The sequence below is a fragment of the Platalea leucorodia genome (assembly GCF_965183815.1).
Source record: "Platalea leucorodia genome assembly, chromosome: 14".
Classification (NCBI taxonomy): Eukaryota; Metazoa; Chordata; class Aves; order Pelecaniformes; family Threskiornithidae; genus Platalea; species Platalea leucorodia.
The window spans coordinates 5,890,535-5,957,906 of NC_138836.1; the positions used below are offsets into that span (position 1 = coordinate 5,890,535).

Consider the following 67,372-nt stretch of genomic DNA (forward strand, 5'->3'; position numbering starts at 1 on the left):
CATGGCACAGTGATGGCCGGGTGGCTTGTCCCCAGCCCCTCCACCCATGGGCCAGGGCCAGATGGGTAATCCACACCCCCCCGGGAGCTGCAGCAACATCTGTCCACGCTCAACATCTGGAGACCCCATCTAAGCCCGGGCCCCTCGCTCGCCCTCCCAGGCCACAGCTGTGCTCGGGGATGGGGCTCCTTGGCCCCATGTCACCCTCTCCGCTCCCAGCCCAAAACAAACCTGTCCTCAGAAGCCCTCGCCGGCACGAAAGCACCCCTGACAACCGCGGCAGCACCGTGCCAGGGCCGGGCAAGCTGACGCAAAGGGGCAGATGGGCTGAGCACCCCCCTACTCAGCTGGACCCCCCCTGCCCAGCACGGAGCCCCGGCCACCACTGTCCTACTCCACCGCATGCACTGATGGCCGCCTTTGCCCTGCGAACCGCTTGCTCCCTGTCCCGCCGGCCGTGGCACGGCATCCCTCCTGCTGTGGGGTGCTGGCAGCGCCGGCCGCGGCACGGCATCCCGCCGTGAGTCCTGGGGAGGGAGCGGGGTGTGAAATGGGCACCAGCCACGCCGCGCTGTCACCTCGCTCTGCAGCTGAACGCAAAGCTGCAATACCGCGGGCGCCGGCGCTAATCCCATCAGCCTGGACAGATACTCGATAACGGAGAATGGTTGATATTCGCCTGCGTGGCTCCGGCACTGCCACGCACTGAAGGTCACAGCATCTCCCCGGCGGTGTCCCCAGGAGGGGGGGCCCAGGCGCTGCCTGCCATGGTATGCGGGGTCCTCCTGCACCCCGAGGTGACCTTGCGCAGTCGTCCCAGAGCTGAGTGCGGTGCCCGGCAGCTCCTGCCCAGCACGGCAGCCCACCGCCGCCTTCACAGGGAGCCCCGGCAGTGGGGAAGGGGCTGCTGTGCCCGTGTGAGCCGGGCTGCTGCCATCTGTGGGATCTGTCCCCCCGGCCGCATCCCAGCTGGGAGTCCCGATCCTGGCTCCCCACCCATGATGCCACTGAGGCCACAGCTAAAAGTGGGGTGCAGACACTCCCCTGCTCCCACCCCACTTGCTCCGGCTGTGCCAGCGAAAGCTCCCGCACAGAGGGGTGCCCATCTCCCGCAGCAGGGTGGGGGCACCCAGCACCACCCCCAGCCCCATGCCCAAGCCGTGCCAGCCCCAGCGTGTGGCACTGTGGCTGCGGGGGGGGCAAACGCCACCCCGGCCCCATTGTGAAGCCCCTCAAGAGCCATCGTGGCGGGCGAGGTGCCAGCGGAGGCCGGCACAGGGCACTCGCACCGCGCAGGCAGCCTCTTGGCTGCAAAGGCTGGGAAAAGGGCAGGCAGTTCCTGCCGGCAGCCCGGATGCCATGGTGATGGGCTGCTGCCGACATGAATACCCATGAGCCGGGGGGAGCGGGGAGGCCACACCGAGCTGTGCCCTGAATGCAAAGACCCTGCTGCCGCATCCCGGCAGTCCGGCGGCACAAAGGGCTGCGGCCATGCATGGGGCTCCGGCACGGCATGGGGCTGCGGCACAGCACGGCAGTGCCCGGCGGCAGCGGGAGCAGGAGGCAAATGGAGGTGCCCTCATGCCGTGCCAGGGCTCACCAGGGCACCCCGTCACGCCACCCTGGGGTGTGGGGCTGGGGTCTGGGGTCAGGGTGGGATGGATGGGGGCTGGAAGCGGTTCCCTTGGTAACGGCCGGTCCCAGTTTCCACCAATCGATGTGGCGGCGCGGGCGCGCGGGCTGGGAGGGCTCGTGGCCTACATAAGCTCCAGGCGGGCTCCGTGTGCCCGTGCCGCGCCGAGACCCGGCAGATGCGCTTGCGAAGCCATGGCCAGGCTGACGGGCGCCCGGCCCGTGGCCGCCCGCCGCTGGGGCTGCGCCACCGCTGCCTTCCTCCTCCTCCTCCTCACCGTGCAAGCCGGTAAGGGTGGCCATGGTGGGGGGAGGCGTGGAGGGGTCCCTGTGCCGTGGGTCCCGCTGCCCTTGCTGGGTGCTGGGGTGAGGCTCGGCCGCAGCACAGGTGTCCAGCGATGCCTGTGGGGGGCTGAGCACAGCTCTCCAGCAGCCGTCGCGGCACCTGGGGAGGGATGGATGCAGCTCCTGGACGTACCATGCCCCACGGCCATGCCTCACGGTGCCCGGGATGTGCCAGCAGCGAGAGCCGGGCTGTGCTCACCGCTGCCCAGGGAAGGCTCGGTGCTGTGGGCAGCGATGTCCAGCACCGGGGGGCGAGGGGCTCCTGATCGATCCCCTTCCCCATCCCTGCTCAGCGGGGCTTAAGCCAGCGCTGGGAAGAGTAATCCGCTGGATCGCCGGCCGGCGAGACGGGGATTTGAGAGAGATGGAGCCAAATTCACCCTGGGGGAAGGATGCTCCAGGGAGGGGGTGGGAGTCATGCCAGGCATGAGGAAGAAGAGGAGAAGGAGGAAGGCTCCCCATGCCTGCGGGAGCATGGAGACCCCTCTCTTGGTCCCCATCCCGGCTGGGAGCTTGGCACTGGGGGGACATGGACATGGGAGGACGGTCACCCCCAGTGTGTGCCCACGCCGGGGCCAGGCTGGGCTGCCGGCACACACAGCCGGACAAGGGGAGCGAAACCTGGCTGGGCAGGAGGTGCCGGTTTTTGGCGTCAGCGAGGAGTCAGGGATCACACCGGGAGCAGGCATGGTGCGGCAGCTGCCTGCTCAATGGCACCGACCCGCAGTGATGCTGGGGCAGCCGGCATCCCCAGGCTGCTCGGACTGTGGGGACCCCATTCCTGGGTGCGGGGGCAGAGCGCGCCCCGTGTGTCAGTCCGGGATGCGGTGAGTCGCGGGCAATGCCCAGGGCTCGCTCTGCCTGCAGCGGGGACGGGATTGGGGCTGGCAGACCGGGCTGCGAGCCAGTGCTGCCCGGCACAGGGCCATTTCCCAGCACGTCCCAGCCTGGGACATGGTGGTCTCACCCCTTCTGCTGCAGAAAAGCAGTTTTTTGGCTCTCAAGGAGACAAATGTCCCCATGTCCCCTTGTTGTCCCCACAACCCCTTGGCACCAGCCAGCTCTTTGGCGCTGGGGGGAGCAGAGGGAGGATGTGCACAAAGCCAGGCTTCCCCAGCCCCCGTTAACCACGCATCGCCCCACAGCCGGGCCCCACTCTGCTGTGCCCCATCACCTCGTGCCCAGTTCTTGGGGTGCAGCACTGGGACCTTCCCATCTCCCTGCAGCCCAGAAAGCCGACCTTAGCAGTGATGCCACGGCGGCCACCATCAACCACTCGCTGACGCTGCTGCAGCGGCTGCAGGAGTTGCTGCAGAATGGCAACGGCAGCGACTCAGTGCTGCGGGTGCGTACGGCCGCCTCCGACGAGGCCAGGGTCTTCCACACCCACCAGCTGCTGCTCAGCCTCCAGAGCGAGGTCTTTGAGAGCCTCCTGCGCAACCAGAGCGTTGTCACCCTGCACGAGCCGCCCGAGACTGCTGCGCTCTTTGAGAAGTTTATCAGGTACGTGGGGACCCCAGGGGATGGGGACATCAGGAGGGACACAGCTCCTCTGGGAACCCCGCTGGGAGGGATGCAGCCAAGGAGGGAGGATGCTCGCTTGGGGACCATGGGGACCCCACGGGATGGAGATGCCTGGAGGAATGCAGCCAAGGAGGGAAGATGCTCCCCTGGGGACCGTGCTGCTGGAGCCTGGGGCTGGGCGACAGATTGGGAAGCGGATGGGGGGACACCAGTGTCACCGCCCCTCACTCTGCCCCAGGTACCTGTACTGCGGGGGGGTCTCCATCCTGCTGCACCAAGCCATCCCCATGCACCAGCTGGCCAGCAAGTACCGGGTGTGGGGGCTGCAGCGCGGCGTGGCCGACTACATGAGGACCCACCTGGCCAGCGAGTCGAGCCAGGGCCACGTGGTGGGCTGGTACCACTATGCCGTGCGCATCGGGGACGCGGCGCTGCAGGAGAGCTGCCTCCAGTTCCTGGCCTGGAACCTCTCAGCTGTGCTGGGCAGCGCCGAGTGGGGCTCGGTGAGCGTGGAGCTGCTGCTGCTGCTGCTGGAGCGCTCTGACCTGGTGCTGCACAGCGAGCTGGAGCTCTACACCGCCGTGGAGAGCTGGCTGGGCCGCCGGCAACCTGAGGATCCCGTGGCCGAACGGGTGCTGCGTGCCATCCGCTACCCCATGATCGCGCCCAGCCAGCTCTTCCGGCTGCAGGCGCAGTCGGCAGTGCTGGCGCGGCACTATGGCGCGGTGCAGGACCTGCTCTTCCAGGCTTTCCAGTTCCATGCTGCCTCCCCCCTCCATTTTGCCAAGTATTTTGACGTCAACTGCAGCATGTTCCTGCCCCGCAACTACCTCGCACCCAGCTGGGGCTCCCAGTGGGTCATCAACAACCCGGCACGGGACGACCGCAGCACCAGCTTCCAGACCCAGCTGGGTCCCAGCAGCCACGACGCCAGTAAACGGGTGACCTGGAACGTCCTCTTCTCGCCACGCTGGCTGCCTGTCAGCCTGCGCCCCGTCTACTCGGACTCGGTCTCGGGCGCCGTCCAGCCGGTGCGCATCGAGGACGGTCGCCCCCGGCTCGTCATCACCCCGGCCATGAGCAGCCCCGACTTTGCTGGCGTCAGCTTCCAGAAGACGGTGCTGGTAGGCGTGCGGCAGCAGGGTCGCGTCTTGGTGAAGCACGCCTACAGCTTCCACCAGAGCTCGGACGAGGCGGCCGACTTCCTCGCCCACGCCGACCTGCAGAAGCGCACCTCCGAGTACCTCATCGACAACTCCCTGCACCTCCACATCATCATCAAGCCCGTCTACCACTCCCTCATCAAGGTGAAGAAGTAATGAGGCGGAGCGGGGTCCCGCAGCTGGACTGGCCCCAGCCCCGCGGGGGGGGGGGGGCTCGCGCTTGGTCCTCCTGCTCATAGGTAGACGGAGGTCTCCGTGCCGGGGGGCTCTGGGGCTCCTCTTTGCCGCCCACCCCTCCCCGATTGTCCCCTGCCACATCCCGTCCCCATCGTTGTCCCTGGGTGCCTGCAGGGAGCTGGGGACGAGGGACACTGGGAGCCCCCCAGCCCCATGCAGGTGGTGTGGGGGGGCAAAATGTGCAGCCCACAGCCGCGGGTGCAGCCCCGTCCCGGGCTCACAAACCCCAGTGGGCGAGAAGATGGGGACAGGGACAGCCCAGCCCTCCTGTGACGCCAGCCCTGTGGCACTGGGGTCCCTATCCGCCGGGCAGCGAGGCTGTGGCGCTGGATCTGGCTGCTGGCACGGGTACCCCAGCAGCAGCACCCCAGGGCTCGGCGGTGAGCTGGGTGGGTGCCCAGGCTGGGGCAGGTGGTCCGGCTGCCTCCCCCGGCGGAGGAGGCTTGAGGGGCACCATCCCCGCTCATGGCTGGCAGCTGCTTCATCCCTGCGCGGGCACCCTCCACCCCCTTCCTAATAAAAGCAGAAAACGAGCGTGGGGCATGCGGGGGCATCTTTGGGGGGGTTCCCCGTCCCCAGGGACGGGCATGGGCGCATCGGGCTGTGCACAGCAGTCGCACCACTCCCTGGCTCAGCACGGCTGCTTTTAATGTAACCCCTCGGAAAGACAAACGCCCATCCCGAAGCTCTGCGCCCAGGTGGTCCCATCAGTTCCCGGTGGTGCTGGGTGCGTGGCTGCATCTGCTGGGTGCTGAGCACCCGCAGGAACCCTTCCTGGAGCAGCCACGGGGCTCTGGCTGGGGTCACTGCCTGGCATGGCTGCGTCCTTCCCCAGGACTTGGGTCCCTGCCTCGGGGTGGGTTTGGCACGGGGAGGGCTGGCCCCCCCCCCTGCTCCCTGCCCCTCTGCGCCAGCCATGCCCACAGCAGGGTTGGCACCAGGAGGCTGCACGGGCACGGGGTACCACGGGCAGCCCTCGGCATGGGGCATGCCGCGCGGTGCTGGGGCTGGCAGGACAGGTGCTCAGCCTGCTGGCTTGGCACAAGATCTGGTCCCCTTCTGGCATGGCGCTCGGCTCAGTACCGGTGACTCCCTCCATCCTTGCCGGAGGCCCTGGCACCGTTCGTGGCCATGCAGCCGAGCCGGGGGCGCGGGCCCTTCCTGGGGCTGGCAGGGAGCTGGAGGGGGAGAGGCAGAGACAGGACCCCAGCACCTGGGGAAGGGGCACTTCAGCAGCAGCTCTGGGTGCGGGGCTGGGGCGTGGGGTGCGGGCAATGGCCCCTGCACCCTGTCCCCAGCCGGGGGCTCACCTGACAGCTGCCCATACAGAGGCTTTGCTCCAGGCAGGGCTTTGGGGGGGGCCTGGGTGCTGGCTGCCTGCACCCCTGCCGGCACAGCGTGCTGGGAGCAGCTCTGCAGCATGTTGGACAATGACGGGGGTCCCCTGGGGGGCACCAGCTGCCGGAGAGAGGGTCCGTGGGCACGGCACTTTGGGGAGGAACCGTGCTGTGTGGGGCGGGGGGATGACGCATACCGTAGGGTGCTGACACGCCAATGGTGGGCAAAGGGATGCCAAGGGGAGCTGGGGGTGGCTTTCCCACCCTGCCCTCCCCAGGGCACAGCACCACCGCTGGCGGAGCTCCACCGCCTTGCCGGTGGCACGACCCCCTCTTGCCTGCACCTACCCCACAGCCGGTGACCTTGAAGGACCGTGACCGCCTCGATCTCCTTCTGCCACCCAGCGACTCCTCCATTCTCCCCACCTCCTTGCCGCCCTTCTTGCACATCTGCAGCCTGGTGCCCAGGGAGCGGGTGGCTGTCCCCACCAGGCTGTCCTCACTGGCGTCGTGCTGCAGCCTGGGGCCACCTTGCTCCTCCGTGGACCCTGGCGGGTGTGAGCGGGTGCTCGCCGGGATGCGGGACCGGTGCCGGATGGCCTTAGCCAGGATGCTCTTGGTGCTGCTTGACATCTCCCGGTGCCCTGCAGCATGGTGGGACCATCAGCGGGGCACAGCTGCCCACCCAGCCCCGCCGGCTGCTCTGCTCACCCCTGCCTGCTGCTACCGCTGCCTCCAAGCCGGTCCCACTGCCCGGGGAGGAGTCATGCCGGGTGCTCAGGCTGGCCCATGACGTGTGCTGCTGGGACACACAGCACTCATAAGCATCCCCACCTCGGGGCTTCGACGCCGGCAGCACAGCTGTGCTCACCTGGCCCACCATGCCCTGTCTGGGAGGTGGGGTGGGCACCGCCGTGCTCCCCAGCTGCTGTGCCCGTGGGATCTCCTTGACCATGGGGGTCAGGGTGCTGCCGGAGAGGGGACACCCCTTACCCACTGCCGTGGTGGCTGTGGGGCACGTGCAGCCCTGGGTACCCAGGGGGTGGTGGATGCCCACTGGTAACTGTCCCCTGTGGGGCGCAGGGGTGGGAGGGCATCGTGCCGCAGCAGCGTGGGGTGCTCGCGGCTCTGTGCCCACACGCTGTCCCGGTCCGAGTCCGGCAGGCTCCCTGTGCCGGTCACCTGTGGGATATTGGGCAGGGACGTGCCCTGGGCAGGGGACAGGGGTGAGTGCCCTGCCTGGGGCGTGTGGGGGGTACCCTGCCACCCTGCCTTACCTCAAGGGTGCCGGTGTCCCCGGGGCCCCCCGCCAGCTCCCGCAGGTAGGTCTCGTACAGCTCCTCCAGCAGTCGTGGCACCGACAGCCGGTGGTCTGCCAGCGAGAGGGCAGGGTGGCGAGCATCAACCGGGCTGCGCGCTATGCCACGCCAGGCTCAGGTGGCAGCATCGTGGCTATGTCACGACACCGGGGGGGACTCTGCATTGTGGCGTGTCCCATTGCAATAACCCGGTGACACTGCAGGACTCCCACTGCCACCACACACAAGATGCCCCTTTGCCATGGCAGAAGTCACGGGAGGGACGCACCGGCGATAAGCTGCCGCTGCTGGCGGATGATGCGGGCGCAAAGGGCCCGATGCTGGTCAAAGTGCTGCGTGGTGGCAGCCGGCGGGTGCCGGAGGCCACCCTTGAGCAGGGTGCGGGAGTGCATCTCTGCCGTCTCCAGCTCCAGCTGGTGCAGACGGCACAGCAGGGCCAGCACCTCCCGCTGCTCCTCTGAGCTGCTCTGACGCCGCAGGGCCTCCTCCAGCCACCGCACATGCTGCTGGCTCTGCTGGAAGTGCCGCGCCAACTCTGCCTGCAGGCACGCAGCGGGGTTAGGGTCCCTGCCCACAGCCAGCATCCCTGCCACGGGATCAGCATCCCTGTCTTGGGATCAGCATCCCTGCCCATGGCCAGCATCCCTGCCACAGGGTCACCATCCCCTCCGTGGTGCCAGCATCCCTTCCAGGGCCCCTTGCCCCAACCCACACCCCAGTCCGTAAGTATCCATCTCCCTCCAGGCCTGCTGGGGGACTCATGCTGCTGGGCTAAGACTTGTCAAACTCAGCTCCACGGTGACGGGGTTTCAGCTGCTGGCGGTGGGGAGGGGGCTCCCAAACCTTCCGCTGCTGGAGCCTGCTCTGCTCCTCCACCAGAGCCACAATGCTCTTGTGGGCAGCGGCCACGGCGAGTGGCTCTGGCACTTCCAACCGCTTGTCCCCCATGTCCAAGTCCCTCTTGCTGTCACTGGGGCCGTCCAGCTCCCCCTGCCCCTCCTTGCTCCACTGCCAGCCCCGCTGCGTCCTGCTGTGGGGAAGAGGAGGTGGTCTCACCCCCAGCCTGGCTGGCCAGGGGACCCCATCCCCGGGGGGGCTTTGCACCCACGTACTGGGCGAGGGCGAGGAGGTGCTGGGCGTGCAGCTCGGTGCCCTCCAGCCGGAGGAGGAGGTGGCGCAGGGCAGCCTGCTCACAGCAGGCATCAAGCAGCTCCTCCTGCACGCAGCCCAGCTCCGGGTGGGTGCAACGGGCACCGTGTAGCTGAACCTGGGCTGGAGGCATGGGGCATCAGCGCTGAGCCCTGTGGGACTGAGGGAGGGCAGGGGGGGCCGGGCCGTACCCTGGATGTAGGGAGTGTCCCGGCGCTCGCCCTGCCTTGGCTGCCCTTGCTCGGCGTCCCTCTGGCCCTTGAGGTGCTTGATCTCCCTGTGCAGGTCAGCCACGACGCTGCCATACTGTGCCACATGGTATGAGACATTAAGCAGGTTGTCCCTCACCTGGGACGGGGCCGGTGTGAGTGTCCCGTGGCCCCAGCTCAGCCCGGCCCCAAGCAGGGTCCTAAGTGGGGTCCCTGAGCAGGACAGAGCTGGTGGAGCAGGTCCCCAAGTATATCTCTGAGTAGGATCCCCAAGCAAGGTCCGCAGGCAGAACACGGCTGTATCCCTATAGGGTCCCCAAGCCGCGTCCCCAAGCAGTACATGGCTGTAGAACATGTCCCCATAGGGTCCCCAAGCAGAACATGGCTGTAGAACATGTCCCCATAGGGTCCCCAAGCCGTGCATGGCCATGGAGCAGGTCCTGAGCATGCCACAGCCAGCAGAGCAGTGCCCCAAGTCGTTCCCCTGCTCCAGGCACCCATGGGGCAGTGTAAGGACAAACACCTCGTGCCCTCCGTCTTGGGGGGCAGTGGCGCCAGGGCTGCTCGGGGAGGGGGCCAGGAAAAGGCTGGTGCCCAGGGTGGAGGGTGCCCGCGCTCCCGGCCCTACCGTGGTGCGGATCCTCTTGGCGCGGTGGGCGTAGGTGAGGGTGCTGCGGGACTCCTCGAAGGCGGTGCTGGCCGGGCTGATGTGGGCGATCATCACTGTGCGGCTGTTGCCCCCAAGCGAGTCCTGGCCACGGAGAGCGTGGCTGAGAGGGACTGGGGCAGGGGCAGCCTGTGCCCCCTCCCCAGTTTGGACCCCACCGAGGAGAGCCGGGACCCCCAGCCACACCTTGAGCAGGCGGGTCAGCTTGCTGTCGCGGTAGTTGATGTACTTGGTGCTCGCCTGGTTGCTCAGGGCCTTGATGCAGTTGCCCAGGGCCAGCAGTGAGCGGTTGATGTGGGCTCCCTCCTTCATCCTCTGCCCACGGTTCTGCGTCTGGGCAGGGAGGGGAAGGCAGAGGCAAAAACTTGGCAAAAGAGGGGCTGGGGGGGGGGGCTCCCTGGCCTTGCAGCCCCCCAGGCTGGTGCTGTACCTGTGCTGCCCGTTCGGAGCCCGCCAGGTCAATCATGAAGAGGCGGCCATGGCGCAGCCGCCTGCCCCGGCGCCGCTGGCGCACAGTGACCTGCAGCACTGCGTGGGAACGCGATGAGGTGCGGTTGGCGGCTGTGGGCTCCTGTGTCCGCTGCCGGTTTCCCCGCGCCAGCAGCTTCATGACCTGGGGCAGATGGGCAGTGCCGGGCAGGGGGGACTCGACGGATCCCCCCCATGACCCATGGTTGCCCACTGGCTCACCTCCTCGGCGTTGATGGCGGAGACCTCAGTGATGCCGGCCACCTGGACGGTGCCGCTGGCATCCTCCCGCAGCTGCAGGCAGCCCAGCGAGGGGTTCAGCAGATCCCGGATCATCTCGTTGTAGATCTGGGCAGGGGGAAGGAGCTGGGCACGTCCCCCCCAGCATGGGGACCCGCGGGAACACAGCATCCCACGCTGGGTGCAAAGACGCCCGGCTTGGGGCCACGTGTCACTTGCTGTCCCCTGCCCTGCCCGGGGAGCGGGACGTCCCTGAGCCCCCCTGCCGCACCTCAAGGTAGGACATGGAGACCTCATACTCCGTGTCACCGCTGGTGTCCTCGATGGCCTGGAAGAGGTCACCCAGAGTGCGGGTGCAGATGCCGGCCTCGCCGTCGGTGCCCAGCATGGTGTAGGTCTTTCCACAGCCTGGGGGAGATGAGGGGGCTCGCTCGGGGCTGGGACCCCCCCCATGGCCACAGAGCTGGCCCCCTCCCCGGCCCCACACCTCTCACCGGTGGGGCCATAGGCGAAGACGGTGGCATTGTAGCCAGAGATGACGCCCGCGATGAGGCCCCGGGCGGTGGCACGGTACACGGTCTCCTGAAGGAGGGAAAGAAGCCCCGGGGTGCACCCTGCTGTCCCCCACCTCCACCCGCTGCCCCCAGCACCCCAGCCTGCCTCCCCCCGCCCTGCATCCCCCCCGTGCCCTGAGGGACCCACCTGGGTGGCCGTGGAGTCGAAGGCCATGTCGAAGATGTAAGATTTCTCCCGGGAGCGGCAGGCACGCAGGACATCATCGGGGTCTTCCATAGGGTCTTGCAGCACCACGACCTGCCAGGGAACGGGGCTGGCCAGGGGGCACGCACTGGCCCCGGGCACCCACCACCCCTCTGCTCCGGGGTCACCTCCAGCCTCCTATGGAGGTACAGCACACGCTGGGCATTGCACTGCCATTAACGGTGCTAATTAGTGCCCGGTTGGGCCCCGAGGTATAATGAGGTGCTGAGAGCCCCGTGGGCTGGTGGCATAGTGAGCACAGACCCCCCAGGAGGTGGACGGACAGACGGATGCACCAGGATGCTCTCCCCAGCCCTGACACCGGGGTGTCCCTGCAGCACAGCTCCCCGGGAGCACCGGAGTGGCCCAGGTCTGCCGAGCAGCTCCATCCCGGCCAGTGGGCGAGGGGCAGTGGGAGAGCACATCACTGTGGGCATCCCTCCCCTGCTTTGCCGGAGCCAGTGTCGCCTCCGTGCCAGGGCACAGGAGGTGCCCGGGCCGGTGCTGGTGCTGGCGGCATGGGGCCCTTTGTGCTCCTGAATTGTCCCATTGTCCCCAGGCTGGGCTGGGGCTCAAAGCCAGCTCTGTGTGCGGTGCCAGGGGACCTGCCGGGCCGGCTGCACCCACCTGGGCACGGCGGCACAAAGGCTCCTCTGTGAGCGCGGCCCGCCAAGGTGCCCGCTGCCTGGGCACCGCGAGGGGGCTGGGGATGCCGGCGCCATGCAGGGACCCTGCGTGTCCCCGTCCCTGTGTGGAATGGCCCCTCGCAGGGTCCCCTGCTCCCAGGGTCCCTGCTGGCTCCCATTGCAATCCAGGTTTTGACCTTTCCCTAATGCAAGCTGCTCCCTTGCTGCTGCCTTACTTCCACCTCCGCCCGCCTTGCATGGCCCCCCCTCCGCCCGGGACTGGGGACAGGGACAGGCAGCGCTGGTGTCCTACAGTGCTGCAGGAAGGGGGGCTCCTGAGCCAGAGCCCCCAGAGTTTCCCACCATACTGCTTTGTTATTGTAGGGTCTCCTACAGGGGCTGCGAGGCTGCAGGGTGTCCCCCCAGCCTGTGCCTGGCACACGTGGGCATCACAGAGCGCTGGGTGCTGCCAGGGACATCCTGGGGCGTGCAGCGCACTGAGGGTTGCATCCTGCCCCGGGGTACCTGGCCCTGTTGACCCTATGGGATGGGCGAAGCACCAGGGCCAGGCGGTGACCGATGAACCCGTGGGTGCCCGTCCTGCGGCCATACCTGCTCATCCACGCGGTGGGCGATGGGCCTGGCCCCCTCCGCCAGCTCGGCCGTGCTCATCGGACGGATGCGAAGAGCCACCTGCAAGACACGGTGAGGTGAGCGCGGGGTGGCGGGGATGGGGAGAGGAGGACGGGGACACGGGGACGGGGACACGGACCTGCACGCGAGCCATCACCGCAGGGTCCAGCAGCCGCGGCTTCGGCGGTGCGGTGTCGACGCAGCCCCCAGGACCCCCCCATGCCCGGCGCTGCAATTAGAGGTTCATTTTCCTGGGAGGAAAGCGAACACCGCTGGCTCTGGCCTTAAAGGGGCAGCTGGGCAGCGTGCCCTCCTGCTGGCACCCGGCCCCTCGCTGACGTGGCTCAGGGATGGGTGAGCCTGCGGTGGCACAGCAGGAGTGGGGGGACCATGGCAGGGGCTGGTGCTAAGCCTCTGTGCGCCCAAAACCCCCAGGGTGCCTCAACGGCATCCACTAAACCAGCCCTGCGGTGCCAAGGTGCGGCAGGGACGGCTGCTCCGTGGGGTGGCAGGACAGGCAAGCCACACCAGCCGCCCCGTCCCCCTCACATCCCCCCCTTCCTGCCGCATCCCAGCCCCGTGGGGTGCAGCCGTGGGGCGCCCTGGATCCAGGCGCAGGGTGCATGGGGTGCGCTGACCCCCGCTCTGTCACCTCGCTCTGACGCTCCGTCCCTAAGCGCCCTCGCTGCCCACAGGAGGGCTCAGCGGGGCACCTCCAGCCCAGCCTGGTTCTCCCCCGTTCCTTCCTCGGTCACCGGCACAGCCCCTCTGCCCTCCTGGGGGGGCTGTGGGTCTGGCCCCATGGGTGCCCCCCAGCCTGGCCTGGGAGGTGCTCCGAAGGCTGCATCTCCCCATCCCACTCGTCTGCCCCGGTCCCCTGGAGATGTTGAGCCGTACACAACACCGGCAGCACAGCCGGCTGCTGTTGACACAGCGGCCGGCGGCGTGTGCGGCTCTGGCCATGCTCCGTGTCCTCTCCCGGCTGCACCCGCGGCCCCACGGCATGGTCAGGGTGCCGTCAGCTGGGTGGAAATGCGCCTGTCCTGCACGGGGCACAGCCAGTGCACGGCTTGGGGAAATACCTTTCCATCTCTGGTTGCTGGTACAATTAGGGCTGGCCCTTAACGAGGCGCTTGGCCGAGCTGCAAGTCTGGTGCCCGGCTCCTTTCCCACAGCTGGGGAAAACCTGCGCCTCGGGCAGCGCTGCCCAGCCCGGGAGTGCTGGGACACAGCAGTGTCCAGCTCGGGGCTGGGGGACCGCGAGCCCTGTCCCCCCCAGTCCCACGGCAGCGGGTGACCTGCTCTCCCCCTCTGTCCACGCTGCCAGGATGGGACCCGCGCCCACCCCACGCACGCAGAGTGGCTTCAACAGCTCCTGCCCACCCTCCGCCCCCCGCGCAGAGCCTGGGGAAGGGTCCTGCCGGGACCCCCGGCACACGGGATGCCGCCTGCGTGCTGGCCCCATCCCTCTGCCGACAGCTGTGCCGTGGGGCAAGCGCAACCAGCTGCTCGGTGATACCGGCTGGGCTGTGTTTACCCAGCGCCGATAACCCCGGCCCAGGCACCGCAGGCGGCTCTCGCAGGGATATCAGCGGGCTGGGGGCACGGGGCTTTGCTCAGCATCGCTCTCTAGCCGGGAAGGGGCACGGTGCTGCACCGGGACCCCGCTGCCGCCACGAGCTGCCCTGCTCCTCGGGCTGGGGATGCACCGAGGGACACCCTGCTGCCATGGGCACTCCGCTGTGGTCGGCAGCCAGCTTTGATCCCTGGCCTGGCCCGAGGAGGGGAGATGAAGAGCGAGAGAACGCGACTTTCCCACCCTCTCCTCAACCCTGCTGTGACAAAACAGGAAATGTGACGTGGAAAGCTCGTTTATTCACCCGAAGGAAAAAAATCAGGAGGGAAAGGGTCAGGGTGCTTCTGTGACCAACGCAAGGGTTTCTGTGCGACCCACCGGTCCCGTCTCAGCTACGGCTCCTGCAGAGGACGCAGGCGTGGGGTCAGGGAGCTGTGCGGGGCCCTCCGCTCGCCACCCCACAGAGGCAGAGACCCCATGAGCTCTGCCCGGCTCAGGGACAGCAGCCTCATCCCTGCATGAGCCATGGAGCAGCAACCCTAGGATGGAGGGGGAAAGCAACGTGAAGCTGGAGGGCACTGACCTTGGCAGCATGCTTCTCCTCCTCCTCCTCCTCCTCCTCCTCTTCCTTGTCCTTGGGCAGCTGGCTCTCTTCCCCCTGTGCCGCCGCCGCCTCTCCTGCGTGGCCTTTAACCTGAAAGGCAGAGGCTGACCCATGTCCCCTGCCCCACGGCACGAGTCCCACCTGTGGTTGTGGGTTCGTCCCATCCCCGGTACCTTGCCATGCAGGTGCTGGGTCTCTGCCCGTGCCCTCCTCTGCAGCTCCGCTTCGATGGCCTCGAAGAACTCCCTGCGGGCACGGTTGAGCACCTCGTGGGGACTCTCCACTGGCTTGTCCTCCACCTCTGCCCCCTGGCCCTCCGACCTGGCGCGCTCCTTCAGCCGCAGCTCCCGGTGCCGAGCCTCCAGGATCTTCTCCCGCTTTGTCTCCCGCTCGAACATCTAGGGCGGGGGGGGACACTGAGGGGTGCGGGGCCAAGCAGGGGACCCCAAGGGACAGCGTGCTCTGCACAGGGATGGTGCAGAGCTTGCTGGCAGTGCTGGCAGAGCTGCTGCGCACGGGGCCAGCGACATGCCAGCAGTGCCGAGGGCTTCGCTGTGACCTGGCACAGCGGCTCGCGGCCCGAAACACACGTACAGCAGTGGCCAGGGTCTTCTCATTCCTCTGGAGGGTGCAGAGCCCGGAGGAGATTTCCAGCAGGGTGACAGTGCCCAGCTTCGAGCCACAGCCAACGACGCACCCGTTGTCCTGCAGGCGCAGGCTGGAGAGGGGCTCGTTGCAGACCTGGGGAGGGAGGGCGGGCGGGCGGTGGCACTTAGCCCTGACGTGATCCCCCACGGGGGAAGCCAGGCAGGCTGAGCTGACAGAGGCAAATCCAGGCGCTTGCCAATAACAGGAGCCTACGTGCAAATTTTTGGGCACGCTGAGCTCTAGGCACAGCTCAGGGCTGGAGGGAAAGCTGCTGCTTGATGGAGCTTATCTCCGTGGATGGGACATTGTCCCCTGGCTCTGCCTGCTCTGCGCAGGGCAGGGCAGATCTGCCAAGCGCCCTGCCGCCGGCGCTGGCCGAGGGCAGCTCCCGCTCCCCTCCCAGGCCGAGGGACCCAACCTTCAGGCTGAGGGAGGGGTCGTTCTGCTTGAAGAGGAAGTCCCAGACGTCCAGGGTCCCGTCCGATCTGGTGGTGAAGAAGACGGCCGGCCTCGCGGTGCTCCAGCATCCGTCTGTCAGGTAGGAGAGGTGGTACCTGCCGGCAGACCCGACGCAGTGGGGATGGGCTCATGGCCTCCATCCCCCTGGCCCCACGGCTGCTGACTGCACATCGCCTTCAGCCAAGAGCCCAGGCCTGGGCACCCTCCATTCCAGTGCCCTCGGCCACGCTGGCACCGCTCTGCCTTGGTGACTGTCCCACCACCTCCCGCCTGACCCGAGCAGACCAGACCCTGCTGGTCAGATGCCCTGAACACGCTCTTCCACAAAAAAAGATTTTTTGCAGGGCAAACACACACCAACACCTACTTGGTCCACATAATTGACGATTCCTTGGTCTCCTCTGACCAGATTCGAGCAGTCCAGTCGCCGACTGTCAGGAAGATTTTGGGGTAGAAAGGGTTCCTGGCCAGAGCGTAGACAGGTCCGTGGTGGCCACTGTAGGTGCTGGTGATTTTTTCCGGGGGCGTCTTGGCTTTGCGGTTGCAGGCGATGACGATGCCCTGTTCTGTGCCCACCATGAACTTGGTGGGCTGAGGGAGGGAGCAGGAGAGAGCAGCCGTCAGCAGGCTGGGGACCCCATGGTGCAGGGGGCAGTGGGGCAGCGGGGCAGCAAAGGGCTTTGCTGTCCGAGCAGGGTGGAGCCTGCTGCAGCCAGCGCCTGGGGAGAACGGAGCCCTGGGACCCACCGTGATCTGGGGGATTTAGAGACCAAAATGCCAGCAAGACCCTGTGTTTTGGGAGAACATCAACTCCTAATTCTTAAAAGATTGGTAGGAACATGCTGCAAGCTGCAGCACAGTGCTCTGGGTCACTCTGGGCATCAGACGCTTGTGCCGTGCCCCTGGAGCCCTGCCCGTGGGGATTCGGCTCGGTTCAGCTTGGGTCAGGTGAGGATACTGGTTGTGTGCAGGCAGGGTGATCCTGACGGATCACAGGGAGGCAGGGAGGCAGGGAGGCTCACCATGGTGGGCTCGAACTCCAGCGTGACGGCACCCAGAGCATTCTCCAGGAGCCCCTTCCGGGTGATGTCCAAGACCAGCGTCTCGGTGGGCTCGGACAGCTTGCGGATGTCCCACCACAGGACCTGCACGGGACAAGCAGCAGGAGGGGGCTGCAGGGCAGGGGCTCTCCTGGCTCAGCCACGGGTGCTGGGGAGCAGAGCATCCCAGAGCCAAGCAGCTGCCCTCTGCCAGCCCGTGCTGCCAGCCTGGGGGCCTGGCTCCCACGCTGCCATGCCTGGCGAGGGGCAGTGCAGGCAGGGGAAGCTCTTTTGGGCTGTCAGCGGCTGCCAGCGCGGCCCCTGTGTGAGCGCCTGGCACCCTTCCCTGCCCCTGCCCTTTACCTGCCCGTCGGTGGAGGCGGAGAAGCACTCGGTGCCCGTTTTGGACTGCAGCCAGATAGCTCCGTACACAGGATCCCTGTGGCTGACCTCCACGGCGGACACCTCCACAGGCAGCCCCCCTTTCCTGGTGTCCCAGTAAGCTGGGAATGAAAAGGAGCTGTCAAGATCTGCACCAGCTCCCCTGTCCGGCTCCTTTGCTTGCCACGTGTTTCCCGAGGAGATGCTGCCCCACCACCCAAGCCAGACTGGGGAGCAAACCTCACCGGGTGCTCCCCCAACACTTCCCAGCCCCAGAAGAACCATGCACGTGCCCTGCGCGCTGGGAGCCTGCTGCTGCGATCACTCGTAGGGGTGCCCACTCTGAGTGGTAATGCAATTTGCACCTTCTGCAAATGCCGAGCTAGATGGTGGTAACACACTAAATATCCGCAGCATTTTGTCAGCGATCATCTCTCTCTGGCAGATGCACTACAACCCCCAGAGCCAATAAATCCCCCCAGCTCCCCCCTGCTCTGCACAAGGGGTTGCAGCAGGACCAGACATGGTCTAAGCAGCTCCCAGCCCCCTGTCAACTCCAAACAGTGGCTCTTACACTTGATGCTGCTAAAAACCAGCCTGTGTGACCTGACCTCGGCTGTGCTCCGCTCCCGCATGCCCGAAGGGCGCTGGCTAACGAAGGCAGGTCCCTCACGGACGGCAGCGGCCATCCTTCCCTACCTCTGCCTCTGACACATGGCAAAGGGCAAGCCACAGTGCAGGACTGGCCGCCGTTCAGCAAAGGTTAGGCAGCTGGGCCACGGTGGCACCGAGCCGCACGCGCTCCCTCTTGCTCACTTCTAATTAGGCAATTGGATGTGACGGAGCGTGCTCCGCTGGGCCCGCGCCACGCGCCTGGGGAGCGCTGCGAAGGATGGGGTGAGATCCCTCCCCTCCGTCACCCGCGGAGCGTGCAGTAACAGCCCCGTAATGCATGGCCTGTCAGATCTGATTGCTGCTGCAAATGGCAAGGAAAACATCAAAACGAGTGCAATTAAATCAAAGGGCTTGTGTGGCCAAGGAAATAACAGAGCCATAAACAAAGCTGGCAAAGAGGGGCCCTTTTCCAAGCACTTGAAACAACAGCACAAGAACAATTCAGCTCACAAAATGATGGCAACTCTCCTGGGCTTTTGCTATACAAAGATACGGGGCCGTGGGCGAGGCGGGAGCGCAGCCCGCGTGCTGCTCAGCCGTCTGATCCAGCAACCCCTGCCAGGCTCTCGCTGCGGCCACAGCCACTTCACCACCCCGAGTGCCTGCGAAGGGCTCCCAGGCACGGTGTCCTCCCCTGGGTACCTGCTTAGGTGAGCACATGCCTGTCCTCCACCCCAGGGCTTCAGGCCGTGCTTGGGATATTCCCAGCCACACCACTAATGACATTATGCCCTTTGTGAGTGTAGCAGTGCTGGAACCAGGCTCTTGTTGAATTAAAATGAAGCCAGGCCCTCGTTAATATGGCCTCACGCCTAATCTATCTTCCTTACCCATCTGCCCATTGTAGCATCCTCCCACCAGGACGTGCGAGTCTTTGGGGTTGTATTCCAGGCTCACGAGAGGGGATGACGGCTTGAGAACGAGCTCTGGCTTGTTGGGGTTTTCTGCCAAGAAGAGATGAGTATAGAGCAAAGTGCAAAGGCAGCCCGGAGGGCGAGCACCTCCGTCTCTAAACCAGCCTCCCGCTACCGCACCCCGCTCCTCCACGCCTGGCTCCCTGCCGTGCCGCTGCTTGCCCAGCCGTGCTGGATGAAGTGGCCATGTCACCAGGATGCCTCAGCTTCGCCAGGGAAGGGAGCCAACCTGTCCTCGCCTGCCAGCCTGGGGACAGACCCCGGGTACCCCAGCCCCCGGTACCCTGACCCTTCTTCTTCATGTTTTTCACTCCAAAATACAACAGGTCTGAGAGAGTCTTTGACAGAACAGGCCAATTCTCAGCCTGGGCTTGTGCTGCCTCTTTCTTTCTTAATCAAGCACAAGTGAACCATATAAAGACAAGAACGACATAAGAGGAGTGTGGCTCGGCTGCCTGTTGTGGTCACAGGCACTCCAGCTCATGAAGTCATGTAGTGGGATTTTAGCGGTTGTTTTCCACCTGTTGGCCAGCTTTCAGGTCCCATTTCGCCCCTTCTCTGCATTGATCTGTGGGCAAAGCAGAAACCGAACCCCTGTTCGCCCCCTCCGGAGCACTGTGAGGTTTCGTTAAGCTCTTTGAAGACACAAAGTGCTTCCGCAGCGGCAGCATTACTGACTGGTGAGTTTTCCCTTCCCCTTACCAAGATCCCAGATGTATGAGTCAAAGCTCATGTCTTTCATGTTTTGCTGGAACTCCAGGCTGGAATAAGCCACTGCCAGTTTCTTGCATGTGTCGGGGTGCCAGGAGAGATGCGTGGCCGTCCTCTTGGTTACATTTGGATCCCTTTTTGATAACATGACATCAAAGAAAGATGTGAGTTTGCTAACAGCTTTGTCACGCCCTGGGATGACTGTCTCCCAAAGGAAACTGGGGGAATCACAATTAAAACAAGCTGCAGCCCTTGAGCATTAAGTGCAGGAAACGATTCTCTGGGAGGTTGGGCAGGGGGAGAAGAGTTGATGATTTAATGAACTCTTTCCAGTTATACGTTTCTAAGAATCCAATTAAGTTACTGGATCTGACTTCTAGAAATGACCTACCAGCCCCTGACATTTGAAAATAATCTTTGAGGCACCAAAAAAAAAAAAAAAAAAATCGTGTCTCAAGCACGGTTAGAAGATGCTCAGAGCTGCATCTGTCCTCGGGCCGCGGTATCTATCTCCAAAGTGCCTGGGCAGGGCAGAGGGCAGGGAGAGGAGGAACAGAGGGAGTTATGGAGCAGCGGGGCTGCAGCAGGTCTCTCCATCCATAAACTGACCCAGCACTACCCTAAAGCCGCTGGGTTTTCCACCTCCTTTGCATCCAAAGGCAGTTTAATAGGCAGTAGCCTGCTGTGGATCTGGAGAGCCTGGAGAGCCCAGCTGGTTGTGCTACCTGATGACATTGATGGTTTTTGCGGAGGGGGGCTCGTCTTCCACCTCTGCCATCTCCTCCTCTCCGAAATATTCCTCGTAGATGTTGATGGCGTTGTTCTGCTTGACGCAGTGCTCCATCAGCTGCAGGGAAAGCACAGGCAGAGGCCGTGCCCCTGGGGAGCTGCCCCAGCGAGGGAACCGGCAGCAAGGGGGCTCTGGGAGCGGGAGGCGAGGGGTGGGGGCAGGCAGGGCCTCACGGTGCCGAGGTGCGTGATGGTGTTGATGTAGTTCTCATCTTTCTCTACTTTCTTCCTGAAGCGGATGGTTTGTTCCACCTCCTGCGGGTTGATGTCTTTGGGCCAGCCACCCTCTACGTGGTTGATACCGCGGGATTCCACCTCCACCCGCTCGGTGTTGACCTGCGGGGGTGGCACAGAGAAAGCAGAGCAAGAGATCGAGCTGAACGGGTACAAAACACAACTTTTCCCCTTCGTATGGCGCTGCCCTGCACAGCGGCGGCCTGGGAGGCCCTCGACGGCTGGCGGGCAGCCCTCACCTCGTGCTCTGACATGTCGCTGGTGTGTTGGACGTAGCTGTCTACGGGGTTCCTCAGGATGAAGCCGCTGGCCATGCTGGGGTCGGGGGGGATGTCCACGTTGACCTTGGCCGGCCGGTCGGAGAAGTTGCAGGGCCGGCCGAACTCGCTGCGCTTCCGCGTGTACACGTAGATGATCTCCATGGCGGCCCTGCCGGGGGGCGGCGGGCGCCCCTTCAGCTCCCAGCCCTGTGGGGGGGTCCCAGAGGGGACGGGGGCCCCCGAGGGCCCAGGCGTCCCGGTGGGGCCCGGCCTCCCCCGGCGCGGCCTCACTGGGAGCCGCCCGCAAGGCCGCGTCTGCCGTTGCCTGGCAACGCCGGAGGGGTGATCACGTGACGGCACCCGCCATGTTGAGGAGGGCAGGGCGGTGATGTCACGTGACGGTCGCCGCTTGCCGCCATGTTGGGAAGGCACAACGTGGCTAATTGGGGGGGCTGCAATTAGCACTGGGTGATGGGGGGCGGCAGCGGCTCTGCTGCCGGCTCCAGCCCCACGCCCCGACTGCGAGGGGGGTGGAAACCACGGGCTGGGCCCCCTCTCTGTGTGCGGGGACCGGGCCGTGGCCTGATCCCGCCAGCCCTGGCAAGGGGAGCCCAGCCCGTGGCGGGGGGAACCAGGGTTTGCGCAGGAGCAGGCCGGGTGCCCGGGGAGCTGCCGTGTGGATGCCACAACGTCCCTGCAGCCGGCAGGCGTTGCCCCCCGGGGCTGCAGCACCCAGCCGTGGCTGCAGGGCTCCAGAGGCCTGGGTCCCCCCGGGTCCGGTGCCCGCTGGCAGCCCAGAGGCTGGCACCGGGTGACGGCACCACTCCCCGCGCACCCGCGCTCGCTCGAAGGCGAGAACGGCTGGGAAAGGAGGACGAGACGCAGCTCTTGACACCCTTCCCAGGGCGCAGTGCACCCAGGGGCCCTGCGGCTGCCTTCCAGCCCCGGCAGCACCAAGGACGCGCTCCCACGCACACTGCACCCGCAAAGCCCGCACGACCCCCAGCACCGACACACCTGGAACCGCTCCAGCCCCCCCCGACACCACCAAAACCAGCCCAAGCTGCAGCCACAGGATTTAAGCCCAATTAAAAACCGCTTTGACTGCAAAGAAATGCTGGGACCAGCGCTTGCCCTTGTGCTGGCCATGAAGAGTCCCAGCCTGGCAGAGATGAGCCACTTGAGCAGGGGTGGCAGGGAAAGCGGCGGCAGATGCAGGGCAGCCCGGAGAAACCCGCAAGGAGGAGATAAATTTAGTACAAGTGTTTATTGTCTTTTCCCCAAAGGGCACATACAAATCAGGCCGGACTCCAGCTCCTAGACAGAGTCCTAATGAGGTTAGTTCACATGCGTTTAAAAACAGCTCTTCTACCAGTACTGTTACATCGAAACATTAAAAGCCCCCCCCCCCCCCCCCCCCCAAATCCTCTGGAAGTTTCCAACAGCAAGTAATGCTAGTCACACGAACAGGGACAGACAGCGTTAGGGGACCAAAGGGTACGTACACGTTATCTTTAAAAGACACAGTGAGTCACTGCTATCAAGTAAGACCCCCGGCTCACCCGAGGGGGACAGCCTGGCCACCCCGGGGACTGCCCGGCTGCAGCACTGTTAGCCAAAGCAGGGAGGGTGGGATGGATAACCACCACCAGCAGCAGCACAGGAGGTGGCTGCTAATTGCAATCAGGCAGGGAAAACCTTTGCCCGCCCACAGCAAGGTGCAGCCTTCGCAGTGAGGAAGAGCCCTAGAGCAAACCCAGCCCTGGCTCAGCCACCACCGCGGTGCTGAACGTGGTTAAGAGAGCTGAACGCGCCCTGGCCAGGGGGAGAGGGCCCAGAAGGGGGAGTGGGCAGGAAAACACCCACCACTCTGTCCACACCCTTTGGGCTGGGAGATGCGGGTCCATCCCCAGTCGGTGGGACAGAGCAGGGGCTCTCCCTGCCCATGGCGAGCAAGGGGCTGCCGTGGGGAAGGGGCCTTTGCTCACATCAACCTGAGGTTCCCAGGGCAGCCTGTGCCAAAACGGGCAGCCACAAAGAATCCAGTTGAGCTCATGCTGGTTCCCCCTGACTCCTCGGCCCCCCAGAGCTGCACCCTTGCTTAGCCTGAAGCCCTGGCAATGCCAGGCAAGCCAGGCAGGGTGGCAGGTCCCCTCACCGGGACCGCATCCTGCCCCAGAGACGCCTGAGTAGTCCCTAACCCTTTCCCAAGGGATTCGTGGTTACCCCAGGGCTGCCCTGCAGAAGGAGGGGAGCCTGCCCCAGCCCGCACTGCCGGCCTGCCTGCCCTGGGGAGCCGAATTGCCGAAAAGAGCCTAAAAACCAGCCAAAAACCTTCTACCAACATGCACTGCAGTAAAACCACGCTGGGACAGAGGCAGCGAGTCAAACCGCGCCTCTGCCCTGCAGAGAACTCATAAAACCCAGAAGCAAAGCAAAGGAAAACCAGCAAGGCCAAAACATCCCTAATTCTATAGCCTCGAAACCTGGGGCGGCTCCGGCTTGGGGGGGCGGGCAGTGAGGGGGCACGGGGAGCCGGCTCTGCCCGTGCGGAGCAGGGACGCGACAGAGGGGAGCAGCCGCTGTCACCGTTGGGGGGTGGCAAAGCCGCCGCAGGCACGGGGAAGGGTCTGGGATCACTAGTGGTTGGTACTGCATTGCTACGGGAGTGAAGGAGCCGCTGCCCCCGACCCCTCTCTGAGGGGCTGGTGCTGGGGGCAGCCCATGGTCCCAGGCTTTGCGCTCCAGGCAGAGGGAGCTGGGGAAGGCTCCTCTCCATGGTGTAAAACATCCCCGAGCTGGCACAGATGGGAAGGGAAAGGAGAAGCCGACGCAGGGACGTGAAGCATCTCCAGTCTGCCTGGCGCACCAGGAGCCCGGCTGTGGCACTGCCGTGGCGTGCAGCCCCAGAGTCGCTGTCAGCCGTAAGGCAGGAAGACTTGAGACCAAGCAGGAGCTGCCAAGGGGGAGAAGAGGGTGCGCAGAGCACATGGGGGCACAGGGCTCCCCACTGCCGGGGTTCGTCCTCCGGCCGCCGCTGGCGGGCTTCCCACCGCGTCTTTTCCAGGTGTCTTTGGTTTCCATTACAGAAACGCCGGTGGCATTTTCTCCTCCCGTGAGCTGCTCGGGGCGAGCGCGTTAGGCTGGGAACTCGGTGCCGTGGTGCCTGATGTGCTCATCGGTGACGGACAGGTAGGTGGCTCGCATGCTCGGGGAGTACTGCGGGGAGAGGACATGGGGGTCAGCGCACCCCCAACCCACGGTGCACCCCGCCGAGCCCCCGCCAGCCACGTCCAACCCAAGCCTGCACCGCCACGTACCGCTGAGCCGCCAGAGAAAGCCCAAGGATGGAGAGGGAAGATTGCTTCCCATATTAATCCCCAGTTAATCTGCCAGGCTGCCATGGGTAAGGGGACCAGACCCTGTTGACAGCCTCTTCGAGGGCTGGAAGAGAAGAGAGCCCCCAGCTCTTGGGGTGAGCCCCAAGATGCTTCAAGTGCCCCAGGCTCTGCTTTGCCCTTTCCCGCACTGCTGGGACATTGGCTAGGTTCATCCTTCACCTTTCCGACCCCACCATGGCAGCAGATTCAGCCCCAAGTCACTGAGTCTGGATGCACCCGATCCCGAGGGGCTCACACCAGGATGCCAGCCATGGGCTTGAGCTCCCCTCCCTGCACTGGCACGGGGATGGTGACACCGCAGGCACCGGCTTGGGGTGGCACGGCGGTGGAGCAGGATGGGCTTTAGCCCCGGCACATGGGACTACCCAGGCTTGGGGCTGGGTCTCTGTGGCAGCTGAGCCGAGTTTTGCCCCCTGATCTTCCCAGTCCACACACAAACCTTACCCTGGGTGTGCCAGGGCTCACTGGGTGCCTGTGCCGGCAACCGCCGCAGGCTGAACCCCCCGGGGGTCTCCAGTCAGGGCAAGGCCCCCCTGCCGCACCGGGAAGGGGGTAGCGGTGAGCCCAGGGCAGAGGCCAAAACCTCCAGCCCCCCCTGCCCCGCCAAAGCTGCAGAATTCAATTTCTCCAGCATTTTGCAGAAGGGAGGGTCACGCCGGCCAGGCATTAAGGAAGATTATTCCGAGTTTGTTATTTTAGACTGTGAAAGTCCTTCCTCAGGGATCTGAATCCTGGTTAAATTAGACCATTCAGGGCGGGGAGAAGTGCTCAGATTAATCCCCCCCCATTCGTCCCCCCCCCGGGGAAGAGGCTCGCCAGCTGCCAGGTCTGCACAATCGGATTACAGCCTCCCGCGCTGGCGCGGCTCCACGCTTTCACCTGATGGCAAAAATCTTCCCCGGAAGCGGCGAGCGCGGTGTCCCCGCCGCGGCAGCGTGCCCAGAGCCGCGTCCCCAGCCCCACCGCGGTGCCGCTGCCATGCCCGCAAGGGGCATTACTGCTTCGGATGGAGGCATCGAAGCAGATTAAACGCTGTCAGAAAGGGAAGGGGAAAAACTGCACCGAGAAGGGGATGGAGATGGGGACCATTTCCACTCCCAATGCATGGGAGCTGCAATTCCTCTTGTACCTGGGCCACACTGGGGACAAAATGTGGTCCCGTCCCTCCCGAGCCCTCTGCACTCTTCCCAAAAGCAAACCAGCCCCACGGGAAGGGGATAGAGGGAGGCACCGAGGAGGGGAAGGAGGATGGGAACCCAGCTGCTGCCCCAGAATGAGGTGGGGGGAGAAGGAAGTGGCTGAACTTACTCTTGATGGGCAACTTAGCTCCAAAATAATTGATGCAAAAAAAAAAAAAAAAAGGAAATAAAAAAAATAAAGCTGGCGTTAACAGACAGGGTGGGTTTAAACAAACAGCAGGGAAATGTAAACATGCACGGGTGACTGCGGAAAGCGTCCTTTGAAAGTCAGAATAAATAAGAAATAAAGCAGAGAGAGAAGAGCAGCTGAAGGGAAGACTATTTTGGTCTCCTCCGAGCATGTGGTTGGTGACTTCTCCCTGCAGCCTCCACGGGCCGGCTGGGAACTGGGTTAGCAAGACGGGCAGGAGGGATGCGCTCGCAGATAGGGCACGTCCTCTGCAAGGGCAGGAGGAGGGGGCCAAGCTCACCCGTCCCCGTCCCCACCCTGGCAGATCTCATTGGTGCCCTGGGCCAGCGGCTTTCCGGTGAAGCAGAGGGGCTCCTTGCCACCTGGCTAACCCCCCCTCCCAAGCCCGCTGGGTGTCACAAGAAGGACTTGGCCTTGGCTGTCCACCGTACCGTGGGAGGAGGAGAGCCTCTGCCGATCAGGGGGACGTTCTCGTAGCGTGGGTTTCCACCAAAGAGCACGGCTTGGTTCCTGGAGGGGGAAAGCCTGTCAGAGCGGGGCACACAGCGAGACCCCCATTGTGGGGTGACGCTCCATCCCCAAGGAGGGGGGACCCAAGGGTCAGCGTCTCCGAGGAAGGGGGTCTCACATGTACTCAGAGACGGGGGCGTTGGAGATGGTCTGCGCCGGGGGGTGCAGGCTGCTCTGGCTGCCCAGGCTGCTGCTGTAGCTGCAGAAGCTGCGGAGCTGCCCCCGGGCCGGGTTGTGGGTGGCGATGCGACGCGCCTGCGGGTTGAAGGGGTCTTCCTCGTCCATGTCATCGTAGTCCCGGTCCCTGCGGGGACAAGGCACCGGTGCTCACTCCCCTGGCCCCAGAGGCAGTTCCCCTCCGCCGTGCCCAGCTCGTGCCACGCACGCAGCCCCGTGCCCCCCGGTGAAGGCAGGGCTTGGGTAGGGACCGTGGGCAGACCCACCGGCCAGCGAAGTGCTTCCAGGCACGTGGCGTGGCACAGATGATGGTGGAGAAGGAGGCGGCCACCAGCAGGGAGAAGAGAACCAGGTAGAGCAAACCCTCCACCCCGTCGTAGCAGATGCCGATAAGGGCGTCCAGGTAGTCCTGCAGCGGGAGACGGGATGGGGCAGGGCTGGCGGTGGTGGTGGGGTGACCCCAGGAGCTGCACACCCCTGTCCCGGCCCCCCCCTCACCTTGTGGAGCCCGCGGCAGTCCAGCATGGCCGTGAGCTGGTGCAAGCTGGTTTCTGAGGAGTTGAGGAGCTGCTGGACCCCCAGCAGGTCTTTCTGCGGGAGAGAGGGGGGTCAGGGCAGCGCTGGGCAGGACGGGGAGCAGACGGAGGGTATGGGGCTCCCGCTCCCCCCATCCCGTACCTCGGCCGTGGGGAAGAGGGGCAGCGCAAACTGGATCAGGCCCTGGATCTGGATCTGCATGGTGGTGAGCGAGCGCTGGAAGACGGTGAGAGCCTGCGAAGGGGGAGCAGGGAGCGGTCACGGAGCTGCCCGGGGTCACCGCCCACCCCAGGCAGCACAAAGTGGGGTGCTGGCTCCCCCGTACCTGCTGGAAGGGGTTGCTCAGGCTCTGGTCACAGTACAGGTAATAGTGAACCACCTCTGCAAAGCAAACAGGAGACATCGGTGTGAGCACCCCTGGGGGCAGAGAGCACTCCGGGGGCGGGCAGCACAGCAGAGGAGAGCACTGGACCCCCAGGCAGGTTTTGGGGGAGCACTGGGGTTCTGCCCCGAGCACGTCTCCATCCCACAGCCAGCTCTCACCTGCACTGATGTCGCTCTCAGTCTCGTTCATGATGAACTTGTCCGGGGCCACGCAGAAGTCGCTGGTGCCCTGCGGGGACGAGAGGGACACCATCGGGGCTGGGAAGGGCGGGATGGGTGCCCACAGCCCTCGGGCTCTGCCCCGGCACAACCAGTACCACCCCTCTGCTCCCAGTCCCACTCACCACCGCCGTCGCCGTGTCCACAGCCATGGAGGCCCAGCTGAGGATGAGCGTCAGCAGCCCGCAGCACAGCATCCTGCGGGGAGAGGGGTGAGCACGCCGTGGGGTCCAGCTCTGCCCCCCTGCCCCGGCACCACCGAGCCCAGCCGTGGGGTACTCACGTGGTGAGGAGGCAGCGGGAGCGCTTGGCCAGCCCCAGGCAGGCCAGGAGGCAGACGGTGAGGACGAGGATGAAGAAGAGGAGATAAGCCAACCACCTAGGTGCAGAGGAAGGCTCTGTCATGCGTGCCCACCCCCCCAGCCCCGCCGGGAGATGCTCTGGCAGCCCAGCGCCGTGGCCCCGCTCACCGGTAATACTCGACGTAGGCAACGTGGCCGGCCAGCGCGGTGAGGTCGTCGCTGGCGCCCCGCCAGACGGGCAGCCCCGAGAGCTGCAGGACGATGCTGCCGGCCAACTGCTGCATGAACTTGAGGGTCTGCAGGTAGTCCCCCCGTGCGGCCAGGAGCTCGTTCAGCCGTGCCAGGTGCTGCTCCAGACCCACCTGCATCTGCAGCGTGGTGCCCGCCACCTGGGGACGGCGGGACGGTCAGCCACGCCGGGACGGTGCCGGGGGCTTCCCTGCCATCACCCAGCGGAGCCATTTGCCCCATCCGTGGGATACTGACCCTCTGGGAGAGCAGCCCCACATTGATTCCCTGCGCCTGAGCCAGATCCATCCCCTGGGATGGGACAGCCCCGCCACGGCCCCCCCGGCCCTTCCCGGCCACAAAGGCCCCATTCTGCGGGGTGACGTCACCCTCCCGCGCTCAGCACGGCATGGCCGCCCCGGGGGCTCGGCCGGAGCAGGCAGGGCTGGGCCAGCAGCGCAGGACGCCTGGGTCCCTCCAGCCTCCCTCCCCAGTGCTTTAACCAAAGCCAGGATGGGGGATCAATGCGACACTGGGGAACGCGGAGGGGGTCGGATGGGGGGACCCTGCCCCGCGGCCCTACCAGCGTGTCGATGCCGGTCAGGGTGTGGTTGGCGTGGTCCAGGGCGTAGAGCAGCTGGTACACCCCGTCGTTGGTCTCGCTGTTCCCATAGAAGCCGATGCCGACGGCCGCGCTGTGGGCAGAGAGGGGACCCCAATTAGAGGGGAGGGAAACGCTCACCCCGATGTGGGTGCCTTGCCTTGGGGCCAGGGAGGATGTGGGGACAGCAACTGGGGAGGGGACACTCCCCGGAGCATCCTGGTTTCAGGGGTCCCCCTGCTCCTGGCAAAGCAGATGGGACAGGGACAGCACCGTGATGGGGACCTGCTCCTTGCCGGTGCCCACGGGGCCTGGGGACACCCGAGCCCGGAGCTGCTCCACGGGCCAGACATGGCGGGTTTGAAGCTTCTCCTGCCGGACCCCAAGAAATTGAGGGTGGAGGGGCCAGGCAAAGCAGATTAGGGGAACCCGCTGGAAGGGACACCACTCCTGATTAAACCTGCTCCGGGGCTCAGCCCCAGGAGGGGAGGCAGGCGGCTGGCTGGGGGCTGTGCCGCAGCCGCTCCAGGCCCCGCGGCGAGCTCACCGTGGCCGCTTTGGCGCTCCCCAGCACCTGGTGTGCCAGCGGGCGAAGCCGGGCTGGAGGTCGGAGCCGGCTCCGAGGAGGGATGTGCCCCTGCCCTGGCCAGGCAGGTGGCCGCATGTGGCCGGTGCACGCAGTGCTCCCTCCCTCCCCACGGCAGATGCCGATAAAACCGACAGACACTGACAGACACTGATGATTCGCCACGATTAGGCCTTTAATGGCCACAGACAGGCTCGGTGTGGCTGTCGGGGGGGGTTTCAAAGCCCCTGGGGAGCTGCAGAACGATGCTCTGCTGCCTGCCGGCGGGTGCCCCAAGGCTGGAGGAGCGGGGGGCGCCGGGGGGAGCACCCCAAGCTCGTTAGTGCCATTTCCCTGCTCCGTACAACGCTCGCAGGCAGCCATCTCGTTCCGCCTGCGCAAAACCAGCCCCTTTGTCTGGCGAGCGGGTCGTGGCGGGCAGTAAAAGGGCCCCGTGTCCCATTCTGTCCCCCCCGAGGCCAGGCCTGCCGGGGGGCAAATGGGCCAGCTGGCGGGGGCTCCTCCTGGCCACGGGCTGCCAAAAACCAAGACGGGCTTGGAAAGCCACCAGAGCGCTGCTGGGCAAAGAAGCGTCCCCTCGCCTAATTGCTCCGGTTGCAATTAAGGCCAGGCACGTGCGGGACCTGCCAGCTGGGTCACGCTGCTGCCTGCCATCTGCTCCGGGCTGGGATTAGTGACCCGGCCCCGCTCCCGCCTAGGATTAGCCAGGAAGGCGGCATGGCTGTGGCAGGGACGGGGACAGGGCTGGCCCGTGGCCGGTCCCAGTGCTGCCCCAGCATCAATGGCTGCATGGAAGGAAGCAGGGACGGACCATATTTAATTGCACGGATCTAATTAAAGCACTCATGGCCGGAGCGTTTAGCCCCCTCGGTGATGGGGGGACAGCACCGGGTCCCCGTCCTCACCAGCAGATGAGCCCGGCGGTGACGGCCATCCAGGTGACGCAGCAGGAGTGGGGCCGCTTGGTGTCGGGCTCCTGGTCCCTCTTGCAGCAGCACAGGCAGATCAGGTAGACGGTGAGGAAGAGGAGGTTGAGGCCGAGGCAGACGGCGGCCACCAAGCCCAGGAAAAGCAGTGACTGGGAAGAAACGAGGGGACACTCAGCGCCCGTGCCCGTCACGTGCTGCGGAGCGCCCGGTGGCGGGCAGGATGCGGCCACGTCCCGCGCCCCACGGGACGGTCACACGGGGAAAGAGGAAACGTCCCCGTCCCCATGCAGGGCTGCTGAGCCGCAGGTCGCGGAGGCCGGGGTGCAGCAGCCCCTTCGCGGGGTGGCGGGGCACCGGCGCTGTGCCCCCCCCCCATTTAGGGCTCACGGGGGTCCGTGCCCCGGGATGCCGGGGGGCTGCAGTCGGGTGCACGGCACCGCCGAGGGCCCAGCAGCGTCAAGGAGAGGGGTGACCCCCTCTTTGCACCCCCCCGGGAGGGGGGAGGCGGCGGGGGCTCCGACAGAGCCGGGGGTGCCGGTACCGGGCGGCCCGGCGGGGGGGCCCCGCTCCCCCGCTGCCCGCCCGGGGAAGAAGGGCGCTTTGTGCCGCCGTGAGATCAGAGCTGGCGCCGGGCGCCGCCGGATGAAAGGGGCCACGGCGCCGCGGGCAAAGCGGGGGGAGCCCCCGGCGCGGGAAGGGCTCCGGCCCCCCAGGGGTCCCGGGCGGGGACGGGGCGGGGGGGGGGCGGTGGTCCCGGGGCCGGTACCTGCTGGTAGTCGGGGTCCCGCGGTCGGAAGGCGGCGGGGACGGGCTGGAGGCGCAGGCCGCGGTGCGGCAGCCCGTGGAGCCAGGCCGCCCACCAGGGCGCCAGGTAGTCGGCGCGGGCGGGCGGCATGGCGCGGCGGCGGGGCCGGCGGCGGGCTGCGGCCGCCGATGGCGGGGGGCGCCGCGCCGCCACGCCGCGGGGCGGCCCCGCCGGGCCCCGCCCACGGCCCCGCCCACGGCCCCGCCCACGGGAGCGGGGGCCGAGTCCTGGGGACCCCGCGCCCCGAAACGGCTCCGTGATCCGCTATAGGGGCACCGCGACCCGTTCCCTGCCATGGGGGCTGCTCCCCATCCCCGCCCTGCCATAGGGGCACCGCACCCCAGTGCTCTCCCCGCTATAGGGGCACCGCACCCCATCCCCTCCCTGCTATAGGGGCTGCTCCTCCGTCCCCTCCCTCCTATAGGAGCACCGCACCCCGTCCCCTCCCTGCTATAGGGGCTGCTCCTCCGTCCCCTCCCTCCTATAGGAGCACCGCACCCCGTCCCCTCCCTGCTATAGGGGCTGCTCCTCCGTCCCCTCCCTCCTATAGGGGCACCGCACGCCGTCCCCTCCCTGCTATAGGGGCTGCTCCTCTGTCACAGCCCTCCTATAGGGGCACCGCACCCCGTCCCCTCCCTGCTATAGGGGCTGCTCCTCTGTCACAGCCCTCCTATAGGGGCACCGCACGCCGTCCCCTCCCTGCTATAGGGGCTGCTCCTCTGTCACAGCCCTCCTATAGGGGCACCTCTCCTCTGTCACCTCCCTGCTATAGGGGCACCGCTCCCCTGTTACCACCCTCGTATAGGAGCACTGCTCCTCCATCCCCTCCCTGCTATAGGGGTATGGCTCCTCCGTCCTCTCCCTGCCACAGGGGCACTGCAACCCATCCCCTCCCTACTATAGGGGCAATGGTCCCCCATCACCTCCCTCCTATAGGGGCACTGCACCCCATCCTCCCTGCTATAGGGGCTGCTCCTCCATCCCCGCCCTGCTATAGGGGCACTGCACCCCATCCCTGCCCTGCTATAGGGTCACTGCTCCTCTAACACCTCCCCACTATAGGGGCACCTCTCCTCCGTCACCTCCCTCCTATAGGGGCACTGCTCCTCCATCCCCTCCCTGCTATAAGGGCACCACACCCCTTCCCCCCCCCCGCTATAGGGGCACTGCTCCCCACTATAGGGGCATGGCACCCCTTCCCCCCGCTATAGGGTGAGGCACCATAGGGAAGAGACCTGGCCCCAGCACAAGGACCCCAGCTCCGGGCAGAGGCTTCCCCAGCCCCCGGGGGTTCACGCGTGACCGCGGGGTCCCCGCAGCACCGCTACCGCAGCCTTAAGGCCCCCTCAGGACCCTCAGCCCGGGGCGACCCCTTGCCCTGCCCACAGGGCCACCCCACCGCCTCCCAGTGCCACCAGTCCCACCCGGACAGTGGGAGATCTCCCCCCTTGGGCCCTGCTGATGCCGCCGGGGACCCTCGCCCAGGGCTGGGCCCCGAGGAAGGGGGCCTCCAGCAGCTCTTGTACCGCCAAAACCGGCTCCTGCGCCCCCAGAACGGAGAGGCGGCTCCCGGGGGAGCACAAACAGCTTCAGCCCGGTGCTGTCGGGATAAAACAAACGTGACATGGGGGGGGAACAGTTCAGGATTTTATTTATTGTAACAAACGTGGCGAAACCTACGGGCGAACGGCTCATTTCAGCTCCTTCACGGCCAAACCTGCAGAGGAGAAAGAGACGACTTAATGGTTGGAAAGGCTCCGCTCCCCGCCCGGCCGCGGACCAGCGTCTCCTCCGGAAGGGGAGCCGAGGCTCAGCGCCGCGGCAGCTCTCCCCGCCTGCTGGGGGGCCACAGCAGAGGCGCTCAGAGCCCCCCCGAGAATGCCGACGAGTCAGAGGAGCAACAACGGCACCCACCCAGACTGTGGCGTTGGTTCCAGGCACGGGGAGACGGAAACCGAGCGGCCTGAACACGTCGGTGACCCAGAACGGGGCGGGGGACACAGGGGGCAAGGCTGCTGCGCGGCCCCTCCGCGAGGAGGGGGCTCTCGCTGCCTGCCTCAACCCAGGCCGTGCCCCAGCGTGGGAGGGGTCCCTTCGGATGCCGAGGGATACCTGGGGGCAGGGACTGCTTCAGCTTCTCAGCCTTCTCCTTGTCTGTGATGACCAGGGTGTACAGGTACCGGCTGCAGCGCACCTTGAACTTCACATTGTCCTTGTTCTTCTTGATCTTGACCGCTGCAGGATTAAGGAACGGATCAGCGGGACGGCGGTGACCCCACCCCGACTCCGCACCCGAGGCGGGAGGACGATTACAGCCCTGCCTGGCCTGCCGCCACTAAGGAAAATCCAAATTAAGTTGGGTTTTTTTGTTTGCTTCCTACACCACAAGAACCGGTGGTGTCGCTAACAGGTACTGCCCCAGTCCGAGGGCTCAGCCCGTCGTCTCGCAGAGGCGCCGCGCGGCTTCCTCGAAGCCCACAGCTTTCTTTTGAGGCCGTTTTGCTTCGCAGCAGCGGTTTACAACAAGCGACGCGAAAAATTTACTGCATCGTGCGTTTTCAACAGAGCCCGACAGTTCGCACCGCCCTTGTTATTTACCCGTGTCAGCTTCTGCAACCCACAGCTGCGCCAGAGCAGCTCTGCGCCGGAGCTCGTAACGCAGCTTCCAAACGCTGCAGCCAGCGCTTCCCTTCTCCTTTACACCCCGCTAAGGCCATTTTATCCAAGCAGCTCGCTCAGAGCCGTGGGCAGTTCCTCTCCTTCCCCGCCCCAGGGCTCTTGCAGCTCAGCGTTACAAGAGCTGCTGCAAAATCCGGAGCAAGCTGAAAGGCACGGAAACGCTTTGCGAGGGGTTGTCAGCAGCTACAACAGCGTTTCGGTGTTGAACTATCCCTCCTCGCCCACACCGGTGAGTTAACAAAACATTTCCAGAATGAAAGCGCCTCTTCCCCGTGACAGCTAGATCCAAATAAGCAAGAGAAGAGGAAAAACTCTTCAGGCGTTGTTAAATACTGAGACAAGGCATTTCTAGTGTTTCAATTATAACAGTCTTTGTATTTGCAACAAAAGGAAACTCAGGTTTGAGCGTGATTCACTTGTCACTCTGATGGAACTCCCCAGTGTCTGACATCTTGTAGCTTTTTGAAGACTACAGCAAGTCAGAGACAGGGTGATATTTGCAAATAGTTTCCAGTGAGCTGCAGCTGGGGCTTGGCCAACCACTCCGGGGTGAAGAGCGGCGGAAGAAGCCTGGCTGAGCAGGTGGCAGAGCAGCAGCCCCTGGAGAAGCCCAGTCCTGGAGCCGAGCCCCCAACAGCAGCCCCCAGGCAGGGTCCGTCACAGCGTCCCTCTGCCCGGCCTGGCTTTGCTCACAGGCAGCGACCTCAGCCAACGCTCAGCAAAACCCGCTTCGAACGTCCCCATCCCCAGACAAAGCCTCAGCACCGGGTGTCCCTCAGCGCCTCCAAGCCAAGGAGCTCCTCAGCCTCCCTGGGGACGCGCAGCCCCGCTGCCCTGCTCTGACCGGGAAGAACAGCTCCTGCGCCGGAGCATCCCGCCTCACTCCTCCCCCAGAGACCAGGCGGCAGCCTGGGCACTCACACTTCGCGTCCTTTCTCCTGGCTGTCAGCAGAAAGTCTTTAATCTCCTCAATCTTGCGAGGCTGAAAAGTAAAACAGAGACTCAGCGTACAGAGAACAGCCGAAAGCTCGCTCCCAGGCTCATGCACCGGCTTCTGCGAGCGCCCCGGGATCCTGTGAGCCCCTACTCCCACAGCCAAGCCCCCCCCCAGGAGCTGCCCCAGGGGACGAGGCAGCCAGGTCAGGGCAAGCCTCTTCTCCGACAGCAGGACCGTGTCCCCCCCAGCCCCGCAGGGCGCCGACAGCACCCCCGCCCCGCACCCTGCCCGGAGCCAGGCAAGCCAGGGACCCCCCGCTCCCCTCCTGCCGGGCCGACATGGCAGCCCCCGGCCCCACGGGGAGAGGGGAGGCAGAACGCTAGGCCGGTGCGCCCCCCGCCCGCCCTCCCAAGCGCCCCCTCCTCACCATGGTTCCGGGCCGGGCTCCGAGCGCTCCAACCTGCGGCAAAAACAACCCAAGATGGCGTCAGCGCAATCCCACCGCCCAACAACGGCCGCCCGCCATCGGCCTCTCCGCGTTCGCCCGGCGCCCACCGCCCGCCATCGGGCCGCCCCACGTCCTCTCTGCTCCTCCGGGCCACCCCGGGGCCGCCCAGCCCCGCACGGCCGCGGATGGCGGCGGATCTCGCCGGACCCCCCCTCCCCCGCCGCCCCGTACTCACAGCGACAGCCTCAGCGCAAAGAGCGGAAGTGAGCGGCACTTCCGCATCCGGGCTTTAGCCCCGCCCCCGCGAGCGCCGCTACGGCTCGGGCGGGGGGACAGAAAGGGCGGGGTCGCGAGCGCGATGGCGGCCGCGGCTCTTGCGATGAGCTGGCGGGGTCTCAGCCGCCGCTGCACGGGTAACCGGAGGGTATGCAGGGAGCACCGGGCGCTCCCGGCCTCCGTGCACCCCGTCCCTCCGTGCGCAGCCGCTAAGGAGGAGCACGGCCGCATGGCAGGGCTGTTTGCAGCCTCCCGAGCCCCAGCATCTCTCGGGGGGCCCAGGCGCAGGGCTGGAGCCAGGGCTTCCCGAGAGATGCTGGAGCTCGACGGCTCGCGTAGGGCTGTAATGGAGCAGCTTTGCCACAAGAGAGAGCTTCAGCCACGCTCAAAACCCTGAAACCACCCCAAAGCCCTGCAAGAATCCTTGGGGGCGGGTGGCGGGGGCGAGGGACCCCGTCCTGTCCCAGTCCCTGCAACTCCTCGGTCCCTCTCACCCCGTCCCCATCCTGCTGAGCCCCACGCGGGGCAGGACCAGCGTTTGGGGATGCTGGGGTGCTCAGCAGCGCTGGTTTGTGGATGCTTGGCTGGGGACAGTGGGGTCATGGGGTGCAGTGGGGACGGTGGGGACAGGGGGCTGCGTGCCCTCCCCTTGGCCACCTCTGCCCCGAAGTCCCACGCTGGAGGTGCTTTTGGGGGGGTCACCCGCCCTGTGCCGGCTCCAGCGACGTGACACCGTGTGCCCTGGGCTGGCCGTGAGCGCCGGAGCCCCTCGGCCCGTGCCAGGCCCCCCATCCACGCAGGCTGAGACCCCCGGGTGAGGAGGGGCTGGGGGGTAGCAGGGCAGCTCGTCCGGGTCCGGCATTCCCAGGGCGGAGAGAGGGAATTGATGGAGCTGGTGGCTCCCGTGTGGCTGGCGTGGCACCCTGACCCGGCACCCCAACCTGGCACCCCGGTCCGGCACCGGCACCGCCTGATGGATGGTTCAAATTAAAAGGGAATAGACCATCAGGGAAGACAAACGCCTGACGTGGCTGCAGGGATGGAAGCAAGAATTGGGGGAAATTCAAGCCCATAAATGGCACGTTCCCATTCCCGTGCCCGCGGGGAGGGTCCCTGCCTCGGCCGGGGCCGTCCCCAGGGGTTCCCGGCACAGCACGGCCGAGGGCTCCGGCTTGGCCTCGCTCCCCGTTCCTGCCCAGCTGCCTGCGGGGTGCCAGGAGAGGCTTCCCAGCCTGGGTCCCTGGGTCCATCCCTCCCACCGGCTCGGTGCAGAAAGATTTTTTCCATCGGGAGAGAGCTTGGGGGTGCGGAGCAGCCCCCACAAGCAGCCATTGGGGCTGGGGGAGCGCGGGTGCCCCAGCTGCCCTGTGGCAGGACGGGCTCCGATGGGGTCCCTGGTGTGCGTGCACACGTGGCCCCCCGATGAACGTGTGTGAGCTCACGCGAGCGCGGGGAGCGTTGTGGTGGGGGGGCTGCTGGAGCGGGGTCATCACCGCTGCGCTGTGGGGAGACGGCCGTAACTCACTAAAAACCAGGATTTTTGTTCCAGGCCTATTAAACAACAATGTTTAACGGAGGGTGAGGAGTAACGGCCCCGCAGAGGCTCCTTCGCTCTGCAGCCGGAGGATGAGCTCCCATTCCTCGTCACTCGTGGCCCCATCTGTGATCATCCCCATCCATCGGACCAGGCGCACCCACAGCCATGGGGGCTGCGGTTTTGGGGGGCTGTGGCTGGGCACGTCCATCACAGCCGCCTCGCAAAGCAAACCCTTCCCCGGGCCCCTGCCCCGACGCTGTGGGTCCCCCCTCCACGGTCCCGCGTGGGGCAAACCCCCGTGGACACCCATTCCAGGGTGCCCCGAGCCGGTGCTGGGTGCCAAAGCTGCCAAAGTTTAATTACCTGCTGGTTCCTGATCTTGCAGCCATGGTGACATGGAGGTGGATAATGAATTACCTTCTGCTTTTAATTACTGCTGGTGGGGGGATGCTGTTAGCAACACTCATGTACCCATGAGGAGACTGGAGGCTCGTGGGGCCATGGCTCGTGTTGGCAGCGTGGATAAGTCCTGGAGACTCAAAATTCCCAGGACACAAGTCCATAGGTGTCGGCAGCTCCCCTGAATGATGGAATAAAGTTGCAAGGAGGAGGAAGAAAGGCAGTGGTGGGTGACACCGGGGAAGGGACAGCTCACCCCAGGTCCTGCGCCCGGGCTCGCCCCTCTCCGGCCCCGCTGCTCCCGGCCAAAGGGGCGCTCGGGGTGTCCCGCTGCGATGGGAGAGGGGGTTTTGCAGGGATGCTGCTCCTGGACTCTGGCGGTGTCCCCACCGCGGCTCCTTCGTGCCATCCTGTGCCCATTGCCCCACGCCCACCGCCCCACGCCCATCATCACCCCGCGCCCATCGCCATGCATCCCACAGCACTCCCACCCGGTGGCAGTCCCACCAGTTGCTCCCAGTATCACACTAAGACAAGTTACTGGGACAAAGCCTGCAGCCAGGGCAGGAGCTGTGGGGCTCCCACCGAGGGGCGGCTTGTTGGGTGGGATGATCCCCCACCCTCCACCAAATGAGTTTTTTAATTGTTTGATTTACTTATCTCATCTCTGATCGGCTGATCTACTCTGCTGCCTTTTAATTGCTTCAAAAGTTGAGCAGTTTTTCATGTTTTAAGGAGTGCTGAATTGTATAATTAAAACACTAACAGTGTAAATCAACAGTGCAGAAGAAAGACAGCAGAGAATTAAGCAAGCTTCTTGGCATAATAATAAAACCAAACCGGCATGAAAAGTGCCCATTACAGCACTGACGCTGAATACTAATGCTCGGCCAAGGGGAGCGAGGCACCGTCCGGCCCCGGTGAGGGGCTGTGAATGCCGGCGTGCCGCGGTGGCCTCCAAAATCACGGGATTTTGGCCCAAAGCGCAGCATGGCTTCACCTCCAGAGCCTGAGTTGGGGGACGCGTGGGTCAGGCGGTGGCCGTCCCCCCCATCCCGCGGTCCCTGCGCCCCCCGAGCAGCATTGCTCCCGCTCCTGCCTGGGAACGGATTCACTTGTACTTTATTAATATTATTTAAAAGCTGAGTGGGTGTATAAATCAACAAAAATAATTCATGAGAGTCATTAGCTCCTCAAAGACGGGATCTTTTTACGACTGGCTTTAAATTAGAAAAAGAAAAAAAAAAAAGCCCACCACATTCTGAAACTGCAGCTTTTAAAACACATCAAATACATTTCCTCCCTGCCTCCCACCGGCCCGGCTCCTCTGCCTAATGAAATTCAATTAGCATCCTTAATTCACCCGCTGGCTACCAGTTTTATATTAAAAAATCTTTCTCGTTCTGCTTGGGAAGCGCCGTGCCAAGATCGCAGTTGTGTTTAACCCCGTGGCTTCGGGGCACCGCACGCCCCCCCGGCACGGGGTTTGGTGAACAGCTCGATGAGGAGCCTTCCTCCTCCTCCCCACCCTCCTCTTCATCCTCCTCCTTCTCCTCCTCCTCCGCCAGCAGCTCCAGGAGGCTCTGGCGAGATGGATGACGATGGTGCCGCATGGAGGAAACCTGGGATGCCAGACCTGGTCCCGGGCACCTCGCCGACATCCAACACACCCCATCTCCCCCTCCCCAAACGCACCCCTTGCCGGGACCCGCGGGTGCTGCCCACCGAGCCTGGCGGGGCGATGTCCCCCAGCACCCTTAGGGACAGCGGAGACCCAGCCGGCGCGGGTGGCAACGCCCCAGCAGCTCCCGCAGGAGCTGATTTGCAGCAGCAGGTTTAAGCGGCGCGTTGGCAGCTGGCGAGATGCGTGTGTCACCCGGCGATTAGATGGTATCGCCTTATCAGTGGCAGCAGCGCCGGGGGCTGCGGGGAGGGGGGTAACAACAAGAAATTAAAAAAAAAAAAAAAAAAAAAAAGAAGAAAAAGCTGATGTGATTTTTCTCTCTCTCCTTCTCAAAGGTCTGATTCAAAGTTAACCAGCCGCCGAAGATAATCGACTGCGGGCTCCGTGCCTCAGCGCTGCTCGCCTTGACCTCAGGGGCCTTCGGCTGGTGGCGGCAGCCCGAGTCCTGCTCTCCCCTTGGGAGGCGGCCAGCTCGCTTCGCGCGCTTGCCCGAGGGCCAAGCGAGCCAGAAGGGCTGGTTGCGGAAGGGTACTCCGTCAAAGCTGTGTTTACACACACAAGGGCAGCCGTATTTTTATTATGCATAATTACACTGTCCTTAATGGAGTTGCAAACCATTTTTCCTGGTGGAGGGAGAGAGCGGCTGCGTGGGAAGGGGAACTGCAGCTTCTCTGCACATCAGGGCGAGCTCCGAGCTACCGGCCTGGTCCTGACCGTGCTGGTGCTTGCTGCAGCCCCGGGACAGCGAGAAGGGGTGTCTCTGCAGCAGTGGCTGGTGCCCACCGCCCGGACCCCGGGGCCTGATTCTGCACCCTTGGCTCCAGCGCATCCCGCTGGAAGCAGAGCACCTCCTCTTCTCCCCATCCCCGGCATGCACCAGTGACCAGGGAGCACCCTGCTCACCCAAAACGCGGGTGGTTTCCTTCTCCTCTTGCTCCTCCCAGGGACACAACTGTCCCCTGCTTGTGGACACCACGCGACACCCCCAGATGTTTGCTCCCGTCTTCCCGCAGCAGCGCTGCTGATGTTCCCCCTGCCCAGTGAGGATGCACAGGAGAGTCAGCCCTGGACAGTCGGCAGGGAAAACCCACGGTTCCTGGGTCTCAGGGATGGTTAGAGTGTGGGAGGCATCGCTTGTCCTCAGGGATGCGATGTGCTAGCTGCACGCCAGGAGACGTGCAAGAGCTGTGTCCACAGAGGTGCGTGGTCCCACCTCGGGCACCCCAAGGAGCTGCCTGCAGGAGCCCCGCTTCGCGGCTGCGCCCCACAGCTGCTGAGCCCGAGGGCAGACCAAGATGTGCGTGCCCAAGAGGTGCAAGGCTGAGATGAGCGCGGCTGAGACGTGCAAGCTCGAGACATGCCTGCCTGAGACAGGCATGGCTGAGATGTGCACGGAGGAGATGTGCACGGAGGAGATGTGCACGGCAGAGACGTGCATGGCAGAGATGTGCATGGCAGAGACGTGCAAGCTCAAGATGTGCATGGCTGAGACGTGCAAGCTCAAGACGTGCATGGCTGAGATGTGCAAGCTCAAGATGTGCATGGCTGAGACATGCATGGCTGAGACGTGCATGGTGGAGAAGTGCAAGCTCAAGCCGTGCATGGCTGAGATGAGCGTGGCTGAGACGTGCAAGCTTGAGACATGCCTGCCTGAGATGGGCATGGCTGAGATGCACATGGCGGAGATGTGCACGGCGGAGATGTGCATGGCTGAGACGTGCAAGCTCAAGACGTGCATGGCTGAGACGTGCAAGCTCAAGACGTGCATGGCTGAGATGTGCAAGCTCAAGATGTGCATGGCTGAGACATGCATGGCTGAGACATGCATGGTGGAGACGTGCAAGCTCAAGCCGTGCATGGCTGAGATGAGCGTGGCTGAGATGTGCAAGATGGAGCCATGCACGCAGCTTGAGTGCTGCGTGCCCGAGTGGTACATGCCTGAGACATGCCTGCCCGAGCCGGGCACACCGGTGTCCGACACGTGTGCTCCAGACGCGCACACCGAGCAGCGTGTCCCCGAGCCACGTGGCCTCCGGTGCCCCCGCACAGCCCGGCTCTGTGGTGCCAGTCTCGGCGCGGAGGCACCGCACCGGCGCAGGCGTCTGCCACCCAGCCCTTGTTTTGTTCTTCCGAATCTCGGGTCCTTCTTTACCGTGCAAACGCATTTGTGCAGGAAGGTGACGCGCGGCGGAGGTGGGGAGCTGGCAGAGTTAATAGGAGACATGAAAGGACACGTTCGCTGGGAGATTCCCCTATTCAGGGAACAAACCGCAGCAGAAATTGATTTTTTCCCCTGTTTACTTGAGTTTCTCCCCCCTGGAGCAGAGAAGAAAGGCCTTGCATCGTGATTACCTGCTCCGGAGTTCGAGTGCAATTTGCTGGACGTGTTTATTATTAACAGGGACAGAAAACTCTTCCCAGTCACTCGGTATTTTCTTTCTTTTTTTCCCCTTCACTCTCATTCTTTCTTCCTTTCTCAGTTTTTAAAGCAAAGGGCCCTGGCAGCACGCTGCCGAGAGCCGATCAATTCACTCCTAATGGCAGCTCCCATGCCCTCGCATTCATCAGCCGGGCTCTTAAAGAGCATCCAAGGCTTCACGGACGACTTGGGGGAAAAAAAAAAAGCCCATTTGGAGGCGAGATCATATTTTCTCCATCTCTTCCCCTTTTGTTCTTTATTTGCGAAGGACAAAGGCAGGCGCAGGCTCGAGGTGGGGAACAGGCAGCGGAGGCAGATGAAATCCGAAGAAACAAAAGAGCCTGTTTTCATGGAAATGCCCTGAAAAGGGGGGAGCAAATTTGGGGAGGGGGGGACACAGGGCTGAGGAAAAAGCTGGGGGGGGGTCGTGTTCAGTGATGGCATAGTGCCGTGGCCGGAGCAGGGAAAAGGAGACTGAACGCTGCTGGAAGTTTTCCCGCAGGCATCGGGAGCTGTTTGAAGCTCTTGAATATATATATTTTTTTAATTAGGGCTGGGCTGAGCTGGATCCTGCCCGGGCGGAGCAGCCACACGGAGCTGGGATCAGCATGTGGCCGTGGAGCGGCTCCTGCTTTGCCGCTGTCAACCATTTTGGGGGCCCGGGAGAGGCCGGAGCTGGGGAGGTTTAATGGGTTGTGGCGTTGCAGCAGAAAAGCCATTTAATACCCAGGTTGCCCATCACTGGCTGCGCTCAACATCCCTCCCCAGGAGGCAGGGGAGCAAAAACCGAGGGGATAAAAAAAATCCAAGCGATGCAAAGCAGAAGGCACTGGGGTCTGCATCCACAGTCCACGCTGCCCCTCACAGCGCTGTGTCTGGCCACCCAGGTCATGAATTGCTCCGGTCTCAGCAGGGCTGTGGGAGCATGTGGCCATGCAGGACAGAGCCCCAGGGCCCGGGGGTCTGTGGGGTGAGACCCCCTGGGGGGGCACGTGTGGGGGCGAGGATACTTCTCTGCCCAGGGTGAGCTTTGGCTGGGGTGGTGATGCAGGGAGAGGTCCCCGTGCAAGCCCATGGGAAAGGTGGTGTAATGGGGGGGAGCGGGCAATGCCGGGCCGAGGGACCAGCTCTCCTGCCTTTAAATAATATTAATAAAGTAAAAGTGAATTCGTTCCCAGGAGGCTGGCTGCTTAGGCAGGGCGAGATGGTGGCAGGGAGGGAGGTGCAGACCCCCCTTTCCCGTCTCATGCTCCTGGACTTCAGGCATTTGCCGTGTGGAAAAATGGCCTGAGCCTGGGCGGGTGCAAGCGTGGTGGCTTGGCCATGCCATCGGACCTGCTGCCGCTGACGGTGGCGATGTCCAGCCGAAACCAGCCGAGCATCCCACCCAGCAGCACGAAAGCGATGCAGGCAGCAACGGCGGGAGCAGAGCTCGGCTCTCCCCGGGTGCGTGGCCTCCGCCGATGCAGGCAGCTCTGGGCTCCTGCCTGCAAGTTACAGCCAGCGAACAGCAGCAATAACCCGCTGGCCCCGAGGAGGATGCCAGCACTTGGTGGGGGAAACATTGGCTCCATGAGCTCGGTGTTTCAGAGGCTGCTCCCCTCCCTCCTCGCTCGCCAGTGCCCACGCGAGTACTGGGAGAAGGTGGTGGTGCTGGTGCTGGTATTGTTCCTGGTGCAGGGGTACCTGTGCGATGGCACCGTGTGCCATTTTTCTGGCAGACTGAGCGCCGATGTGCTCCGTGGCACGGCACAGCATGGCACGGTGTGAGCTTGTGGCCCGGGATGGTGGTGGAGGCAGAAGCAGGTGCCCTGCAGAGGAACAGCGGCTGCCTCTCCAAAGGGGCTTTTCTGCAACTCAGGAGATGTGCAAAGGGAGATGAGAGAACTCCATCTTAATTGCATTTCATTATAGCACGCTCCGCTCACTCGGCCCCCCCAGTGCCGGCCTCGCCACCCCCTGGGGACCCTCTCGCAGCCCAGCTCCGGGATCCTCCTCTGAAGTCGGGGAGATAAAAAAGAAGCCCAGTCCCACCGCTCCCCTGGGCATCAGCTCCAGTGTCCGATGGCCCCCAGACGGGTTTTAGGGTGGTGGGCCGTGCCCTGCAGGCTGGGAACCCCCCACCCCAGCAGTGGGCAACCCCTCTGTGTGGGGCAGGACGTACCCAGCTCCCCAGGGACCCGCTGGCTGCAGGACGGTCCCCAGCAGGCAGCTGGGGAGCCCCGGCTGTGGACCCTGGTGCCTCATCCTGCACGGGCCCTGAGCAGGGGGAGCTGAGGGTGATGCTCTGGTGCTACCCCCCACTTGCCCCTCTCCACCTGCAAAGGGGATTTGCCCTGGTTAGGGGCACAGGGCAGTGTGCGAGGTGCTGCGTTGTGTCCCCCCGATGTCCCCTGCACCAGCCCTCATAGGGAATCATGATTGGTGACCCAGCAGTGCACATACCGGCCCGGCACATCCAGGGGCTGATAGCGGTGCCGGCAGGACAACCACCCCATGGGTGCTGCACAGAGGGAGGGTGCAATGGGTGGGGAGCCCCAAAGGTCCCGAGCTGGGACCCCAGAGGGTGCCGGTGGCCGCGGGACACAGTCTGAGCAGGTGGGTGGCACTGAGGGGTGGCATTGGCGGTGACACCATCAGGGAGAGGGCAGAGCAGCTGCGGTGCCCGCCTGGCTCCCCGCCACCCCGCGCAGCTCCAGCCGAATTTGGTGTCATCCTGCAGAGGAAGATTATGGTAATTTTCCTCCCCCCTTATGCATAATTTTCCGACTCGGCTGCAGCAGAGGCTGTGCGGAGAGGTTGGGTGATGGGAATGTCATCTGCGATTCGATTATCTCCTCCTGCCTTCTTTTTTTTTCCTTGTGAAACCTTCATCAAAATATGTAGATCTAATTAGGACAATTACAGCGTGAGGACAGCTGAAACCCACCCAAAGCCGCATTGTGACCAGCCGCCTTGGCTGAGCTGCCAGCGAGAGGCGGGGACTGGGGCTTTTGGGGGGTTTTGGGTTTTTTTTGGCTCTGCAGGGGGGATGGATGGGGTTGGTGGGTCCCAGCCCCATGCACTGGCCCAGGGCTCCTTCATGGTGCTGCTCATGCTGGGGTGGTGCTGGCTTTGGGGTGCATGGCCCCAAGAGGATTGAAGTGGCCTCAGATGTGTCCCCGTGGGCATGCCACCAGCCATCGACATGGCAGAGCACCGCTGGTGGGGTCCTGCCGCGGGACCCAGAGGCTGCATCTGCTGGTAACAGGTTTGTGTCCCACCTCGCTGGCTGTCACGAGCTGGAGGGGTCTCAGCACCTTGCTGGGGGCAGCTGGTCCCAGCACACCTTGTCCCCCATCCCCGGGGGTGCCCGTCATGCCGCTCCACGAGGAGGGGCCACCCGCAAGCCTGCAGCTCCGTGAGCCTCATTGGTATTCAGTCCCCGCACGGTGGCAGCTGGCTGGATGGGAGCAGAGTGACAGCGGTGACAGGTAACGCCAGCCACGGGGATGGCAGCAGCCGGCGGGTCGGCAGCGAGGGCACAGCTCCGCCTGCGTCCCCATGCTGGGACACGCTATGGGAGGATGGGGAGACCCCTCAGGGGCCGGAGGCTCCAGGCCCCTGTGCTCTGCAGCGGGATGCACCGATGCTCACCCCGGATGCTGGGGATGCTCCGACCAGGGAGTCGGGGTGCAGCTGCAGCGCTCCTCCAGCACCGCGCGGTCCCCCCAGCTGAGCCTCTGCCCACTTCCAGCCACCCACGCCAGCCAAGCAACAGCAAGCATTGCACAGGGAAGAAAAAGTCAAACAGGGACATGCTGGGACCCTGCACCCGTCCCCAGGGGTGGTGGGCGAGGGCTGGCGGCCGGGCAGAGCCGGCTGCACGGGCAATTAAGGGAAGTGAAAATTGTCAGACCCTGTGATTAACACTAGCTCCAAATCCACATGAATATTAAAAGCCGACATTGCCCAGGCTCCCCACACAATGAATTCTGTATGAATCTTAAGATAAATCGTTTGGATAACTTAGCGGCAGCTGTACTCCCTCGCCACCAACTGCCTCCAAAAATCATTTCACGTCAGGCAAGAGGAGTCAGAACAGAGACCAGCCCAACGCCGGGAATTGCCATTCGGGGCTCGGCAGTGCTGGGATCAAGGCAGGGGAGTGCGGGGTGCCCGGGGCTCCCCGGGAGGTGAATGCAAAGGCAAAGGCTCCTTGGCTCTGGCTTGCTCCCAGGAACTGGTGACAAATCCTGTTACTTGCCATGGCTGCTGTCATCTTTGGCTGGGGGGGTCATTTGCTTTGCCTCAGGGGGGCTTCTTCCCGGAGTGATGGCATTTGTCACTGTCCTGTTTCAGTTACACGCGGCTCCATGCATCCCTTGAAGCTCTCCTGACATCACATCCCCGTTAGCAGAGGCGCATCCCGTTCCTCCAGCCCTGCCATGAGCATCCCTTGGCACAGAGATCCACCTCCCCGGGAAGGGACCTGCCGTGTCCCCAAGCGCTGCCGGGACCGGCTCCCATTGGCATGCAGCCGCCGTGCCTGCCGCGTGCTCCTGGTCAAAATGCAGCGGAGGAGCCGCCGCGGCGTCCTCGGAGGCCGGGGCCTTGATTGCATCCTCGTGCTGCCATAAATCAGCCCTGGAGGTCTGGCAGCACGAGGTGGGGAATGGCAATGTCACGGCGGGCGCCTCTCAGGCAGGCAGCAGATGGGCAGGGGCTGAGCATCACCATGCCACCGCGTGCCGGCGGGGCGGGAGCTGCCCCTTCCCCAGGGGGTCTTGGCGGAGGCTCTGCAGCAGGAGAGCTTTCTGTGCACCTGAGACACACATGGGCTGCTGGTGCCTCCATCTCCTTCCCTCCCTCCGCAGGGGGGTCCCCAGCCCCTCTCCTCCGCTGCCAGCTCGAGGGAAGGCATCCGTCCCCCCTGAGATGTCAGGGGAATTGAAAACACTGGAAATATTTCCTTGGTCTAAATTACCCCGGCAGGCTGCATGCCACCGTCATCCAGGTTATGAACTGTAAATCAGGTGCGATGCAAACCGCCTCTGTCCAGGTGTGTGGGGGGTTTCGGCCCCGTGCACCCCTCTGGGCCCCCGTCCTGGGGCACAGCCACATCCAGCACCCCGGTGCACCTTTGGGTCCCACGGTGCCCAGGGGTGGTGACAGAGCTGGGTCCTGCCGAAATGCTCCCTGCACCCCAGCCCTGCTCCGGGTCCCCAGGCCGGGGGCAGCCCCAAGGGGGTTCCCCTGGGCAGGGACCCGCTGCATGCTGCCTCCTCCTCCTCCTCGCCCTTCATAGCTGCAGCGTGCTGGCATCCTGCCATCGCCCATCGGTGACCTGCCATGGCGGTGTGCTGAGAACTGCAAACCTGACCCCGAGCTGCCAAAAGGCCGTCAGATAAATCAGCAGATCAGGTGCAAATGGCAAAAGGAGATTAAAGCGGAGAAGAGCAGATTGAATCAGGGGCCATTAACAGATTAAATCATTACACAGAATCAGATCAACGCACAAATAATATGAATAATAAACACGGTTAGAGGCACCAGCTCATGCTTCCAATGTATTTCAACCTGAAGACCAGGGCTGGTGGCTGCCACCACCCATGTGGCCCAGGGATGGCGGTGGCAGCACCCGGCTCAGCTCCCTGCAGGGCAGAGGACACACAGAGGAGCTCCATGCCTGGGGACAGCGGCACCACTTGGGATGTCCCCATGGGCCACCAGCCTTCAGGACACATCCTTTGTTTGGGGTCCAGGCCAGGCTCACCCCACCAGCATCCTGCTCACCCCACAAGATCTTGCAGCCTCCAGAGCATCAGCACCCCAGCGTGGAGCCCCCAGCACGACCCTCAGAGGTTGTATCCCTGAGGCACAGCACCTTGTTCAGCCTTTCTTAATTGGGAATTGTAATTAGTGGCGATGTTTTACCCGGGAGGAATTAGCAGCCTGCAATAGCAGCACCTGAGCGTGACCCCGGTGCTCCATGCCGATGTCTGGTGGCCCCGGCTCTGCCCCAGCGAGGGTCTTTGGGGACTGTGGCCCTGCACCCCATGTTCCCTCCCCACCTCTCCCGGCCATGCTCCCGCCGGGCATCCCCGGGATGTGGGACCCCAGCGTGGCAGTGGGACTGGCTGGGAGGAGGCATCCACTTTCCTCCTGAGAGACACTGCCGGCTCTGCGGCCTTTCCTTCTCATCTAAATCTCCTTTCCAGTTGTATTTTCTCCTTCGCTGCCCTGTTTCCCCTCCAGAGGAGAGCAGCCGCCACGTCCCTGCTCTGCCGGCTCCTGCTCCGAAGGGCTCCCGGGGCCGTGTGAGGAAGCGAAGACGTGGCAATAAAAGGCTGCAAACAAAGGGAAAACGTCTTTTCTCCCCAACTTATTTTCATACCCTTCACCAAAAATCCCAAGGAACTGGAAACAAAGCCCAAGCAGTCCTGCGCGTGATCGCAGTGAGGGGGTTCGAGTCCTCCCTTGGCTGCGGGAGGGTTAATTCGCACCTCGGCCGCCGTCACGCCTCTGTTCTGCCGGCAAGGCCTTTCTTCCCTAAATTCCTGCTTGGCCAGGAAGGCAGGACAAAGTCTGAGCTTCTGCGACAACACCCGGGAACAAGTATTATTATGTGGTGTGACAATGTTTGATGAATTCATATGTGCCTGGGGGAAGGGACTAAGTAGGTGAATAAAGTGAGAATATTCTCTGTGACAATCAATACCCCTTCAATTGAACCATCTCCACAGATGTGACATTTTGATTTTTCTTCTTTGGATGTACTAACTGGATTTATGTCCTCTTAAAGTGGAAACAGCAGGGAGCGAAGTGCCAGCAGCGGGCTGGTGCGGCGCGGGCATGGCTGTGGGGTGGGGAGGGCAGGGCGGGGTGATGGGCTGGGCTGATGGATTGGGTTGATGGGTTGAAGTGATGGGGTCAGGGTGATGGGTTGGATGGGCTGGGATTATGGAGCCAGGGCAATGGATTGGGATGATGGGTTGGCGCGATGGAGCCATGGCAATGGGTTGGAGCCAGGGAAATGGGTTGGGGTGATGAATTGGGCTAATGGGTTGGCGTGATGGGGCCCAAGTGATGGTTTGGATGGAGTCAGGGCAATGGCTTGGGGTGATGGAGACGGGGCAATGGACTTGGGGGCAATGGGGCTGGGGTGATGGTTTGGAGTGATGGGTTGAGGTGGTGGAGCTGATGCAACGGTACATGTAGGCAAGTCTGTGCCAGGGCGAGGAGGTGTCTGGGCCACGTTCTGGAGTTGCAGCTGGTGAAAGGGAAAGACAGAGCGGGGCAAGCTGAGTGCAGTGCAGGGGGAGCCCCACATCGGGGACCTGCGGGGACAGGAGTTATTTGCAGGCGCCTCCTGCACCCACCGGGCGACCGCCCTCCCCATGGGTCCCTCCAGCCACCAGCCTGGGACCCAGCCAGCCTGGCCCTTGGTCCATCAGGCTTTCACCCCGCTGGTGTTTGCAGCACCCTCATTCCCAAGGTGCCACCACGGCACCCACCGGTTGCACCCGCCGTGTCTCCGGGATTCCCGTCACATCCCCCGGCCCCAGAGCTAATGAGTCATCCCCAGCACGGCCATTTGTTTGTGCTGGTTTCAGACAGACTAATGTTTTTAATGGCACATAATCATTTTTCAGAAGTCATTTGATGCTACTAATCATCGCTGTGATATGCCACGACGGGATGTGTAATGACATGCTGAACAGGAAAAATGGCACTCGGATACTTGGTTCTTCCCGGTGTAATCTATATTTTACCACATCTCTCTGCCTAATGATACTTATAGCTGTTCATAAATGACTACTTAGGCACTTTCTTTTTTTTTCTTCAGTGGGCGATAAAATAATTTTGGATTAAAATATAGGAATGGGAAGGGGAAGCGGTGGCTCAAGCGTTTCCCTGGCCGCTAGAAAGGAGCGTGCGGGAAGCGAGCGGCGCCGGGGCTCACGTGGTGACAAGTTTGTAGAAGACAGCTTTCCCTGCTCATAACTTTTTAGCCTCTTGGTTAAATTAACAAGTGTTTAAAAAAAAAGTTAAAACATTTTTTAATGAAATTTTATCGCTGCAGTAAGAAGATCCTCCTGGCCCAGTGCCCAACATCTTCAGGATGAATTAGCGTGCAGTTCCTCACGCTCTAACTCATTTTATCGCTTAATTAAAGGGATGCTGGCAATTTTTTTAAAAAATATGCTTTTTCTGAAACAACACTTTTCCTTCCCTGGGCTGCTAAAAGCCAGCGATCACAGAAAGGGAATGAACTCGGAGCACTGAGCGTGCCCTTTGCGCCAGGAGCTCGCTTCCTTGGCTGCTCTTTGAAGCCTGCTAAATGCCAGCAAGGAGGGAAGAGCCCGGGTTCAAGGAGGGTCCAGCAGCTCTGAGCTGTGGAGGAAGAGGAGGAGGATGGGGATGAAGGAGTGCGGCCCACTGAGACTCCTCCGTGGGCCCTGGGGTGCAGGGCTGTGGGGTGCAGCACCCTGCTTTCCCCCCGGGGCACCGGCTGCCACGGAGCGAGCTTGGCTCCTTCCTCCCTGTCAGCACCAGGTCGCATGTCTCTGCCCAGACTTGTGAGGAAGAAAAATTGCTTTTGCTTACATTTTTAATCTGTGTGTAATTACCCGCTGGGCTCCTCGGGAGAATGCTAACCAGTGGCGCAGCCTTCCTGCTGGGCAGCCTAGTGCCTGCAGCCCTCCGGCACAGCTCGCGGGCACGGCATGCTGCGCCGGCTCTGCTGGGCAGGGACAACCCGCCCGTCACCTCCCAACAGCGGCGAGTTTCCAGGCGTGGCTCAGCTGACATCCAAAATCACAGCACTTCCCATCCCATCCCGTCCCGTCCCGTCCCGTCCCGTCTGTTCCCACTCCTCCGGCAGCAAAGCAGCCGCGCCGCTCTCTGGCGCGGTGCACATCCCGGGTGTGCCTTCCCTGGGGATTTGGGGGCTCCTCTCTCAATGGCCACGTCCATCCCTGACACCCGGTCCTAGCAGTCCTGTGGTCCCAGCTGGTGAGTTTTTCCCTTCCCGAGGGAATAACTGCCAGCACTGCTGCCCCTTCCTCTTGTCCCTCACCTTATTAGCAGCTGCTTTTTCGCACGATCCCACTTAACGTGGGAATTGGGGTTTGCAAAGCGATTGTACACAATGACTCCTAATGTCCTGGGAAAGTAAATGGAGGACGAGACCTAGAAAAAGCTGCCAATTACTTAAAGAATATAGACACGGCAATGCCATTAATGTAATGGTGAGGAACGCTTCCATGGCTGCTCACGCCGTGCCGCTTAATTCCACAATTAATGTTGCAGAGTTGACTTGAGCTCCAGCCTCCTCTTGCGGAGTGCGAGACGGGCGTGAGCCATTAACCTTCCGCCAGTCAAGGTGTTCCAGCTCTCACCATCACCTTAATTAATCTCCAAGGTAATGCAACAATAGCCACTCGCTGAGGACGATGCGCCGGCACTGCCGTGGAAATGGAGCTGCCTGGAAGCGGGTGTGCGGCAGGGAGGGGAGCAGGTGGGGAAGTGTGGCTGTGCATGCATGTGCATGCATGTGCATGCGTGTGCATGCGTGTGCAGAGCCAGAGAGCAACATGCAAAGTGCAAAACGAGGAGGGTGGAGGTTGCCATCCCTGGAGAGGTGACCACGGTGCTCCGGCCTCATGGCGGTGGCTCAGCGTTGGTGGCAGCTCTGCAGCCCCGGCCCTTGCTTGGGGCCGGAGGTCAGAGGCAAGGACCCCACATGGCTGCAGCCCCTGGCCGGCGGCACGCAAACCTCCGTGCTGGGCCCTTTTCCGAAGGCCGTCACGTCGCCTCGGATGAGGAGCAGCGTTGCGTTTGCATTGTGCAGGGCTGAGTAGATAAAGGTGCTAATAAGACAGAGCACTAATTAATTGCAGCAGTGGCTGACAGAAGAGCCCTCAGCCGAGTGCCGGCTGTCACACACACTGAACGGCAGCCGCGGCGCTGCCAGGTCATTAGGAGTTTGTGTGCGAGCTCGCAAATGAACCCAGGGGCTGAGGTTTGCAAAGCCAAATCCCTCTGCCCCCAAAGCGGCCGTGGCTACGTGGCTGCCCTGGCTCCGTGCTGCACACCCCTCGCCTCCCCTCTGCCACAGCCGGGAGCCGGCGTGGGGACGTGCCAGCCCCAGTGCCAGCCCAGCCGGGACGCCCTGCTCGGGCAGGCGGCCAGGGAGCCGTGGTGCGATGGTACCTCCGAGGCTGTAAATGTTATAACGTGAAGTTCCTTTTCTTCTTCTTCTTTTTTTTTTTTTTTCCCTCCTCCAAACCAGCAAATCAATTTGATGGTGGCAGGGGCAAGGCCCTTTACAGCTTGTGTGATTTACGTGGAGTCACCCGGTCCCCTCTATCCATCATCCTTAATTAATTAGAATGTAATTACTTATGGATTCCTCTTTCATTATTCAGAGCCCCCAGTGCCCAGGATAAGGATTCCCTGTCCCTCCGGTCCTTTGCCGCTTGGAGCAGGATGCTCAGGAGAGCTCCCAGGCAAAAGCCAGCCTCAGGGTGCATCAATCCCAGTAAGCCTGGCTCTATGCCGGCACGGCCAGCGGCGAAGGCTGCGGGCTGGCAAATGGGGCAGCAAATTCCCCACCTTGGGCTGTAATCACTGCTGCTGGCTTCCCGAGCGCCAGCCCTACCAAGGGGCACGAAATTAGCCGAGGCTTCAAAGCGCAATGAAAATGGCGGGTGCAGGAGGGCAGAGGGAGCGGGGCGGCGGGGAGGGTGCGGGATGGAGATGCAGGGGGGTCTGGGACCACGGGGGCACCTGGCTGCGCATCCCGAGTGCCTCTGCCCGGCATCACCCGCCTCGCTCCATCAGCAGAGATGGCGGCAGGGTGAGGGGACGCCCTGTGGGACCCCCCTGGACCACGCACCGACCCGGGCAGGCAGAGCTCGCCCTCCTGCCCCAGCACTTTGCCCTGGCTCTCCTCCCTGACTCTGCCATTAGAGCTCCCTGGGAGTTTTTTTCCCTTATATAAAGAAAAAGGACAACGTGCTCGTGTTTCTCTCCCCTAGTCATTCGGGCTTGAATCATTTCATCAATCACAGAGCAGCACTGGAGCTGGCAGGAGCCAGGCAGGCTGCAAGGGGGAGGTGAGGAAACCTCCCTGCTCTGCTGGCACGGGAGGGACGGATCCAGCCCCCGCATCCCGCTCATGTGGGGCTGTGCTGAGCAAACCGCCCCAAAACCTTGCAAGGGCCTGAGCATCCCAGCCCAGATCCGCGATGGACCCAAGATGGGGCTCCAGTGCTGCATCCCTGATGGTGTTGCCAGGTCCTCTCCCAAAATGCATGGCCATCACCCAGGAGGGCACCCACCACCCATCACTTGGCCACTGCGTCACATAGGAAATGTCCTCGCTGTTTGGTCAATACCCTCTTTTAACCAGCTTGTTTCTTCCCCCTTCTTTCTCCATTACAGGCAAGCTGGCAATGCAAATGTTGTCGCTGGTAATTACCTGTGCATCCCGTAAGCCCCCAAATGGAGCCAACCCCAGCCAAAGCCCGGCAGCGCAGGAGTGTGCCAGGAATGTTCCCGGAGCCCGGGCCGTGTGCTGAATGCGCTGGCAGCTGGCAGAGCCCTGCTGCCTTTCGGCTGCGAGCTAATGAATATCCCAGCGGATCAAGGGGAAATATGGCTTTTCTGTCGTCGTGGTGCCCGGCTCGGCAAAGAGCCGTGGAGTGGTGCTGAATCGCATCCAGCGGCCTTGCCATCTGCTCCGCGCTGGAAACATGTGGGTACAAAACGAGTGTCACTTGTGCTAATTCTGGAAGACGCTGGCAACTGGTTTAATGTCCTTTGAAGAGCTGGCATGCAGCAGCTGGCCCCGCGGCCCTGCCTCCCCCTTCCCACCCCAAAAAACGGGTGCTGCTGCCCCGGCGCATCGCTGCAGCCCTGTGCTGGGGCACCCCGCTCCTTCCCCTGCGCCCCATGGGGACGTGCCACTGTCCCCATGACTGGCAGCATGGTGGCACAGGCGTGAGGGCGCGGGGCATCATCAGGTTTTGTTCGAAAACATCTTTCCTATTGTTAAAAGTTTAGACATGGAATCTTATCAGCGCTGTTGTGGTTTTTTTGTGTTATTTTTTAAAAAAACTCTGTTTGTAGCAGCGTTGTGATTACCCAGCAGGTTCCCTCTCTCCTGGGAAGGCAGCGGGGAGGGACGCAGCAGGAGGGGGTCCCCAAGCCACCGTGGGGATGGGGACGGGGACGGGGACAGGGACATCCTCGGCTCCCTGCTGTGCTCTGCCACGTAGGACCCGATCTGCAACCGGAGATGCAAAGGTTGGAGGGCGGCAGTAACTCCAGCGAAGAGCCCTAATAAATCACGGTGACACGATTACACGGGGCCGCGCCACGTCTCAGCAGCCACCTAATTAAAAACTGGACTAAAACAAGGCAAGAAAATAACTTAATTTGGGTGTTATTTGCCTTGCTAATGTGGTGGCAGTTTTCGGTGTTGGGCGAGTGTTTATAAAATCTTAATTAGGTTTCATGTTTGGAATGGGGACGGGTACAAGGCTCTGCCTTAATGGACTTGTGCACGGGGGATGCTGCAGCTCCGTGCGTGCCCTGCAGCCGCAGAGGGATGGCTGATGGCTTCTGCAGCCAGGGGTTTTTCTCCCCCTTTCTTCTTTTCATTTTTATTCTTCTTTTCTTTTTAATCAAAACTTTAAATTGGACTCAAAGCCGCTATTTATAAAGCTGTCGGCGAGCCTGGCATTTCACTATCAGATTTCTAGTGAATGGGTTGCTAACAGCTCTTGCTGAACGGGCAGAGGGAGCCGGCACAGGGCTCGGGGACGTTGTGGCACAGGGCTCGGGGACATCGCAGTGCAGGGCTTGGGGATGTCACAGCACAGAACTTTGGGATGTTGTGGCCAGGGCTTGGGGACATCATGGTGCAGGGCTCGAGGCAGTCATGGCACAGGGCAAGGGGACATCGTGGCACAGGGCTCGGGGACATCGCGGTGCAGGGCTTGGGGACTCCATGGCACAGAGCAAGGGGACATCGTGGCACAGGGCTCGGGGACTTCGCATCCTGGGAAAGGCTTTGGTAAAGAGCTCTGCCATTGCGGGTGGGGGCCACCACCCCCAGCCCCGTGGCAGCCCGTGGCCCTGCGGCGTGGCCCTCGCCTGTGCACGCTGTGGGGCCGCAGACCCCTGCCAGGGACAGCGAGAGGGGTCCCGACCCTCACCCCCCCGAAACACCCTGGGCAGCAGAAATGGCTGAAGTGCCCTGTCCGGCCCTACGTGGAGAAATGATTTAGACAGTTGTATTAAAATGCAAATTTCTGCCTGGCTTGCTAGTTTATCATCTGACTTGTTATACAATTTGCCAGTTATAGAAGAAAAATTACCATAATGGGCCCCTGGGGAATGGTTGTAAAAAGGATACCAAACATTACTTATCAGCCCATTCCGCTACAATTATCTAGTGCTTTTCTGCTCCCCCCCAACCCCAAGGAAAATTAAACCATCAATAGGAGTCAGGGAGCCGGAGGGAGCGATCGTGGCAGCAGCGGAGCCGCCGGCGTGCTGGTGTGCGCGCCCCCGGTGCCTTCACCCTCCTCCCTCGCATCTCACCGTGTCCCCCCAGTAAAGCTTCTTAATCGTCCGGGGAAGCGGAGGTTAAACACATCCAGCCCTCCTCAAAGGGCTGGCGCGGAAAGAGGAGCGAGTCTGTCTCCGGAGGAACACAGAAGAGAGACGGGGAAAGGAAGAAGAACAAGAAATCCTTTAATGTGGCTCTGTAGAAAGGGAATTAAAGTCTTCTCGTTTATTCCAGGGAGGCAATTTAGCCCTGCCCTTCTGAACTCCATTTTGCTGTAAGTGCTTTGGCATCGCTGGGGCACCTTTGGAGAGGTGAGCACCAGGGCCGGCGGGCAGAGCTAGCCGTTCGCTGCCTGCCACTGCCTCTGCAGCCGGCTGGGGCATCTCCTGGCATGCCCCCCCTTGTCCCAGCATATCCTGGCATCTCCTGGCATGTCCCAGCATCTCCTGGCACGTCCCAGCTTCTCCCAGCATCTCTCAGCATCTCCCAGTACGTCTCAGTATGTCTCAGCTTCTCCCGGCATCTCACAGCATCTCCCGGGGTACCAGGGTGATTCCCCGCAGCCCAGCGATGCCCGGGTAGGGCCCCAGGGCTCCCCCAGACCTCAGTTTAGAAGCAGTTTAGATACGGGGTGCAGGGGAGGTGGCTTCTTTTCGGATGGCTGATGACCCCCCTGGGGAATTGGCAGCTCTCTGAGCCATGAGTGCCATCCTCAGCCCCGTGCCACGTGTGCGTGGCACCACGCAGCCGCCGGCTGCTGATCCCAACCAGCAGCTCCGGAAAGTCTCCAGGAATTGTCCTCAAACTTGGGTGATTTTCTGCTGGTTTGGAGCCAAGCCACGAGCGTGAGATTTGAGGCACTTGAACGCACAATTTTCCATGCAGATCATTTCCTAATTAAACTGCATCCCAAGCGACTGCGTGCGAGCTGGGAGCGCCGGCGAAGGCGCCAGCTCCCAGGGGTGCAAACTGGCAGGGGCTCATGCTGAGCAGCACGTGTGGGTGGCTCCCCACCAGACCCCCGCTGCCCCCCGCCAAGCCTGGAGCTGGTCCAGGCTCTGTGATGGAAAACCAGGATCCGGCAGCCGTGTTCATGCAAGGAGCAGGCAGGTGGTCGGCGGAGCCTGTGGATGAAGCGGAGCTGGCCCCAAGCCCTCTCGCAGCTGGAAAATCCCCTCTGCTCACCCGTTACTGTCAGTCGCTTCCTCCAGGAGCATCATCCGCTGCTCCGGGAGGGCAACGTGGACCTGCCGTGGAAATTAAACCGGGATACGCAGAAAGATGGATGAGCCCATGCACACACCCGGGGGAGGTGGAGGAGCTTTATTAACCCTGTTTCATGCACAGGCTGGCTGAGCTGGTGTCCCCCAGCCCCATGGCATGGAGGGGGGAGCGGAGGAAGGGGGGTTCTGCTGGGCTGTGTCCCCGTGGCAGGGGCTCTGTGCCCGCAGACGTCCCTTGGGAGCTGCAGCGGGTTCAAAGGGGAGCAGCTGGCTTGTGGAGGATGGGGGTGTCAGTGGGGCGATGGGGTGCAAGGGGGCAGCCCCCCACGTCAGCTCGGGGCTCCCAGGGATGTTTTCAGGGCGGATCGTGGTTTGTCCCCGCTGAGCCTGGGCCGTGCTGTAGCTGGCCATACAACATTAGCTTCCCATCACAGAGTGATGTACCAGAAAACAACATATTCCCTCGGCAGCAGCGTGTTCCAGATGATGGGGAAGGCAGCCAGGGACCGGCGAGGTGCAGGCTCACGTTTCGTGGGTGCCCTGGTCCCCCCAGCCCCGCTCCTTTTTGGGGGATGATGGTGTGGCTGCAAGCCCCAGCTGTCCCCATTCCTGTCCCCTGCCCCACGTGTGGCCAACCCAAGGTCCTTGGAGCCATAGCCCCGCAGACTGGAGGTCTCCCCCTCCCACCCCATGCCTGCCCGAGCCGGCCCGGGGGCCACAGCGTGACCCCAGCTGTGGCTGGGACATGTCCCTGCTGGGGAGGCCACCGAGCTACCACATCCCTCCCTCCAGGGAGGGGGTAGGGACAGGGGGCAGGTGAGAGGCACCGTGTCCCCAGGCTGCGAGGAGCATCATCTGCAGCCGATGCCACCGAGACAGGCGCTACAAAGGAAGGGTCTGCATGGGAGGAGTATTTTTAGCTTTCTCATTAACTGCGTGCTTTCAAATTAGCCTTCTATTAACCTCAAAGTAAAATGAAAGCGATGGAAAGAAAGCATTTTTTTCCCCCCTTCCCTTTCAGGGCTTAAGTCTCCTGCAGAATATCAAGGTTTTCGTGATTAACGTCACATTTGCCTTGAAGCTCTAATGAAGTGGAGTTGTGTAATATTTAACTTCTGGGGAATAACCGGGCCGGTGTTAGCCGGGACCGAGGCAGCGCCTGCCCACGTGTGAACCCCTGCCAAGCTCCTGCCTGCGCGGGCAGGAGGGCAGCCGAGGAGCCGGGCGGGAGCCGATGCTGCTGGCCCTGTGCTCTCCATGCACACCGGTCACCAGCACATCGGCCTGGAGGTGCCTGTGGCCAGGGAGACCCATTTTTAATTAACCCCTTGCTAAAAACGCCAGACAGGTGACTTCCTCCCTGCTAGGCAGCTCCTTTGCAGGGATGGACAGACAGACAGCAGCCCTAGGCTCCCGCTTTCCCAGCTCCCAGGCCCTGCCATGGCTCAGAGAAGTGCTTTTCTCCCGGCTGCACTGGCTTGAAGCCACTGAGATGCATCCCCACCGGCATGGCGCGGGAGCTGCTGCGCTCCCGGCTCTCTCCATCCTGTTGCCGTGTTTTTGCTGGGATTCCCCATGGTCAGAGGGGCAGCTCACCGCATCCCAGCCGGCAGCCCGGGCTGCTGTCCCTGACGTGTGCTGCTGGGTTTTTGGGATGCACACAGCCGGACTGTGGCTGGAAACTCTGTCCAGCCACTCGCAGCCTCGGGAGAGCTGGTTTTACACCCATTTGACTCCGTTTTTGCTGTTTCCCAGCGTGTTCCTGGAAGGGGACGGGATGGAGATGGAGGAGGGATGGAGATGGAAGGGGGATGGAGATGGAGGAGGGATGGAGATGGAGGAGGGATAGAGATGGAGGGGGGATGGAGATGGAGGAGGGATGGAGATGGAGGGGGGATGAAGATGCAGGAGGGATAGAGATGGAAGGTGGATGGAGATGGAGGAGGGATGGAGATGGAGGGGGGATGGAGATGCAGGAGGGATAGAGATGGAAGGTGGATGGAGATGGAGGAGGGATGGAGATGGAGGGGGGATGGAGACAGAGGAGGGATGGAGCAGAGCCCAGGGCAGGGCCAGCACCATGTGCAGCCTCTCCTGGTCCTCTCTGCGCCCTGCCACATGTGGGGCTGCTCCGAGCCCGGGGGACTGTCCCCAGCCCCGAAACCACCTACAGAGCCAGACCAGGCAGAGGCAGGATGGGAGGTGAGAGACTGGAGACCCACAGCACTGGGGTGCTACAGCTCCTGCCCAGCCCCGTGGGGTCTCCAAAACCATCCCCGTCCCTTGGCACACGGGGACCAAGCATGTCCCCGAGCTGCCTCTGATCAAAAGAGGCTGGAATGTGTGTGCAGAGACTCCCTAAACACCCCCCCCCCCCCATCCAGGGCTGATTTCCATTAAGTGGAAAGCAGAAATAACAGGAACATCAAAGGGAAATTGGAAAGACAGAAGAAAAAAATTGGGACGGAGGAGCAGGGGTGGGGGAGATGGGGGAGAAGAAAGGGAAGAAACTGCACTGAGCCGACGTCCGTCCTGCAAATTGGAAGTGCTGCTCGGAGGTGTCCACGGGCGACCTGCCAAATCAATTGATTTCATCTGTGGGCAGAGATGCCTTTTTTTATTTCACACCAATTTTCACGGCCAGCGTCAGATAAAAATGGCAGAGACGCCAGGAAGAGAGCGCGGCAGCGGGGGGGGGAGCGGGGGGGGACCTGCAGATTACAAAAAGAGATTGAGGGGAGGAAAGAGCGGAGGCAGCGCTGCCGCTGGGACGTGCCTTGGGACGGTCACCCGCTGTCCCCCGCTGTCCCCTGCCACCCTGCCACGACTCGCCTGCAGGCTCAGTCCTCCCCCACATCCCCCTGGGGACCCAGGGCTCGCCATTCGCATCCCCCTCCCCAGGCAGGACAGGGGAATGAGGGGAACCCCCAAACCCCAGCAGTTTTCCGGAGGTGCAGTGGGAGCCATCCCTGTGCCATACCCGCCTGCTCCGGCATGCTGTGGCTCCGTCCCGGCGCTGGCGAGACAGAGAGCTCAGGCAGAGAAAAATACCCGCTGACATCAAGGTTATGTAGTCCTGGGCTGACAAGATGGATTATCTCCCGTAATCCATCATCTCCCTGGCTCCTATTGCATTTTTCCTTTTGCTCTTTTTCTTCCTCCCTTTTTTTCTTTCCTCTTCTTTCTTTTTTTTTTGAACAGAAAACATTTTTAGCAACCGTAATAGTCACTGAGAGCTGCTGTAAAGCAGGCACAGGGATCTATCATTTTTATTTGGCTGGGTCTGATAATAAGTAAGCTCGGGCCGTAAATCCTACGACCTTGAGAATTAAATAATAACAATAATAATACTAATGAAATCCCACGTAACTTCCCATTCAGAGCAGCCCCTCTCCCGCTTTGGCTGTGGAAAAGGGCTATGATTTTTCCTGGTAATTAGGGCTGCGACGAGCTCCCATGGAAACGTGTCAGATGAGGGGGTGACCGGGGGGGGTTCGCCCTCCCCCTGCCCTTCGCCGGCCCCCGCGGCTGCTCCTGCTGGGGACTCTGGCAGCTCGGTGGCAAATCGCTGCCAGCAGCGATGGTGCTCGGGGCTGGGATGCTGGTGCCAGCCTTGGCAGGGGGGATTTGCCACCAGCCTTTTGCTGGTGAGACATTTCGCTCTGGAAGTGTTTCATTTTGACATTTCCCAAAGAAAATTTCGTGACTTTTTGTCACACGATGGCATTTTTCTTTTAAAACAAATATATCAAACCTGTAACAAAAGCCTGGCGACTGGGAGTCAAAACATTTTCTCTGTGTTGAGTGAAACACCTTGGGTTTCTGCCACGATGCTCCTCACTCCTGCTGCTGCTGCATCTCCCACGTTCCCCCTTTCCTCCCCTTTTCCCATGGCTCGTGGTCCTCGTGGCTCGTGGTCCTGGGGTGATGCTGGCCATGCCGCCGGGCATGGGCACGCTGGGCTCGGTGCTGTTGGGGCAGATCCCCAACAGTTGGACTTGGTGATCTTTATGGGTCCCTTCCAACTTGAGATATCCTATGATCCCGTGCGCAGCCTCATTGCACGCGGCTGGGACACAGCGAGGCCAGCGGCCGGAGCCAGCCTGGCAGCGTGAATAACTAAGGGGGAAAGTCAACCCATCGCTTTAATACGGGAATAATTGTATTAGTGTGAATCTGACTGTCAGCAGCTCTTATTAAATACAGGAGTGGTGGCTATTAGTGGCATGGGGCATCCCCGATGGGGCAGGGGTGGCTCATCCCCCCGAGAGCGTGCCGGTGCCATGTGGCTTGAGTGGATGGAAGGGTGCGGGCATGAGCCGGTGAGGCAGCCCCCAGCACGGGAGAGCATGATTGCATTGCCCGGAGCCTGGCCCGGCGCGGGGACACGCTGGAGGGGTCTGATGGGGATGGGAGGACGAGTGGCGTGGGGGTGGCATGGTGGCGGCATGGTGGCGGCATGAGGGTGGCATGAGGGCGGCATGGCGGTGGCATGGGGGTGGCACAGCAGCAGGGTGGTGGCAGAGATCTGGGACCGTGCCCTGATGAGACCAAAATGAGTTTTAGGGAACTTTTGCGGAGGATAATACAAATTTTGGGAACGTGGGAGTTTTCCTTTTGCCTGACGGCTGCTGCTGCAGCAGTGACACTGGCACTGAGCCTGCCAGCAAGCAGCCATGGAGGTACAGCCCCTGCCAGAGGGGTTTTATTCTACCACAAATTATTTGGCTGGAAGAAGGTCTCCAGCGGCTGAAACCACACAGGATTGTGGTGTCACATCGGCCCCGTGTCCCCTCAGGGCTGGCCGGGGACCCCCAGCAGCCCCGGCACTGGCAGCTGCTGCCTGTGACAGTTGGACTCGCTCTTCAGTCCCTGCTGCTCCTCCCTGCCACTGAAGCTATTAAAAATCTAACAAATGCGCTAAATTAAATAGTGCTTTTGCACATATTAAATGAACTTCCCCGCAGCAGGCCAGGAGGTTGCTGAAGCCCTGTGATGAATGTGCCTGGGCTGCAGCGATGGAGCCTTTCGGAGCTGCGGGGAGGATATGCATCCCTGCTCAGCAGCTGTTTTGGGGCTGAGCATCCCCTCCTGCCTTGGTTTGACTCAGGGCGCTCCAGGACATCACCCGAGGGCTGCGCTGGGGCTGGCAGGCTCGGGATTTCCCCCATGTGCCTCTGCTCCCCAGCACAGGGGGCTGGGGGCTTGCAGAAGCCTGGGGAGCAGAGGGCGTTGCTGCAGGTTTTGGGGTGCCGGGGCATTCACCCCCCCCAAGAGAGCCGTTCCCACCTGGCCCGCATCAGGACCGTGTCTCTGTCCATCCCCAGAGGCACCGCAGCCCTGGGGTACCCAGCAGAGCCGCAAGCGCTTCCCATTAATAATTTACAGCTTCTAATGAGTTGTCAGACAGTCGGTGGGTTGCAATTATCATTGAACCCTTGGGCTGGAGGCATCGCCTTGCTCGGCTGGGCCGGCAGAGCCCCGAAGCCCGGGCTGCAGGCTGGCGTCACCCCGGTTCACCGAGCGGGGACAGGAGCACGTGTGCCTGTCCTCTGCTGGGACCTGGGCTTAATTAATCTTCTGTCGAGCAGAGAAGTGGTAATGGTCCCGGAGGAAGCTGGCGAGATGATTGTGCTGGAGTGAGACAAAAGAGAACAGTTAGACTGTGACAGCTGATATTAAAATGACTACAACTCACTTCATACCCCCCAGTCAATGCATTATATTCCTTATAAATAATGGGTTACTCCAGGTTAACTGTCTGTTGCTGCATTCCAATTGTTGATATTTAATTAGCTCTAAAATTAAAGTGTTCTTTTATTGCCCTGCTGTTAGAACTGCTTTATTTCTAATTGATTGAGATTAAAGTGTCTTCTCGCCATCCCGGCTCCCCGGTGCCGGAGGAGGGCATGGGGCTGGGGGCAGGTTTGGTGGCAGCGTGTGACACCGGGAGGTGTGACGGGAGGAGCAGAGCCCCGGCCGCGGCGCGGTGCCAGTGAGGGTCTGCATCCCCAGAGTGCCAGGGTCTGCACTGGGTCCTGGTCCCCAGGGAGGGTTGGGGATGCTGTTTCCCCTTCCCCACTGCCTCCGTGGAGACCTGGGGAGGTTCCTGGTACCAGATCCTGGCTCGGCACTGGTTGCAGAGCCCAGCCCTCGCTGCAATCATCAGCAAATTAATGAGCATCCCTTTTCCCTGGCCGTCAGTATAAACGCGTCCTGACAGGCAGGCGGCGGGCAGGGGTTAGGGCTCAGAGTCTCACCGTCTCCACAATACCTCACTGTCATTGCCGTAATTGAAAATCACCCCAAAAAGCTAATCCCACAGCGAGCCAAGGAGGGGTGAGGCACCGGAGCTGGCAAGCCTGTGCCGATGGGCACTGTGGTACGCACGTGCCAGGACAGAAGCCGCTTCCCACGTCTCAATAACGGGAGAAATTATGACCCATCTGATTGGCCTGAGATGAAATTTGACAGCCTGAGGTGGGCATCAGGCGCTGTTAAAAAAAAAACCCATCTCACTCCAAGCTTAAATGGCTCTTTAAAAAGCTAATGCATAATTTAACCAGAGCAATTTAAAGCAGACATCCTCCCGGGGATGGCGAGCAGGCACAGAGGGGCCCAGGACTCGCGGGCGGCCGCGGGAAACACTCATCCCCATCACTGTGGGGGGATGCTCGCTGCCCCCCCCAGCATCCCAAATCTCCCTCGGGAGAGCAGCCACAGCCCAGCCCGGAGCAGGGACCGGCCTGTTGCTCCAGCACATCCATAACGGCAGCGGGAGGTGAGGTTTATTGGCAGGGCCATGCTCCGCACCCAAGGTAAAATCAACGAGTTGCAAGAGCCGAAGATTGACTGCGGCTGTCAGTAGCGATACGGGGACCTGCTGCAGCCGCCGGAGCTGCGTGCAAGCAGCCGCCCTGGGTATTAATTTGGTGGGCTGTCAGGAGCGTGCAGTGCAGATGGTGTTGGGCACTAATGCTTTACAAAGGTCTCCGTCCGGCTGGGAGGGAAGGGAGCTGGGATCCAGAGGCTCCTGTCCATGGGATCTCCCGTGAGCACCCGAGGAGGAGGGTGGGCTGCCCTGCACTGCAACGCTGCAGCCGGTGCGGTCCCCAGCCCCCTGCCCCAGGAGCTCACCCCCTGCAGCGGCACCAGGGCAGGATGCGGCCCTGCATGGAGCTGGTTTGGGAGAAGCACTGTCTGCATCTGTGGCTGAGCACCCCTTGTTGCTACCCATCCTCTCCTTGGGTCCCCATCGTGCCCGGCCCTGGATGAGCTCTGGGAGATCAAACAGATCATGCCCTGTGTAAAATTGCACCCATCTCAGCAGAAAAGCGATGGATCGGTGTTACGGGTGGGGGGAGGCTGGTCCTTGGGGTGTAACCTGGGTACCCCACGGCGAACTGTAACCACCGCCTGCCCGGCTAAATGAACGAACGTGGTGAAGGAATGCATTTACATAAATCAGAATAAATTAGGACTCTCAGTCCAGGCCAGCTACTTGGCAACCCCCTCACCCTGGGGAATAGGGAAGAGGAATAAACATGATGGAAGAGGAGATTTGGGATGGATCCGTGCGGTTTGCCTTCCCAAGCTCTCTCATGGTGCTCTGCCGAAAGGACACGCGCACTGCCGGGCAGGTTGTGCCGGCGCAGGCACGCATCAGATGGGCAGGAGACACTGGAATCAGGGCTGCCGGGGTGGGCGAGGGGTCCCCGAAGCTCCCAGAGGTCCGGGCAGCACCTCTCACCGCCCCGAAAGGTCGTGCAGCTCCTCTGCCAGCTCGGCAGAGCCGGGGACCCGTCTCTTTGCCAAGCAGCCGACATGACATTTAGGTAAATGCTAGAGTCATTTGTAAGTGTTTGTTTCTGTGGGTGCCCCATCTATTACACCACAGCTCTTTGCTGAACAGCCCGGCGCGCTCCCTTGCCTCCCAGATAAGCTCTTCAGCAGGGGCAGAGCACGCTGACAGGGTTTGGCCATGCAAAAACTCATCAGCAAAAGTGTCCCCCAGCAAAGAGTAAGAGAGGTGATTATTTTTTTCGGGCTGCCCGTGGTGGCTCAGATCCTTCAGCGAGGTCCCTGCCGCATCTGACCACAGAGCAGGAGTTTGGAGGACCGAGGATATACAGCCCACAGCTCCCGCACGGAGATTAACGCCGAGACCGTGGAGCTTGCCGGGGCGGCGAGGGGACCACCGGGGACAGCCACTCCTGCCCGTGGTGCTGCAGCCCGGGGGGCAGCAGGAACCCATGCAACCGAGCTCAGGCCGTTTTTCTGACAAATGATGACTTTTAAGGAAAACCAGGTTCTTGGCACTTTTTACAAATTTCCCCATGTCTGGACTTGCAGCCATGCTTAGATTTTCAGCTCTCATGGGGGAGAGGAAGGGAAGGGGCTTGGCTGTGACCAGCCCCACCGACATCAACAGGGGCAAAACCCCCAGAACCCCCCAAGGGAAGCAGCCAGATGCGGTTCCCCTGGGAGCGAAGGTGGCAGCAGCAGCGTTACACACAGAGCTGCACTTTAATTCAGCTAAAAGACTTCTGTACAGCTCAATTCTGCCTGCAAAGGCTTTAGGAAACAGTTTGTTCCAGTTTGCTTGATGGCACAGGTGGAAGGGGTTGTGGGCTCAGCGGCCAGCCCCTGGCCAGCCCCATGGCCACCGATGGGGCACGGCTGGACCTGAGCTTGGGGCCACCGGTCCCGCACCTGCCTCTACCCCTGGCGCGAGGACCACAGTACACAAACGAAATTTCACGGTGCCTCTTTCATGTCAGAGCATCACCAAAGGACTTGGGAGAGTGAATAATAGAATAGCAGTGAATTAAGCAATGAATAATGGGGAAGGGTAATAGAAATAATAAATAATATATTTACAGACTTGCAGTCCTGCCCCAGCTGGCTCCTGAGGATGGGGCTGGCAGGTCCCCATGGCCGTGAGCATGACCGGTGCCACGCCGTGGCTCGGTGCAGCTTGGCAAAGCCAACCTTTGCTGGAGGGTGCCAGGCCCCACGCCGTGCCCACGGCTGGGGGCACTGGTGAATGGCACGGGGGCGTAACTGGGCAGCGGCTTGCAAACGCTGAGAATTGATGCTCCTGAATGGGGCTTGCACAACAGAAAGCCTCTTGCTGAGCCATCTTTTCATGCTCTCTGGCTCCTAAACAACTCGATCTCACTTGACTGTAATCCCAAAATGTTTTAATGGTGGTTTATTTTCAAAGCAATACATGCAATAGCAAGGACTGCTTTTCCTCGCCCTGGATAGCTGGCTTGGGCTCAGCATACGGGGGGAGTGAGGGAGAGGAGGGTGCAGGGGGGAAGCGGGGTGACACGGGGGTCCCCTCGCCCATCCCAAGCCTGGTAGTGGGCTGCCGGCAGCATGTGGCAGGTGTGGGGCAGCGGGAAGGCGGTGATTGCCAGGACCCCCTCGCCGGCACGCTCCGTGCGCTCCCCAGCTGCTCCCGTGTGCCGGCTGCCAGCTGCCGCCAAATCGATGCCGGGGCAGGCGGGTTGGTTTGCCGGAGAGGCGGGTTATGGCTTTCGCTGCCGGCATGGGGCTTGTGCGTGGGAAACCTAATGAACATCCAGGGCTGTGCTGGGGGAGCTGGTGCTGCGGGGGGTCCCCCCGGTCCCTGTGGCAGAGCATCCCTGGGGGCTGGCAGGGTGCAGGGGCCACCGTCCCTGAGCACGGCACGCAGGTGGCAGGCGGCAGCGGGGATGCTGGGGACGGTGGGGTCAGTCCTGGAGCGGTGATGGATGGGGCTTGGCCGGTGGCAGCACGGGCGGGCGTCTCCACCAGGCTCCTGTGTCTGCAGGCTGATTTATCGCTCGCTGCGATGGGTCTGTAGGATCGAAGTCTGGATGAAAGCCAGAGGGAGAGTTTTCCTGGGTGTGAGTGTTTGTGAGCAAGCACACGGATCCGGCATGGACCCCGGGGAACCACACATGCTCCGCACCAGGCACCCCAAAATATCAGGGTCCATCTTGGGGAGGGGTTCCTGGCTCCCAGCTTCACCAGGGCTGAAAACAGCCTGAGTCCTCAGGGTCTGGCCAAGGACTTTGTCCCCCCAAACATCCCCCTGCCTGCCCCGGGGTAGGTTCTGCCAGGTCCTGCCTGCTCCGAGTGAGGCCCCTGCCCACACCGGCCCCTGTATGTTGTACATGTCCTTCCCCGGCGCTGCGCGGGCTCTGCACCGTGTCATTAATATATCTGTCACAGGGCAAGTTGCAGGCGAGATAATATTGATGTAGCCATTAGAGTGCAGGGAGAACAAGGCACGCCGCTGGTGCCGCAGCGCTGGGGGCCTTGCTTGTACGCGGCAGACGTTGGTGACACCCGGACCAGGATCATCCCTCCTGCCTCTCCTCTGGGTACCACAGGCATGCGCTTCCCTGCATCACCCCCCGGGATCGACAGAGAGTGCCAGTGTCACCATCTTCCACCCCAAAACGGGGGGGTACCACCTTTGCTGCTAGATCCTGTGCTACCTGGGAGAGGAGGGAAAAACACCAAGAGCCCTTAAAATAACACACAACTGTTTAAGGATGTGAGATCCGTATTAAATCTCAGGGAAAAGGAGCAATTATCCTGTCAGAGAAGGTGATATAATTTTGGAGAGCTAGTTCCGCAGCTGTAATTTTTTCCCCACTGTTTCTCCCCCGGAGGGATTTAGTGGCCAATTATCCGTCGGGTAGCGGAAAGGTGCTCGCTGCAGGCTCTGGGTGCCGTGTGCCGCGCCGGCAAGGCAGCCCGGTGCCAGGGATGCAGGCAGCTGCCTGCCCCGCCACAGCTCTGCTTTTCAAGGGTTTTTGCACCAAACATCAGCTTTGCTGCCGGCTGCTGCCTGCAAACCTCTGCCCTGGGATCTGCAGCATCGTTGGCCATGGTGGGAGCGACATGGAGCTGGCATTCCTTGGGGACACGTGCCCAGGGCCAGCTTTGCCCACTGGGCAGGGGTGTTTTCGCTGCCTCCTGTAAACTCCCGGCAAACGCTGGGTGCACAAACTGGTTTCCTGCCTCCTCCCAGTTCCCCTCTCCCCAGGGTGAGCACAGCCCTGTGCTGCGGGAGGAGGCTCAGCAAGCCCAGGGCACCCAGCTGCTGCAGGGCGAGCGTCTGGAGAGATGCCAGGGCTCAGTCTCCCTCTGTGGAGCATGGAGGGGGGAGCCCAAAGTGCCCTCTCACTCCGGGACCTGACTGGTGCAGGTGCTACCACTGGTGCGGGTGCTGGTGCAGGTGCTGGCACTGGTGCGGGTGTTGGCACCGGTGTGGGTGCTGGCACTGGTGCGGATGTTGGCACCGGCGTGGGTGCTGGCACTGGTGCGGGTGCTGGTGCAGGTGCTGGCACTGGTACGGATGTTGGCACCGGTGTGGGTGCTGGCACTGGTGCGGGTGCTGGTGCAGGTGCTGGCACTGGTGCGGATGTTGGCACTGGTGCGGGTGCTGGTGCAGGTGCTGGCACTGGTGCGGATGTTGGCACTGGTGCGGGTGCTGGTGCAGGTGCTGGCACTGGTGCGGATGTTGGCACCGGTGTGG

General features: G+C 62.6%; 4 protein-coding genes across 7 annotated transcripts; 1 reads left to right on the forward strand and 3 right to left on the reverse strand.

Moving 5' to 3' along the window:
- Positions 1-1,827: 1,827 nt before the first annotated feature.
- Positions 1,828-4,820, forward strand: BTBD17 (BTB domain containing 17; the record flags this gene model as incomplete). Its single annotated transcript, XM_082326945.1, has 3 exons — positions 1,828-1,921; positions 3,204-3,480; positions 3,740-4,820. 3 exons carry the CDS (start codon positions 1,828-1,830, stop codon positions 4,818-4,820), a joined length of 1,452 nt encoding a protein of 483 aa, XP_082183071.1.
- Positions 4,821-5,977: 1,157 nt separating this feature from the next.
- LOC309597283 (kinesin-like protein KIF19) lies at positions 5,978-20,761 on the reverse strand (the record flags this gene model as incomplete). Its single annotated transcript, XM_082326540.1, has 29 exons — positions 5,978-6,079; positions 6,587-6,882; positions 7,110-7,206; positions 7,274-7,420; positions 7,516-7,610; positions 7,826-8,096; positions 8,401-8,587; positions 8,670-8,829; positions 8,898-9,054; positions 9,544-9,666; positions 9,769-9,915; positions 10,013-10,195; positions 10,273-10,398; positions 10,562-10,698; positions 10,785-10,872; positions 10,993-11,103; positions 12,288-12,368; positions 14,468-14,578; positions 14,662-14,886; positions 15,083-15,229; positions 15,555-15,690; positions 15,963-16,186; positions 16,618-16,740; positions 16,999-17,138; positions 18,522-18,635; positions 19,308-19,450; positions 20,042-20,163; positions 20,280-20,441; positions 20,579-20,761. The coding sequence occupies 29 exons, from the start codon at positions 20,759-20,761 to the stop codon at positions 5,978-5,980; spliced, it is 4,338 nt and encodes a 1,445-aa protein (XP_082182666.1).
- Positions 20,762-22,075: 1,314 nt separating this feature from the next.
- TTYH2 (tweety family member 2) lies at positions 22,076-30,757 on the reverse strand (the record flags this gene model as incomplete). 2 transcript variants are annotated; one of them, XM_082326385.1, is made up of 14 exons in its annotated part: positions 22,076-23,818; positions 25,821-25,899; positions 26,018-26,203; positions 26,343-26,485; positions 26,575-26,667; positions 26,755-26,847; positions 26,939-26,994; positions 27,157-27,226; positions 27,342-27,414; positions 27,500-27,595; positions 27,687-27,907; positions 28,330-28,441; positions 29,839-30,011; positions 30,629-30,757. In XM_082326385.1, the coding sequence occupies 14 exons, from the start codon at positions 30,755-30,757 to the stop codon at positions 23,738-23,740; spliced, it is 1,605 nt and encodes a 534-aa protein (XP_082182511.1). In that variant the 3' UTR covers positions 22,076-23,737. The 2 variants fall into 2 exon arrangements, with proteins under 2 accessions (XP_082182511.1, XP_082182512.1); XM_082326386.1 differs by lacking the exon at positions 22,076-23,818 and having other exon boundaries at positions 26,575-26,663.
- A 1,538-nt stretch (positions 30,758-32,295) lies between these two features.
- RPL38 (ribosomal protein L38) lies at positions 32,296-35,195 on the reverse strand. 3 transcript variants are annotated; one of them, XM_082326639.1, is made up of 5 exons: positions 34,967-35,087; positions 34,711-34,743; positions 34,268-34,328; positions 32,780-32,902; positions 32,296-32,384 (listed from the first exon to the last, which is right to left on the reverse strand). In XM_082326639.1, exons 2-5 carry the CDS (start codon positions 34,711-34,713, stop codon positions 32,359-32,361), a joined length of 213 nt encoding a protein of 70 aa, XP_082182765.1. In that variant the 5' UTR covers positions 34,714-34,743; positions 34,967-35,087; the 3' UTR covers positions 32,296-32,358. The 3 variants fall into 3 exon arrangements, with proteins under 3 accessions (XP_082182765.1, XP_082182763.1, XP_082182764.1); XM_082326637.1 differs by having other exon boundaries at positions 32,304-32,384; positions 32,582-32,902; positions 34,967-35,195; XM_082326638.1 differs by lacking the exon at positions 34,967-35,087 and having other exon boundaries at positions 32,304-32,384; positions 32,582-32,902; positions 34,711-34,960.
- Positions 35,196-67,372: the final 32,177 nt, after the last annotated feature.

Coding starts and splice junctions, on each gene's coding strand:
- RPL38 (XM_082326637.1), bottom strand. Junction 32,903..34,267: donor CAGGAGAAAGGACGCGAAGT/GTGAGTGCCCAG, acceptor TTAATCCTGCAG/CGGTCAAGATCAAGAAGAAC. Junction 32,385..32,581: donor GAACCAACGCCACAGTCTGG/GTGGGTGCCGTT, acceptor TCTCCTCTGCAG/GTTTGGCCGTGAAGGAGCTG.